Genomic DNA, 72,089 nt, shown 5'->3' with positions numbered 1-72,089 from the left:
GGGTTCCCACCCTCCACCCTGCCCCAGCTTTGAGAGTCTCGCTGCACCTCCCAACCCCCTCCCAACCCCCTCACCCCGCACCCCCTCACCCTCCCCCCCCCGCCCCTGCTCTTACCTTGTTGCCGGCAGACTCCTCTCAGTGTTACCTGGGGTGGTGGGTCCCGCCCCACTAGCCAGATACTGACCGGCAGCGCCGATAATCCGATGGTGATTGCCACCCGGGACTGGCAGCCGCTGAACACAGGCTGTCGGTGGAGCCGACAAAGGTCAAAGGTGGTTGCTATTGGTTCGAAGGGTCAAGTGCCACAAAGAGTTGGGAAACAGAAAAGGCAGAGGGCGGGATAGAATAGGCGGGGGGGGCATGGGTGGGGAATTTACCCACTCCGTTCCCACCGCAATCTGGCCCACCGCTACTTTAAATTACAGGAGGCAAAGATGGCAGGTGGAGGGAGGGGTGGGTCCTTTGTTAAATAAGCAGAGTGGGCTCCACTGACAGCATCAAGGCCTGGCTGCTATTTTTACCTGATGTGGGAGAGGGATCGGGGCTTCCCCCCACTTACCGCCCCCTCCCCCCTCCCCCCCCCGCAGTAGTAATGGGGGTTTACACCCCCCCACCCCTCCCCACATAAATCTATTCCTTGAATCCACAAAAGCAAAAGATTTGTACATCTCCTTTGAGAAAACTCTCGGTGGCCAACTGATTTTTCTTTGGATCTCTTCCATCTCACTGATGTAAACGAGAGGGTTCAGAGCGATTTACAGGCACTGGGTAAAAAGAAAGAAAGACTTGCATTTCTATAGCGCCTTTCACGACCACCGGACATCTCAAAGCACTTTACAGCCAATGAAGTACTTTTGGAGTGTAGTCACTGTTGTAATGTGCTCAGGTTCCCGGAGTGGGACTTGAGCCCACAACCTTCTGACTCAGAGGTGAGAGTGTTACCCACTGAGTCACATCTGACACTCGCCCCTCCCTATCTCTAATCTCCTCAAGCCCCTCTAATTCTGCCCTCTTGGGAATCCCTGAATGTAATCGCTCCACCATCGGTGGCCGTGCCTTCAGCTGCCTGGGCCCCAAGCTCTGGAACTCCCTCCCTAAACCTCTCCGTCTCTCTACCTCTCCTTCCTCCTTCAAGACGCTCCTTAAAACCCACCTCTTTGATCATCTGCCACAATTTTTTTCTTATCTGGCTCAATGTCAAATTAATATTTTTGCCTTCTAACACTCCTGTGAAGCGCATTGGGATGTTTGACTACGTTAAAGGCGCTATATAAATACAAGTTGTTGTTGTTGAGGGGTGGGGGCAGGGGAGGTGCGTTGCTGCCTCTGCCTGGTATGAGGCCTTCCATTTGGGGTCGCCCAATCTGATTGGAGGTATTGCGGGAGGTCTCATCACATGACCTCCAATCATCACGCCCTCGCCATTGATCATCCTCCAACGTACCGCCTTCCCAGACAAAGGACTCTTCCTCACACGATTGTATGGTTCTTGATCGCCAGTCAAACAGCCCTTCTTCCCTGTCCACCCCATCGCCGATATTTTTCTAATGCTGCTATCGTTTTTCTGGCAGGAGATTAACTTCCAATTCCTGGGGACTGCCGGACAACCCCTGGGGTTTGGTAACCCCCCCCCCCTACTCTCCACTAATACCACACCAGTATTGACAGGGCTCTGGGGCGGGGAGAGGTTTTTGCCAACAGCGAGATTGATGACAACTCTCTTCTCTGCTAGTTTGAAGTTCCAAACCAAAAGATAAGAGAAAATGTGCAAGTCCTAGGCAACCGTTTCCTTGGAAACAATGCAACTGGCCTCATTGATGGCTCCATGCAAATCCAGCGATCACAGAGAGCTTGACTCACAAAGCAGCAGGAGGAGAGGATGGGGGGGGGGAGGGGGATCTTGGGGAAAGGGGAGGGGGTGGGGGAGAGGATGGGGAGTGGGGGAGAGGGTGGGGAGTGAGGGAGAGGGTGGGGAGAGAGGGTGGGGAGTGAGGGAGAGGGTGGGGAGTGAGGGAGAGGGTGGGGAGAGAGGGTGGGGAGTGAGGGAGAGGGTGGGGAGTGAGGGAGAGGGTGGGGAGAGAGGGTGGGGAGTGAGGGAGAGGGTGGGGAGTGAGGGAGAGGGTGGGGAGAGAGGGTGGGGAGTGAGGGAGAGGGTGGGGAGTGGGGGAGAGGGTGGGGAATGGGGGAGAGGGTGGGGAGTGGGGAAGAGGGTGGGGAGTGAGGGAGAGGGTGGGGAGAGAGGGTGGGGAGTAAGGGAGAGGGTGGGGAGAGAGGGTGGGGAGTAAGGGAGAGGGTGGGGAGTGAGGGAGAGGGTGGGGAGAGAGGGTGGGGAATAAGGGAGAGGGTGGGGAGTGAGGGAGAGGGTGGGGAGTGGGGTAGAGGGTGGGGAGTGTGGGAGAGGGTGGGGAGAGAGGGTGGGGAGTAAGGGAGAGGGTGGGGAGTGGGGGAGAGGGTGGGGAGAGAGGGTGGGGAGTAAGGGAGAGGGTGGGGAGTGAGGGAGAGGGTGGGGAGAGAGGGTGGGGAGTAAGGGAGAGGGTGGGGAGTGAGGGAGAGGGTGGGGAGTAAGGGAGAGGGTGGGGAGTGAGAGAGAGGGTGGGGAGAGAGGGTGGGGAGTAAGGGAGAGGGTGGGGAGTGAGGGAGAGGGTGGGGAGAGAGGGTGGGGAGTGAGGGAGAGGGTGGGGAGTGAGGGAGAGGGTGGGGAGAGAGGGAGAGGGTGGGGAGTGAGGGAGAGGGTGGGGAGAGAGGGAGAGGGTGGGGAGAGAGGGTGGGGAGTAAGGGAGAGGGTGGGGAGTGAGGGAGAGGGTGGGGAGAGAGGGTGGGGAGTAAGGGAGAGGGTGGGGAGAGAGGGTGGGGAGTAAGGGAGAGAGTGGGGAGTGAGGGAGAGGGTGGGGAGAGAGGGTGGGGAGTAAGGGAGAGGGTGGGGAGTGAAGGGTTCCCAAAAATTCCCATGAGTCCCTCTCCTTGAAAATTAAAGAAAAGCTCCTCTTAGACTGTTAAAAATGAGCTTTGGATCTTTCAAGTGGAGATCTAAGTTTTAAAAGGAAAAGGGCAAAAGGGGGCCAACGTCATGAAAATCCCCCGCCCCCCCGCCCCAGTGTTTGGACTTTTTGAAAAGAGAATTCAAAATGGACCTAAGTTATAGAAGCCTGAGATCCCCTAAACATCTATGGGAAGGAGCATATCAATTTTAAGATTCTACAACATTTTGGCTGCGAAAAAGAGTTACCGAATACAGGAGGTGGGGCTAACCTCTGTGAAGCAAATTCGTGTATTAAGGATCCCAGACTGTCTGGGGGAACTATGCAGCACCAATTCACCCCCTAAGAGATAATCGAATTACCAGCCATTATCTAAACTACAGAACTCATCCAAAATATGCAAGAAGCCAATTACCCAATCAACCACCATGGAAATTATGGGCCCGACTAGATGGCCCGGAAATTGGACAATCCTAAAACAATGCAAAACCAGTGATAGCACATTATCACACCCTAATCGAGTTACTGCTGACTAGCCCACCAAAAACACTGACAAAGGCAACAATTGAAAATCAATGGACAGAACAGTTTAAACAAAGCCCAAGAACTTATTTGGGGTGAAGATAAGGAAGCCTGTTTTAGTATAATTGAAGGCCTGTTCTGGCAGTTAGGGGTGCTTCTAGAGACACTATTAAGTTAGCAGTCTCGTTGCATAAGGTTAACACCAGCCTCGAAAAGTGGGACCCCGAAACATCGGCGAAAGGAATCTCTAAAACCCAGAAGGACAGCACCACGACAGCAAACAGGCTTTCAAACAACTATCGGAATGTTTCGGACCATCGCGACCAATCAAAAAGTCAACCGGAACCAACCCGACAAAACCGAAGAAAAACCGAAGATTGTTCCACTCTACAAGCTGGTCCTACGCTACCAAGGGGTACAAACTACTGAACCTGGACAACTAAGGCGGACCCCAGGGACAACTAAGGTGAACCCCGGAGTTGAAACTGTCAAAAGGGAATTGGTGAGCATGGTCCCTGAAACCCCAGAGTTGTAACCTAGCTAGATAGTGGGTCTGGGAGGTTGGGTTTTTCTTACTGTTCCTACTGTTGATGTTCTGGTGTGCTTTCCCCTCCCAGGTTTAGTGCATAAGTATTTTGGGAGGTGGGAGGACTGTGTTCTTTTAATCTGTTATATGTGTTATGTGTTCTTCCTAAATATAGAGCATTTGAGTTGCCATTTCTCCCTATTTGTACCTAATTACTATGATTATTAAAAACGTGCCTTTTTACTCTGTTTGAACACAATAAAACCAGTTTTGCATCCTACCCAACTGACTCTGTCTCAGTTTCTCACAACCCGCAAATCAGTCCACAGTCTAGAATCCAGGGTGTGGGGCACCTCAAAAATGCCAAGGAGTCAGAGAAACCTGACCAAAACACCACCCCCTACAGGAGTGGGCAGGGGGTGGGGGAGAGGGTGGGGTTAGGGATTGGGGGAGAGTGTGGGGAGTGGAGGCGAGGGTGGGGAGTGGGAGAGAGGATGGGAAGTTGGGGAGAGGGAGAGGAGAAGGTAGCGAGTGGGGGAGAGGATGGGGAGAGATTGGGGATGGTAGTGTGGGAAAGGATAGACAATATGGGGAATGGAGGGGAGATGGAGACAGTGCGAGCAGTGGGGACAAGGGCGAGAGGGGAGAGAAAGGGGGGAGTGGCAGTGAGGGGGTACAGCGGGAGAGGGTGAGGAGTGGGGCAGAGGGGGAGACATAAGGGGGAGTGGGGGAGATTGTGGGGAGTGGAGATAGGGTGGGCGTGGAGAGAGGGTGGGGCGTGGGTGAGGATGGAAGAGGGTGAGCAGAGGGGGAGAGGTTGGGGTTTGGGGATGGGGTAGGGGAAGAAGGTGATGAGAGGGGGGAAGAAGGTGAGGAGAGGGGGAAAGGGTGAGGAGAGGGGGTGAGAGTGAGGTAGGCGAGAGGGGGAGAAGTTGAGGAGAGGGGGAGTGAGTGGGGTTAGGGAGAGGGGGAGAGGGTGGGGTTAGGGAGTGGGAGAGAGGGGGTTAGGGAGTGGGGGAGAATGGGGGGGAGTGGGGAGAGGGTGGGGTTAGGGATTGGGGGAGAGGGTGGGGTTAGGGATTGGGGGAGAGGGTGGGGTTAGGGAGTGGGTGAGAGGGTGGAGTTAGGGAGTGGGTGAGAGGGTGGGGTTAGGGAGTGGGTGAGAGGGTGGGGTTAGGGATTGGGGGAGAGTGTGGGGAGTGGAGGCGAGGGTGGGGAGTGGGAGAGAGGATGGGAAGTTGGGGAGAGGGAGAGGAGAAGGTAGCGAGTGGGGGAGAGGGTGGGGAGAGATTGGGGATGGTAGTGTGGGAAAGGAGAGACAATATGGGGAATGGAGGGGAGATGGAGACAGTGCGAGCAGTGGGGACAAGGGCGAGAGGGGAGAGAAAGTGGGGAGTGGCAGTGAGGGGGTACAGCGGGAGAGGGTGAGGAGTGGGGCAGAGGGGGAGACATAAGGGGGAGTGGGGGAGATTGTGGGGAGTGGAGATAGGGTGGGCGTGGAGAGAGGATGGGGCGTGGGTGAGGATGGAAGAGGGTGAGCAGAGGGGGAGAGGTTGGGGTTCGGGAATGGGGTAGGGGAAGAAGGTGATGAGAGGGGGGAAGAAGGTGAGGAGAGGGGGAAAGGGTGAGGAGAGGGGGTGAGAGTGAGGTAGGCAAGAGGGGGAGAAGTTGAGGAGAGGGGGAGTGAGTGGGGTTAGGGAGAGGGGGAGAGGGTGGGGTTAGGGAGTGGGAGAGAGGGGGTTAGGGAGTGGGGGAGAATGGGGGGGAGTGGGGAGAGGGTGGGGTTAGGGATTTGGGGAGAGGGTGGGGTTAGGGATTGGGGGAGAGGGTGGGGTTAGGGAGTGGGAGAGAGGGGGTTAGGGAGTGGGAGAGAGTGGGGGGGAGTGGGGAGAGGGTGGGGTTAGGGATTTGGGGAGAGGGTGAGGTTAGGGATTGGGGGAGAGGGTGGGGTTAGGGAGTGGGGGAGAGGGTGGGGTTAGGGATTGGGTGAGAGGGTGGGGTTAGGGAGTGGGTGAGAGGGTGGGGTTAGGGAGTGGGTGAGAGGGTGGGGTTAGGGAGTGGGTGAGAGGGTGGGGTTAGGGAGTGGGTGAGAGGGTGGGGTTAGGGAGTGGGTGAGAGGGTGGGGTTAGGGAGTGGGTGAGAGGGTGGGGTTAGGGAGTGGGTGAGAGGGTGGGGTTAGGGAGTGGGTGAGAGGGTGGGGTTAGGGATTGGGGGAGAGTGTGGGGAGTGGAGGCGAGGGTGGGGAGTGGGAGAGAGGATGGGAAGTTGGGGAGATGGAGAGGAGAAGGTAGCGAGTGGGGGAGAGGGTGGGGAGAGATTGGGGATGGTAGTGGGGGAAAGGGGAGACAATATGGGGAATGGAGGGGAGATGGAGACAGTGCGAGAGGTGGGGGCAAGGGCGAGAGGGGAGAGAAAGGGGGGAGTGGCAGTGAGGGGGTACAGCGGGAGAGGGTGAGGAGTGGGGCAGAGGGGAAGACATAAGGGGGAGTGGGGGAGATTGCGGGAAGTGGAGATAGGGTGGGCGTGATGAGAGGGTGGGGCGTGGGTGAGGGTGGAAGAGGGTGAGCAGAGGGGGAGAAGTTGGGGTTCAGGAATGGGGGTAGGGGAAGAAGGTGATGAGAGGGGGAAAGGATGAGGAGAGGGGGTGAGAGTGGGGTTGGTGAGAGGGGGAGAGGGTGAGTAGAGGGAGAGTGAGTGGGGTTAGGGAGAGGGGGAGAGGGTGGGGTTAGGAAGTGGGGGTAGGGGAAGAAGGTGATGAGAGGGGGAAAGGGTGAGGAGAGGGAGTGAGAGTGGGGTTTGGGAGAGGAGGAGAGGGTGGGGTTAGGGATTGGTGGAGAGGGTGGGATTTGGGAGAGTGGGAGAGGGTGAGGTTAGGGAGAGTGGGAGAGGGTGGGGTTGGGGAGTGGGGGAGAGGGTGGGGTTGAGGAGTGGGGAGAGGGTGGGGTGAGGAGTGGGGAGAGGGTGGTGTTGAGGAGTGGGGAGAGGGTGGGGTTGAGGAGTGGGGAGAAGGTGGGGTTGAGGAGTGGGGAGAGGGTGGGGTGAGGAGTGGGGAGAGGGTGGGGTTGGGGAGTGGGGAGAGGGTGGGGTTGGGGAGTGGGGGAGAGGGTGGGGTTGGTGAGTGGGGGAGAGGGTGGGGTTGGGGAGCGGGGAGAGGGTGGGGTTGGGGAGTGGGGAGAGGGTGGGGTTGAGGAGTGGGGAGAGGGTGGGGTGAGGAGTGGGGAGAGGGTGGGGTTGAGGAGTGGGGAGAGGGTGGGGTGAGGAGTGGGGAGAGGGTGGGGTTGAGGAGTGGGGAGAGGGTGGGGTTGGGGAGTGGGGGAGAGAGTGGGGTTGGGGAGTGGGGGAGAGGGTGGGGTTGGGGAATGGGGAGAGGGTGGGGTTGGGGAGTGGGGGAGAGGGTGGGGTTGGGGAGTGGGGGAGGGGGGGGTTAGGGATTGGGCGAGAGGGTGGGGTTAGGGAGCGAGGGAGAGGGTGGAGTTAAGGAGTGAGGAGAGGGTGGAGTTAGGGAGTGGGGTAAAGGTGGAGAGGGTGAGGTTGGGGATTTTTTCATGAATTCGCAGGCTAGTGAGGCCACAATTATTGGCCATCCCTGAGTCATTGGCTTTACAACACAATGGCTTCCTGCAGCACTTCACATGTAGTCCAGACCAGGGAGCCAGGGCAGCTCCCATTCCCTGAAGGACTTTGGTGAGTCAGTTGGGATTTGATGACAATCCAGCAGCTTTGTCAGTAAATCTCCCTCTACACTGCCCGATCAAACATTAGCTTGTGCTGTAGCTGACCTGGGCATATTTGATGGGACAGTATAGAGGAAGCTTTATTACAAAATCATAGAATGATGCAGCACAGAAGGAGGCCATTCAGCCCAACATGCCTGTGCCGGCTTTTTGGTAGAGTTGCCCAATCCTCCCTGAAGTGTGGTGCCCAGAATTGGACACAATCCTCCAGCTGGGGCCTGACCAGTATTTTATAAAGATAACTTCCTTGTGTTTGTACTCTATGCCTCTATTTATAATGCCAATGATCCCATGTGATTTTTTAACAGCCTTCTCAACTTGCTCTGCCACCTTCAAAGATCTGTGTACATACACACCCATGTGGTCTCCCCTCATTCTTGCTACCAAAATGTATCATTTCACACTTCTCTGCGTTACATTTCATCTGCCACGTGCCTGCCCATTCCATCAGTCTGTTGATGTCCCCCTGAAATGTGTACTACATTTTCCAGTTTCGTATCAGCTGCAAACTTTGAAATGACGCCCTGTCCACCCAGGTCCAAATCATTAATATATATCAGACAGAGCAGTGGTCCCAGTACCGAGCCCTGGGGAACACCACTGTAAATATCCCTCCAGTCTGAAAAACAACCCTTCACCACTGCTCTACTCTTCCTGAGCCTTATCCAGTTGTGTATCCTAGCTACTACTGTCCCTTTAATCCCACCTGCTTTAATTTTGCTAACAAGTCGATCATGTGGTACTTTGGCAAACACTTTTTGAAAGTCATGTGCACAACATCAACCTCACTGCCCTCAATAACCCTCTCCGTTACTTCATCGATGAACTCGATCAAGTTAATCAAAGTCGATTTGCCGTTAAAAATTCCGTGCTGACTTCCATTTATTAGCTCATACGTTTCCAAACCACAACTAATTTTTTCCCAGAATATTGTCTCTAATGTTTCCCTACCAGTGTAACATTTGCAATCCTTCAGCACTCTGGCACCACTCCCATATCCAAGGAGGATTGGACCATTTCCACCATTACTGCTCTCATGTATGTAACCTCAATGTAACACCACTGTATTACTGTATACACTCAACTTAGAGGCACACCTTGACCACAGGGGGTGAACTTGTGGGAGACACTCCTTACCTGATCAAACAGGTATAAAAAGGGAGGTCCCACACAGGGTCATCACTTGGAGTCCTGTGAATAAAGAGTTTAGGTTCACAGAGAATGACTTTATTCCCAGAATGTGCCTTGTGTGGTTTCATGCTGTAGTGTAAGGACTTTACATTGGAGACGAGAAACGGGAATTCACGACCCACGAGAATGGCCACCGGTAGCACAGAGGAATGGTACTGTGTTGGGGAAGACTGGGACGATTTTGTCGAGAGGCTTCAGCAAAGCTTCGTTACGAAAGAATGGCTGGGGGATGCAGCGGCTGACAATCGAAGCATGAGTGAAAGTTTCCATTGTTGGGAACAAAAGGACTATGGCCAGGCATTCCGCGCTGACTGTCCCTCGGACTGCTCTTGAGTACCCTATTAGTGGGTGTCAATGGTCCCATCCCGGGCCGCATTGTCCACTGTGATGGCGTGAATGTCCGTTCAGCCTGCCATTGTCTCTGTTGAAGTCCTACTCTGGGGTCTATTGCTGCCTGGGGGGGTGTCGAACTGCCCCTGCCTGCCTGCGGGGCTCTGTGCCGCATTGATGATGTTGACTCCCTGATCCCTCGCCGCATTGGAGGCAGAATTGCACGCGTATATTATTTTCGTCTCTTCCTCCCCCACCATGAAAGTTTGAGCTAGCAATGCCACCGCTTCCAAGGTCAAGTCCTTGGTCTCAATTAACTTGCGGAAAATTCCCGAGTGACCGATGCCCTCGATAAAGAAGTCCATTAGCATCTCCCCGCTGCAGGCGTCTGTGAAGTTACAGAAGCTGGCCAAACGCCGGAGGCCTGCTACAAAGTCCGGTATGCTCTGTCCTTCATGACGTCCGTGGGTGTAGAATCTGTGTCGGGCCATATATATGCTACTCGCCGGTTTGAGGTGCTCCCCGATCAATTTGCTAAGTTCTTCAAAGGTTTAGTCCGCCGGCTTTTCGGGTGCGAATAAGTCCTTCATGAGCGCGTAAGTCTTTGGTCCGCAGCTGGTCAAAAGATGAGCCCTTCGCTTGTCAATAGACCCCAGAGTCGGACTTCAACAGAGACAGTGGCAGGCTGAACGGACATTCACGCCATCACAGCGGACAATGCGGCCCGGGATGGGGCCATTGACACCCACTAATAGGGTACTTAAGAGCAGTCAAAGGGACAGACAGTGCGGAATGCCTGGCCATAGTCCTTTTATTCCCAACAATGGAAACTTTAACTCAGGCTGGAGGTGTGGGGGAAAACATCCAGCCAGATCTTGCAGACTTCAACAGTTTGTCTGCAGGAACTGCAATCTCAGTGGCCATTTAGCTCAAAGGTGCAACCAGACTAATATATGAGACGAATGGATCAGAAGAGGGTCCTCTGAGGCAGGTTGACTTTTGGGGTAAATCGATGGACGCCGAGGTTCAGCGGGTCCATGTGGTGAATATTCACAGTTCATACACCAAAACGCCACCCATAATGATGAGGGTTTTGTTAAATGGTATCCCTGTGCACATGGAGCTGGACACTGGGGCCAGCCAGTCACTCATGGGCGTTCAGCAATTCGAGAAGCTATGGCCACTTAAAGCCAGTAGACCCAAATTACCATGGATTGAGACACAATTACGGACTTACACTAAAGAAATCATTCCGGTGCTAGGCAGTGCAATGTTGGCTGTCACACACAATGGGTTAGTGAATCGGCTGCCGCTCTGGATTGTCCCGGGTAATGGTCCCGCACTGTTGGGAGTAGCTGGTTAGCCGAGATGAACTGGAAATGGGGGAATGTTCACGCAATGTCATCTGTGGAGTGAAGTTTGTGCTCACAAGTTCTGCAACAATTCGATTCACTATTCCAACCTGGCGTCTGGACTTTCAAAGACACTAAAGTAGTGATACACATCACCCCGGATGCCAGGCCAGTGTACCACAAAGCCAGAGCGGTGCCGTATGTGATGCGGGAAAAGATCGAGAGCGAATTAGACTGGCTGTTGAGAGAGGGCATCATCTCGCCTGTTGAATTCAGCAACTGGGCGAGCCCCATCATTCCCATCCTAAAAGCGGATGGCTCTGTCAGGATCTGTGGCGCCATCAATCGGGTGTCCCTACAAGATCAATACCCGCTCCCAAGAGCGGAGGACCTTTTTGCCACGCTGACAGGCAGCAAGCTGTTCACCAGGTTGGACCTCACTTCAGCCTATATGACCCAGGAACAGCCGATGAATCCAAACTACTGACCACCAGTACCACGCACAAGGGACTGTTTGTTTATAACAGGTGCCCATTTGGCATTCGATCAGCGGCCGCGATTTTTCAACGAAACATGGAAAGCCTGCTCAAATCCATTCTGGGACGATCGTATTCCAGGACGACATCCTCATCACGGGTCGAGACACCAAGGAACACCTCCACAACCTGAAGGAGGTGCTACGCTGACTAGGCCTGCAACTCAAGAAGTCTAAATATGTGTTCTTAGCTCCTGAGGTTGAGTTTCTGGGCAGGAGGGTTGCTACAGATGGGATTCAGCCCACCGAATCCAAAACAGAGGTGATTCGCCGAGCACCCAGGCCCTGCAACACATCGGAGTTGCGTTCATTCCCTGGGATTGTTGAACTATTCGCTGAACTTGAGCACGTTGTTGGAGCCGCTACACGTGCTCCTGTGTAAGGGTTGCGATTGGTTTTGGGGGGACTGTCAGGAACGGGCTTTTGATCAGGCACGAAACCTACTTTGTTCAAACAAGTTGTTGACCCTGTACGACCCCTGTAAAAAACTGGTTCTTACATGTGATGAATCGTCCTATGGGGTTGGGTGCGTGTTGCAGCAGGGCAATGCTGAGGGTCAACTACAACCTGTGGCTTATGCCTCCAGGTCGCTCTCTCAAGCAGAACGGGGATATGGGATGGTCGAGAAGGAAGCGCTTGCATGTGTCTATGGTGTGAAAAAAATGCATCAGTACCTCTTCGGTAGGAAGTTTGAGTTAGAGACGGACCACAAGCCATTAACATCCCTGTTATCTGACAACAAGGCTATCAATGCCAATGCATCAGCTCGCATACAGCGATGGGCTCTCACGCTGGCTGCTTATGACGACTCTATCCGGCACCGGCCCGGCACTGAAAATTGCGCTGACGCGCTCAGCAGGCTTCCACTGGCCACCACTGAGGGGTCAGCGGAGCAAAGCGCCGAGATGGTCATGGCTGTCGATGCCTTTGACAGCGCAGGCTCCCCCATCACAGCCCGCCAGATCAAAATCTGGACAAACAGAGATCCCCTCCGATCCCTGATTAAGAAATGTGTCCTGACTGGGGATTGGGCGCCCACACACAGAGCATGCCCTGAGGAGGTCAGACCGTTCCACAGACGGATGGATGAGCTCTCCATCCAAGCTGACTGCCTACTATGGGGCAGCTGGGTAGTCATGCCCCAGAAGGGCAGGGAGGCATTCATCAGGGAACTCCACAGCGAGCACCCAGGCATTGTGCTGATGAAGGCCATTGCCCGGTCACACGTTTGGTGGCCTGGAATTGATTCAGATCTGGAACACTGTGTTCGCAGGTGCACGACGTGTGCCCAGCTGGGTAATGCCCCCAGGGAGGCCCCGCTCAGCCCGTGGCCCTGGCCCACCAAGCCATGGTCACGCTTTCATGTTGACTACGCGGGCCCGTTCATGGGTAAGATGTTCCTTATTGTGGTAGATGCGTACTTGAAATGGATCGAGTGCATCATTCTGAATTCATGCACATCATCCACCACCATGGAAAGCCTCCGTGCGATCTTTGCAACCCATGGCTTGCTGGACATCCTGATTAGTGATAATGGCCCATGTTTCACAAGCTACAAATTCCGAGAGTTTATGTCGGGCAATGGCATCAACCACGTCAGGACTGCGCCGTTCAAGCCGGCCTCCAATGGTCAGGCAGAACGTGTGGTCCAAATCATTAAGCAAGGTATGCTCAGGATTCAAGGACCCTCCCTACAATGCCGCCTATCGCGCCTGCTACTGGCCTATAGGTCCCGACCACATTCGCTCACGAGGGTCCCGCCCGCTGAGCTACTAATGAAACGGACACTCAAAACTCGGTTGTCCCTCATTCACCCAGTCCTGACCAACATAGTTGAAGGCAAACGCAAGTCACAAAACGAATACCATGACCATCATGCGAGGGGGAGGTGGATAGAAATAAATGATCCTGTATTCGTCCTCAATCACGCCATGGGGCCCAAATGGCTTGCGGGCACTGTAATTGACAAAGAGGGGAATAGTGTCATTGTGGTCAAACTCAACAATGGTCAGATATAGAAGGATGAGAGGGGATCTCATAGAAACGTATAAGATCCTGACGGGACGGGACAGGTTAGATGCGGGAAGAATGTTCCCGATGTTGGGGAAATCCAGAACCAGGGGACACAGTCTTAGGATAAGGGGTAGGCCATTTAGGACTGAGATGAGGAGAAACTTCTTCACTCAGAGAGTTGTTAACCTGTGGAATTCCCTGCCGCAGAGAGTCGTTGATGCCAGTTCATTGGATATATTCAAGAGGGAATTAGATGTGGCTCTTACGGCTAAAGGGATCAAGGGTATGGAGAGAAAGCGGGAAAGGGGTACTGAGGTGAATGATCAGCCATGATCATATTGAATGGTGGTGCAGGCTCAAAGGGCCGAATGGCCTACTCCTGCACCTATTTTCTATGTTTCTATGCCATAAGCATCTGGACCAAGTAAAAAAAAAGTTCAGCATCGACACGGAGGAACCTGAAGAAGACCATGAGATGGAACTCACACCACCGCCAGTGAATGAGCAACAAGAGCAATCAGAAGAATGTACAGTCCCTGCGGTCAGCCCGGACAGGCCGGAATCACCACAGGTGACAGACACTCACGTCAGTGTCCAACAGCCAGAGCACCAACTGCGGCGCTCCATGAGGGAGCGTAGACCACCTGAAAGACTAAACCTATGATCCCAATAAGACTTTGGGTGGGAAGGTGATATCATGTATGTAACCTCAATGTAACACCACTGTATTACTGTATACACACAACCTAGATGCACATCTTGACCACAAGGGGTGAACTTGTGGGAGACACTCCTTACCTAATCACACAGGTATAAAAAGGGGTCCCATACAGGGTCATCACTTGGAGTCCAGTGAATAAAGAGTTAAGGTCACACAGAGTGACCTTGTTCCCAGAATGTGCCTCGTGTGGTTTCATGCTGTAGAGTCAGGACTTTACAACTTCCTTCAGTAAGCGAGGCAGCATCCTATCCAGACCGATGACTTTTCTACTTTGTGCGCTATCAACCTTTGAACTACCTCCTCTTTATCTACTTTTAACCTATCCAATATCGCCATTACCCCCTCTGTGACTGCTACATTGGCTGCATCCTCCTCTCTAGTGAAGACAGAGGCAAAGTATTCATTTAGTACCTCAGCCATGCCCTCTGCCTCCACAAAAAGTTCTCCTTTTTGGTCATCAATCATCTCCACTCTTTCTTTGATGATATTTTTACTATTTATCTGTTTATAGAAGACTTTTGGCTTCCCTTTTATGTTAATTGCAAATCTATTCCCAAACTCTCTTTGTACCTTTTCTATTCTCTGTATCAAACCCACGCTTTCGTTGCCCTGGGGGTTTTTGATTGTTTTTCATTAGTTCCTGGGATGTGGGCATCGTTGGCAAGGTCGGCATTTATTGCCCATCCCTAATTGCCCCTTGAGAAGGTGGTGGTGAGCCACCTTCTTGAACCGCTGCAGTCCGTGTGGTGAAGGTGCTCCCACAGTGCTTTTAGAGACGGAGTTCCAGGATTTTGATCCAGCGACGATGAAGGAACGGCGATATATTTCCAAGTCAGGATGGTGTGTGATTTGGAGGGGAACTTGCAGGTGATGGTGTTCCCATACGCCTGCTGCCCTTGTCCTTCTAGGTGGTAGAGGTCGCAGGTTCCCTGGCTTGATGGTAATGGTAGAGTGAGGGATATGCCGGGCCATGAGGTTACAGGTTGTGGTGGAATACAATTCTGCTGCTGCTGATGGCCCACAGTGCCTCATGGATGCCCAGTTTTGAGCTGCTGGATCTATCCCATTTAGCACGGTGGTAGTGCCACACAACACAATGGAGGGTGTCCTCAGTGTGAAGATGGGACTTTGTCTCCACAATGACTGCGGTGGTCACTGCTACCAATGCTGCGATGGACAAACGCACCTGCGACAGGTAGATTGGTGAGGACGAGGTCAAGTAGGTTTTCCCCTCGTGTTGGTTCTCTCACCACCTGCCGTAGGCCCAGTCTGACAGCTATGTCCTTCAGGACTCGGCCAGCTCGGTCAGTAGTGGTCCCTACCGAGCCACTCTTGGTGATGGACATTGAAGTCCCCCACCCAGAGTACATTCTGTGCCCTTGCTACTCTCAGTGCTTCTTCCAAGTGGTGTTCAACATGGAGGAGTACTGATTCATCAGCTGAGGGAGGGCGGGAGGTAATCAGCAGGAGGTTTCCTTGCCCATGCTGGACCTGGAGCCATGAAACTTCTCAGTGTCCAGAGTCAATGTTGAGGACTCCCAGGACCTCTCCTTCCCGACTATATACCATTGTGTCACCACCCCTGTCCTGCCAGTGGGACAGGACATTCTCAGGGATTGTGATGGAGGAGTCTGGGTCATTGGCTGAAAGGTATGATTCTGTGAGCATGATTATGTCAGGCTGTTACTTGACTAGTTTGAACTCATAACCACTACGCTACAGTGTAGAGGCAGCATTACTGTGTATCTATCCCATTCTGTACCTGCCCTGGGAATGTTTGATGGGACAGTGTAGAGGGAGCTTTACTCTGTATCTATCCTATGCTGTACCTGCCCTGGGAATGTTTGATGGGACAGTGTAGAGGGAGCTTTACTCTGTATCGAACCCATGCTGTACCTGCCCTGGGAGTGTTTGATGGGACAGTGTAGAGGGAGCTTTACTCTGTATTGAACCCGTGCTGTACCTGCCCTGGGAGTGTTTGATGGGACAGTGTAGAGGGAGCTTTGTTCTGTATCTAACCCGTGCTTTACCTGCCCTGGGAGTGTTTGATGGGACAGTGTAGAGGGAGCTTTACTCTATATCTAACCCCGTGCTGTACCTGCCCTGGGAGTGTTTGATGGGACAGTGTAGAGGAGCTTTACACTGTATCTAACCCCGTGCTGTACCTGCCCTGGGAGTGTTTGATGGGACAGTGTAGAGGGAGCTTTACGCTGTATCTAACCCGTGCTATCCCTGCCCTGGGAGTGTTTGATGAGACAGTGGAAAGGGAGCTTTACAACAACAACAACAACTTGAATTTATATATGGCCTTTAAAGTAGTAAAACATCACAAGATGCTTCACTGAGTGTTATAAGACAAAAAAATAAATTTGACACCGAGCCAGATAAGAAGAAATTACGGCAAGTGACCAAAAGCTGGGTCAAAGAGGTAGGTTTAAGAAGCGCCTTGAAGGAGGAAAGAGAGGTAGAGAGGCGGAGAGGTTTAGGGAGGGAGTTCCAGAGCTTGGGACCCAGGCAACAGAAGGCATGGCAACCGACGGTTGAGCGATTATAATCAGGGATGCTCAAGAGGGCAGAATTTGGAGGAGCGCAGTTAACTTGGGGGGTTGTGAGACTGACGGAGATTACAGAGATAGGGAGGGGCGAGGTCATGGAAGGATTCGTTAGCAAGGATGAGAATTTCGAAATCGAGGCACTGCTTAACTGGGAGCCAACGTAGGTCAGCGAGCACAGGGCCTCAAATCTGGCACCAAGCTCATGGTCTACAGGGCTGCAGTGATACCCGCCCTTCTATATAGCTCGGAACTCCTTCACAGCAAACGAGCCAAAGGTGGGCAGAGGAAACATTTCAAGGACACCCTCAAAGCTTCTTTGATAAAGTGCAACATCCCCACCGACACCTGGGAGTCCCTGGCCAAAGACCGCCTCAAGTGGAGGAAGTGCATCCGGGAGGCCGCTGAGCACCTCGAGTCTCGTCGCCGAGAGCATGCAGAAACCAAGCACAGGCAACGGAAGGAGCGTGCGGCAAACCAGTCCCGCCCATCCCTTCCCTCAACCACTGTCTGTCCCACCTGTGACATGGACTGTGGTCTTCGTATTGGATTGTTCAGCCACCTAATAATTCATTTTTAGAGTGGAAGCAAGTCTTCCTCGATTCCGAAGGACTGCCTATGATGATGATGATGATGGGTGAGCGGGATTTGGTGCGAAGTACGACACGGGCTACTGAGTTTTGGAAGACCTTAAGTTTATGTAGGGTAGAATGCGGGAGTTCAACCAGGAGTGCTTTGGAGTAGTCAAGTCTAGAGGTAACAAAGGCATGGATCAGGGTTTCCGCAGCAGAATAGCTGAGGCAGGGGCGGAGAGAGGCAATGTTACAGAGGTGGGAATAGGCGATCTTAGTTATGCTGCGGATATGTGGCTGGAAGCTCATTTCAGGGTCAAATGTGACCCCTAGGTTGCGAACAGTCTTGTTCACCCTCAGACAGATGCTAGGGAGAGGGATGGAGTAGGTGGTTAGGGAACGCAGATCGTGGCGGGGACCAAAGACAATGGCTTCCGTCTTCCTAATATTTAATTGGAGAAAATTTCTGCTCATCCAGTGCTGGATGTGGGACACGCAGCCTGACAATTCAGAGACCGTGGAGGGGTCGGGGGAAGTGGGGGTGAGGTAGAGCTGGGTGTCAGCGTACATGTGGAAACTGACGCTGTGTTTCCGAATGATGTCACCGAGGGGTAACATGTAGATGAGAAATAGGAGGGGCCAAGGATAGATCCTTGGGGGACACCAGAGGTAACGATGCGGGGGTGGGAAGAGAAGCTATTGCAGGTGATTCCCTGGCTACGATGAGATGGATAAGAATGGAACCAGGTGAGTGCAGTCCCACCCAGCTGGACGATGATGGAGAGGCGTTGGAGGAGGATGGAGTGGTCACCCGTGTCAAAGGCTGCAGACAGGTCGAGAAGGACGAGGAGGGATAGTTTACCTTTGTCACAGTCACAAAGGATGTCAGCTTGCAAGCACAGTGGAGTCAAGGGTTGGTTTTTTGAGGAGAGGGATGATAATGGCAGATTTGAGAGAGGGGGACAACACCTGAGGACAGAGAACCGTTAACAATGTCGGCTAACATGGGAGTCAAAAAAGGAAGTTGGTAGTCAGTAGTTTAATGGGAATAGGGTCAAGGGAGCAGGAAGTGGGTCTCATTAACAAGATGAGCTTGGAGAGGTCAGAGAGAAACTGGAGAATGATGCGAGTTCAGGGCTTGGGCAGGAGGGAACCTCAGATGAAGTTTGGCCCTGTGGGCTAGGTGAAGGAAGGGAACTGGCAGCGACAGCTGATCGGACCGTCTCAATCTTTGAGACAAAGAAGTCCATGAGCTCCTCACACTTGTTGTTGTAGGTGAGTGTGGTGGACACAGGGAAGAGGGGTTTAAGGAGATGGTTAGCAGCAGAGAATAGCAGCCGGGAGTTATCAGTGCATTCCAGAATGATCCTGGAATAGTGAGTTGTTTTGACAGAAAAGAGTAGGACCCGATAGAACTATATGTGCTCCAGCCACACCTGGCGGTGAATGGCTAAACCATTTGTCCGCCACATCTGTTGAGGTCTGCGCCCTTGGACTTGAGGAAGCAAAGATCAGGGCTGTACCAAGGGGAATGGCCAGGGTGAGATAGTGTTAACAGGGACTAGGACCATCACAGGTGGTGGTGAGGGTGTGGATGAGCAGATCGGTGGCTGGGGAAATGTCGGGGTGAATGGAGGACCACAGACTGGACAATTTGGTGTTGAGAAGTGCAGGTTTAAGGGAGACGGGAGAGAGGTTTTTCCAGGGGCGGACACAGTAGGGTTGGGGTGGGGGACGGGGGATGTGGGTGGAGAGCGATACGAGGAAATGGTCAGAGATGGCCCTATCCGCAATTGACACGGTGGGAATAGCGAGGCCACGAGAGATGGCAAGGTCATCCACGGCTGGCCGTGGATATGGGTTGTGGAGTCACATGGAGGGAGAGATTAAGGGAGGACAGGAGGGTAGTGAACTCAGAGGAGAGAGAGCATGATGAATTGAGATGCAGGTTGAAATCACCGAGGATGAGAAGTCGCTCGGTGCAGAGACTGAGGGAGGAAAGCAGTGAGGATATCTCCTTCATTACATTTTTGTCGTATTTGGGTGGGTGGTAGAGAAGGAGAATTTTAAACGAGAGGTGAGAGGGATGGAATAAGGTGAGATGTTCAAAGGAGGAGAAAGTGCTGGAGGAGTAGGGGGATAGACCAAGGTGTGATTTGGTGATAGAAACAGAGAAACATAGAAAATAGGTGCAGGAGTAGGCCATTCGGCCCTTCAAGCCTGCACCGCCATTCGATGAGTTCATGGCTGAACATGCAACTTCAGTACCCCATTTCTGCTTTCTCGACATACCCCTTGATCCCCCAATTAGTAAGGACTACATCTAACTCCTTTTTGAATATATTTAGTGAATTGGCCTCAACAACTTTCTGTGGTAGAGAATTCCACAGGTTCACCACTCTCTGGGTGAAGAAGTTTCTCCTCATCTCGGTCCTAAATGGCTTACCCCTTATCCTTAGACTGTGACCCCTGGTTCTGGACTTCCCCAACATTGGGAACATTCTTCCTGCATCTAACCTGTCTAAACCCGTCAGAATTTTAAACGTTTCTATGAGATCCCCTCTCATTCTTCTGAACTCCAGTGAATACAAGCCCAGTTGATCAGTCTTTCTTGATATGTCAGTCCCACCATCCCGGGAATCAGTCTGGTGAACCTTCGCTGCACTCCCTCAATAGCAAGAATGTCCTTCCTCAAGTTAGGAGACCAAAACTGTACACAATACTCCAGGTGTGGCCTCACAAATGCCCTGTACAACTATAGCACACCTCCCTGCCCATGTACTCAAATCCCCTCGCTATGAAGGCCAACATGCCATTTGCTTTCTTAACCGCCTGCTGTACCTGCATGCCAACCTTCAATGACTGATGTACCATGACACCCAGTTCTCGTTGCACCTCCCCTTTTCCTAATCTGTCACCATTCAGATAATAGTCTGTCTCTCTGTTTTTACCACCAAAGTGGATAACCTCACATTTATCCACATTATATTTCATCTGCCATGCATTTGCCCACTCACCTAACCTATCCAAGTCACTCTGCAGCCTCATAGCATCCTCCTCGCAGCTCACACTGCCACCCAACTTAGTGTCATCTGCAAATTTGGAGATACTACATTTAATCCCCTCGTCTAAATCATTAATGTACAGTGTAAACAGCTGGGGCCCCAGCACACTAGTACCCCACTAGTCACCGCCTGCCATTCTGAAAAGTACCCATTTACTCCTACTCTTTGCTTCCTGTCTGACAACCAGTTCTCAATCCATGTCAGAACACTACCCCCAATCCCATGTGCTTTAACTTTGCACATTAATCTCTTGTGTGGGACCTTGTCGAAAGCCTTCTGAAAGTCCAAATACACCACATCAACTGGTTCTCCCTTGTCCACTCTACTGGAAACATCCTCAAAAAATTCTGGAAGATTTGTCAAGCATGATTTCCCTTTCACAAATCCATGCTGACTTGGACCTAACTGTAGCACACCTCCCTGCCCCTGTACTCAAATCCCCTCGCTATGAAGGCCAACATGCCATTTGCTTTCTTAACCGCCTGCTGTACCTGCATGCCAACCTTCAATGACTGAGAGCCATACTGCCACCACAACAGTCTGAGGTGGACAGTATAGCCGGGCAGTAAGGCTGCATTTAAGGGTAAGGTGTCATCATCCCTCAGCCAAGTTGTATCTAACCCATGCTGTATTGACATTAATTTGTATAATACAGAGGAGATACAGAGATTGCAGACAGACAGACTTGCATTTATATAGCACCTTTCACGATCACCGGACGACTCAAAGCGCTTTACAGCCAGTGTAATCACTCCAAAACGCGGCAGCCAATTTGCACACAAGCAAACTCCCACAAACAGCAATGTGATAATGACCAGATAATTTGTTTTTGTTATGTTGATTGAGGGATAAATATTGGCCAGCACAGCGGGGATAACTCCCCTGCTTTCCTTCGAAATAGTGCCATGGGATCTTTTACATCCACTTGCGAGAGCAGTCGGGATCTCGGTTTAACGTCTCATCCGAAACAATGCACCTGGAACAGTGCAGCGCTCCCTCCCTTCAGTACTTCAATGCAGTGTCAGCCTAGATTTTTGTGTTCAAGGGCCTGGAGTGGGACTCTGGGCTAGAACCTCCACTTTTTTTGTCTGCTTAACGCCCATTTAACGCTCATTTTCCTGCTGAAATGATGTATAATGCCCAGATATCACCCATTTTGGCACAAAATGGAAACTGACAGGCTTTTTTAGGAAACTTATCACCGAGCGTTACTTTCCCCATGTGCTTAACCCCGGGAAAAAATATTACCGCCTGCCCAGTTTTTGGGGGCGGAATCAGAATGGGCGATTTCAACACCCATAATATCGCCCAGCGTTACTTTCCTCACAGACTTAACAGCGACATTCAATAATAACGCCCGGCGACTGTTTTTTGTCGTAAAGAGCATATTTACCCAAACTAGCGGCCAAGGAGATCGCCCACCGTCAATTTCATCACCTCGCACACATATCGCGCAGAATATCGCTCGCTCAAAGAACCGCCCACAAAAAGAGGAACGAACCGGGATGGACGCCAGCAGTTTGTTAACATAAGAACATAAGAACATAAGAATTAGGAACAGGAGTAGGCCATCTAGCCCCTCGAGCCTGCTCCGCCACTCAACAAGATCATGGCTGATCTGGCCGTGGACTCAGCTCCACTTACCCGCCCGCTCCCCGTAACCATTAATTCCCTTATTGGTTAAAAATCTATCTATCTGTGACTTGAATACATTTAATGAGCTAGCCTCAACTGCTTCCTTGGGCAGAGAATTCCACAGATTCACAACCCTCTGGGAGAAGAAATTCCTTCTCAACTCGGTTTTAAATTGGCTCCCCATATTTTGAGGCTGTGCCCCCTAGTTCTAGTCTCCCCGACCAGTGGAAACAACCTCTCTGCCTCTATCTTGTCTATCCCTTTCATTATTTTAAATGTTTCTATAAGATCACCCCTCATCCTTCTGAACTCCAACGAGTAAAGACCCAGTCTACTCAATCTATTATCATAAGGTAACCCCCTCATCTCCGGAATCAGCCTAGTGAATCATCTCTGTAACCCCTCCAAAGCTAGTATATCCTTCCTTAAGTAAGGTGACCAAAACTGCACGCAGTACTCCAGGTGCGACCTCACCAATACCCTGTACAGTTGCAGCAGGACCTCCCTGCTTTTGTACTCCATCCCTCTCGCAATGAAGGCCAACATTCCATTTGCCTTCCTGATTACATGCTGCACCTTCAAACTAACTTTTTGGGATTCATGCACAAGGACCCCCAGGTCCCTCTGCACCACAGCATGTTGTAATTTCTCCCCATTCAAATAATATTCCTTTTTAATGTTTTTTTTTCCAAGGTGGATGACCTCACATTTTCCGACATTGTATTCCATCTGCCAAACCTTAGCCCATTCACTTAACCTATCTAAATCTCTTTGCAGCCTCTCCGTGTCCTCTACACAACCCGCTTTCCCACTAATCTTTGTATCATCTGCAAATTTTGTTACACTACACTCTGTCCCCTCTTCCAGGTCATCTATGTATATTGTAAACAGTTGTGGTCCCAGCACCGATCCTTGTGGCACACCACTAACCACCGAAAAGGACCCATTTATCCCGACTCTCTGCTTTCTGTTCGCCAGCCAATTCTCTATCCATGCTAATACATTTCCTCTGACTCCGCGTACCTTTATCTTCTGCAGTAACCTTTTGTGTGGCACCTTATCGAATGCCTTTTGGAAATCTAAATACACCACATCCATCGGTACACCTCTATCCACCATGCTCGTTATATCCTCAAAGAATTCCAGTAAATTAGTTAAATATGATTTCCCCTTCATGAATCCATGTTGCATCTGCTTGATTGCACTATTCCTATCTAGATGTCCCGCTATTTCTTACTTAATGATAGCTTCAAGCATTTTCCCCACTACAGATGTTAAACTAACCGGCCTATTGTTACCTGCCTTTTGTCTGCCCTCTTTTTTAAACAGAGGCGTTACATTCGCTGCTTTCCAATCCGCTGGTACCTCCCCAGAGTCCAGAGAATTTTGGTAGATTATAACGAATGCATCTGCTATAACTTCCGCTATCTCTTTTAATACCCTGGGATGCATTTCATCAGGACCAGGGGACTTGTCTACCTTGAGTCCCATTAGCCTGTCCAGCACTACCCCCTAGTGATAGTGATTATCTTAAGGTCCTCCTTTCCCACATTCCCGTGACCAGCAACTTTTGGCATGGTTTTTGTGTCTTCCACTGTGAAGGCCGAAGCAAAATAATTGTTTCAGGTCACAGCCATTTCCATATTTCCCATTATTAAATCCCCCTTCTCATCTTCTAATGGACCAACATTTACTTTAGTCACTCTTTTCCGTTTTATATATCTGTAAAAGCTTTTACTATCTGTTTTTATGTTTTGCGCAAGTTTACTTTCGTAATCTATCTTTCCTTTCTTTATTGCTTTCTTAGTCATTCTTTGCTGTCGTTTAAAATTTTCCCAATCTTCTAGTTTCCCACTAACTTTGACCACCTTATACACATTGGTTTTTAATTTGATACTCTCCTTTATTTCCTTGGTTATCCACGTCTGGTTATCCCTTCTCTTACCGCCCTTCTTTTTCATTGGAATATATTTTTATTGCGCACGATGAAAGAGCTCCTTAAAAGTCCTCCACTGTTCCTCAATTGTGCCACCGTTTAGTCTGTGGTTCCAGTCTACTTTGGCTAACTCTACCCTCATCCCACTGTAGTTCCCTTTGTTTAAGCATAGTTCGCTCGTTTGAGACACTACTTCCTCACCCTCAATCTGTATTACAAATTCAACCATACTGTGATCACTCATTCCGAGAGCCTAGGAGATCGCCTATTATTCCTGTCTCATTACACAGGACCAGATCTAAGATAGCTAGTTCCCTTGTAGGTTCTGTAACATACTGTTCTAAGAAACAATCCCGTATGTATTCTATGAATTCCTCCTCCAGGCTACCCCGTGCGATTTGATTTGACCAATCGATATGTAGGTTAAAATCCCCCATGATTACTGCCGTTCCTTTTTCACATGCCTCCATTATTCCCTTGATTATTGCCCGCCCCACCATGAAGTTATTATTTGGGGGCCTATAAACTATGCCCACCAGTGACTTTTTCCCCTTACTATCTCTAATCTCCACCCACAATGATTCAACATTTTGTTCATTCGAGCCAATATCGTCTCTCACAACTGCCCTGATATCATCCTTTATTAACAGAGCTACCCCACCTCCTTTCCCTTCTTGTCTATCTTTCCGAATTGTCAGATACCCCTGTATGTTTAATTCCCAGTCTTGGCCACCCTGCAACCACGTTTCTGTAATGGCCACCAAATCATACCCATTTGTAATGATTTGTGCCGTCAACTCATTTACTTTATTTCGAATGCTGCGTGCGTTTAGGTACAGTGTTTTAATACTAGTTTTTAAACCATGATTTTTAGTTTTGACCCTTCCTGCAGCCCCTTTATATTCATACATATTGTCCCTTCCTATCACCTTGTGGTTTACACTAACCCTAGTGCTACTCTGCTCTGTTGCCTTTTGCATTCTTTCTTGGGGTCCTGTTTATCTGAGCTCTCACCCACTCTAACTAGCTCAGAGCCCTCTCCTGGGTTCCGAATACACCTCGCATTGAGGCACCGAGCTTTCAGGCTTGCCATTTTATTACACTTTGACCCTTTAGAATTTTGCTGTACAGTGGCCCTTTTTGTTTTTTGCCTTAGGTTTCTCTGCCCTCCACTTTTACTCATCTCCTTTCTGTCTTTTGCTTCTGTCTCCATTTTGTTTCCCTCTGTCTCCCTGCATTGGTTCCCATCCCCCTGCCATATTAGTTTAACTCCTCCCCAACAGCACTAGCAAACACTCCCCCTAGGACATTGGTTCCGGACCTGCCCAGGTGCAGACCGTCCGGTTTGTACTGGTCCCACCTCCCCCAGAACCGGTTCCAATGCCCCAGGAATTTGAATCCCTCCCTGCTGCACCACTGCTCAAGCCACGTATTCATCTGTGCTATCCTGCGACGCCTACTCTGACTTGCACGTGACACTGGTAGCAATCCCGAGATTACTACTTTTGAGGTCCTGCGTTTTAATTTAGCTCCTAGCTCCTTAAATTCGTCTCGTAGGACCTCATCCCTTTTTTTACCTATATCGTTGGTACCAATGTGCACCACGACAACTGGCTATTCACCCTCCCTTTTCAGAATGTCCTGCACCCGCTCCGAGACATCCTTGACCCTTGCACCAGGGAGGCAACATACCATCCTGGAGTTTTGGTTGCGGCCGCAGCATGCCTATCTAATCCCCTTACAATTGAATCCCCTATCACTATCGCTCTCCCACTCTTTTCCCTGCCCTCCTGTGCAGCAGGGCCAGCCACGGTGCCATGAACTTGGCTGCTGCTGCCCTCCCCTGATGAGTCATCCCCCTCAACAGCACTCAAAGCGGTGTATCTGTTTTGCAGGGGGATGACCGCAGGGGACCCCTGCAGTACCTTGCTTGCACTGCTCTTCCTACTGGTCTTCCATTCCCTATCTGGCTATGGACCCTTCACCTGCGGTAAGACCAATTCACTACATGTGCTACTCACGTCATCCTGAGCATCATGGATGCTCCAGAGTAAATCCACCCTCAGCTCCAATTCTGCAACGCGGACCGTCAGGAGCTGGAGGCGGATACACTTCCCGCACACGTAGTCGTCAGGGAGACCGGAGGTGTACAGGAGGAGCATATCATGTGACCGAGCTCTCCTGCCATGAATTAACCCTTAGATACACTTAAATTGGCAACAACAATGCTCAAGTTTACTCGCTGTTAAACCCCACTCTTACGTGAGGAGCTGATATTGGAAAGATTTTCCTGAAAGAGTGTTGATGTGAGTGACAACGCTGGCACACTGTTGTGTGTGTACAGCTCAGACATCAATGGGTCCCATCACCTTGGTGCCAGTTAAAGTTTACATTGATTGATGTTAAGTTTTATTTAACCCTTTCACGGTAAGGAATCACCAGTGTGTAACGGTCCAGCTATCTGAGACAATGCGCAACAAGGTTATGTTCAATAACAAAAGTTTAATACCAACATTGGTCTGAAATCATAAGTATCACAGCCAATAACACCCAACCCCCACCTACATCCCACTTTTTCCCCATTGACATAAATCACATGTTCAACATGTCCAGCAGTACATAATACACAGGCAAAGCGGGAACGTGGTCCCCAGCCCCCATACATTGCAACAAATTGCATACACACAGATGGAGATATAACACAACCATCACCTGCGCACATGCACCTCACTTTCCTTCCCCCCTCTCCTTCTTCTCCACACCTCCACCCCTTCCCCTCCTTGCTCCCCAAAGCCTGGCCGAGGAGCTCCTCAGGCGGTGCCTCATTTGGGGGGAATGAAGGCAGATGCGTTGGTTGAACGGGTACGGGAGCGGGGTGTGCCGAGGGGGAAACATTCTCCAATGCAGAAGCAGGATCTTGGTCCTTGCTTGCATCTGTCGTTCGCAGTGGTGGTGCTGAACCTAGGGGTGGAGTGCCGCGCTCTGGGATCACTGGGCAGCAGTGTTCCTGGCTATTGCATCCAGGGACTCCGCCATGGGCGGAATATACTTGGACATGGTGGCCAGCTGTCGGGATATGCCCCCCAAAGCTTCGATGAGCTGGTCACCAATGTCTACAGTCCTCCTGGACAACTGAACCATTTCTCCGCTGTCATGTTGCGCTCGTCGAACAGACCTGCTGTGTTCACGAGGCCTCCGCGGGGTCGGCGCCGTCTTGGGGACAAATGGGGTGCCCTGTGGCGAGGTGCTTAGGGCCGGTACCTCCAGAGTGGAGACAGGAATGACCGGAGGACAATAGATGGCCTTGGGGTGGAATGGGTTCTGGAGTGCGGCGATGCAGGTCCTTCGAAGTCCGTGCTCTCATCCGTGGAGAACAGGCCCAGCAGATTGACGGGCGACAATCGGAGCTCCTCAGCACCAGGTGAAATAGGATCATCCACCGACTCCTGCCCCGTGCCCCCACCTTCTGGCCTCTGTGGCCTTGCCTGGGGCCGCGCTGCTGGCTGAGCTGCTAAACATAAATGAGGTTATCAGAGGAGAAGGGGGTGCTAGGGTGACAAGGTGAGTCCAGCGCTACACACAGCATAAGCACAACCAAAGCACCACCGCTCTCAAAATCATCGCCGCCATCACATTTCATGACCATCAACACATTGTGCATTGCAATGATTTTCATTTGGCCAGCATTATTTCTATGACACTTTTAGAAATCATCTATTATATATGATTGTTCGGATATGAGTTGCTGTGGCATCTATTGACTTTACATCACGCAATGGTGTGGCATCACTTCATCATCTGCAGATGCGTCCGTGGCTGTCCGGGGAGTGCTTCCCCACGAGTGCTCGCACTCGCTCCTCCACGTCAGTGATGTCGCTGGGGACTGGCGGCCCCCCACCTGTTCGCCTTTGCATGGACCTCATCATCGATAGCTTCTTCTGTAAAAGGTGACAGGACGACATGGCATGAGATCATTGCTTGATATCATTGCTAGGTACTGTCACAGAGACTGATACAACACATAACCGACAGAGGTAATCATGATTATGATGATTATTATCATTCTTTACCTAAAGACGTACCCCGTGACCGCAGGCTTTGAGTAAAATATTCCCGATAAAAATGCAAAACCTCACATCTGCTGATAGTCACTCATGACTGTAAAGTCCTTACTCGACAGTATGAAACCACACGAGGCACATTCTGGGGACAAGGTCACTCTGTGACCTGCTCTCTTTATTTACAGGACTCCAAAGACAATGACCCTGCGAGGAACCTCCCTTTTTATAAGTGTGTGACCAGGTAAGGAGTGTCTCCCACAAGTTCACCCCTTGTGGTCAAGGTGTGCATCAAGGTTGCGTGTATACAGTAATACAGTGGTGTTACATACATGACAATGACTGTTACAAATCAAATTATATAAATACATACGTACATGTAAATCTCAATGTAATACTTACTCTTGCGGATCCCACAAGGTCATTCCATCGTTTGCGGCATTGGTTGCCCTCATGCACCTCGTTGGTTGCTGATGAGACCACCTCTGCTATCTCGGTCCATATCCTCTGGTAGGCCTTTGGGGTGGGCTTCCCACGCCCTCCCTGTGTCAAATCACCCCAACATGACTCAACCTCCTGCAGGAGGGAGGCATTTTCCTTGTTCGAGGACCTCCTGGCTCTTTTGCGCCCTCCAATGTGCTCCTCTCCCACCTCACTGCTTTCTCCAGCATCAGTCCCCACAGCGTGTTGTGATGCCTCCTCCTCTCCCTCCATTATAGGCCAAATTTGGTCAAATATGTGGCTGTTAACAGCTACTTTTTGTTTGCCTACTTGCTGTGAAGCTCTAAAGTCTCTCTCCTGCCTCCAAAAGCAGCCACACCACACCCAGACATGCCTTCAGGCCCTCTGAGCTCCCTCTCTCTCTGTCTCCTCTTCTGCGCATGTCATGGTGACCCTTGACCTCCTGAATCGTGGGAATCGAGCGTTGCCATGCCGTTGCTAAGGACGGACACACTTTAAGGCAGAAGGTCAGAAAAATTTAACGCTACCGTCCATTTTCAAAAATGTAAACTAGGTGTTTTGAGAATGGGCGAGAAGCCGGCGATCTGAAAACCCTTTTTTATCGCCCACGCTGGAAATAATGGCCATTTTTGGGTGATAAGCTCAAAAGTGGAGGTTCTAGCCCTATGAACCCACAATCTCTGACTCAGTGGCAAGAGTTCGACCCACTGAGCCACAGTGAATTACATCACGGATAAACAAATCATGATGGAAATAACAAACTCTTTGGGTCGGGGATTGGAACACCAAGCATCAATATTGACATAATGAAATGTTTAAAAGGTAACACTGTTTACTGTAATGGAGTAAAAACACCACGCAGGGTTCCAACAAATATTTTGGTTTGTTAATGTTGATGTAATGATTTTAATAAAACTGCAAAGGCCTTAAAGCAGACAACATGATGTGATTCTAAGTCTGTAACCATGGGAAGTTGGGAATGCGGGCATGGAGCAGATTTTATATTCAACATCAAAATAATATACCACAGCCTGAGGAAACAATATCAAGAACAGATTTATTTTTATTCATTCATGTGGGTCCACATGAATGAATAAAAATACATTTTGGTAAAAAAGAGTTTTCAGATCGCCGGCTACTCACCCATTCTCAAAACACCTAGATTACATTTTTGAAAATGGGCGTTACCGTGAGCGTTATCAAATCGGCGGTAGCGTAAAATTTTTCTGACCTTCTGCCGTAAAGTGTGGCTTCCCTTAGCAACAGCATGGCAACGCTCGATTTTCGCGATTCAGAAAGTCAAGGGTCACCATGGGATGTGGGCGTCGCTGGCAAGGCCGGCATTTATTGCCCATCCCTAATTGCCCCTTGAGCAGGTGGTGGTGAGCCGCCTTCTTGAACCGCTGCAGTCCGTGTGGTGAAGGCGCTCCCACAGTGCTGTTAGGGAGGGAGTTCCAGGATTGTGACCCAGCGACGATGAAGGAACGGACGATATATTTCCAAGTCAGGATGGTGCGAGACTTGGAGGGGAACGTGGAGGTGATGGTGTTCCCATCCGCCTGCTGCCCTTGTCCTTCTAGGTGGTAAATGTTGCGGGTTTGGGAGGTGCTGCCGAAGAAGCCTTGGCAAATTCCTACAGTGCATCTTTTGATTGTAGGTTAGTCATGGGAGTTTCTTAGTGCATACTAAAGCAAATCTATATCATATTAAATAGCTCACATCTGCAGAACTTCCAGTCAACTTTTGCCATGATAAATCTCTATGTTAACATCTCTATTGGGAACTGCCCATATAAACTTGTCATGCCCATTGGAGGGACAGTGATCACAGCGTGACACATTTATCTGGGCATTGCCCATTATAAATGTTGACATAGGAAGTCCCTCTAAGCCAGAATGACTTGCTTCCACGCCAAAAAAGGATGAGTTGACAGGTGTTTCAATGAAGGACCGAATATTCCAGGTCCTGAACTACATCGTGAAGGGTGGAAGATGCCTGTGCGTGGATTTTTTTAACGTGGGGTGACCGTTGCACACCAGCCACCACACGGGCTTGACAGAGCTAGGTCTTGGTCCAGTGGCAAGGGTTACCCAGGACGACGGGAGACCAGCTCTGCTGCACGGGCCTAGTGCGCACACATATCGCACAGTGTGGGCTGGGCCCGTGCTGCCCCCTGGGCCCTCGCCTCTACTGGACCCCGAACTCACGCCTCTCCTGGACCCCGATCTCGTCCCTCTACACTCTCTCGCCGCTCCTGCGCCCCGACCTCGCCGCTCCTGCTGTACCTGCCCACGCTCCAATCAGCGACCTGGACCTTGATAACATCCCTCTTCGCTGCTGCTGCCGCCGCCCTCCTGCAGCAGTTTGCGCTGCACCTTGCAGTGGTACACCACCGCGCTGCAAATATAGCACATGTCAGGCCCCAGTTGGAGTATTGTGGCCAATTCTGGGCACCACACTTTAGGAAGGAGATCAAGACCTTGGAGAGGGTGCAGAGGAGATTTACGAGATTGGTACCAGGGATGAGGGACTTCAGTTACGTGGGGAGACTGGAGAAGCTGCAGTTTTTCACCTTAGAGCAGAGAAGATTTAAGGAAGATTTAATAGAGGTGTTCAAAATCAAGAAAGTTTTGATAGAGTAAATAAGGAGAAACTGTTTCCGACGGCAGAAGGGTCAGACACAGATTTAAGTTGATTCGCAAAAAAACCAGAGGCAACATGAAGAAATAGAGATTGACGCAGCGAGTTTTTATGACCTGGAATGTGCTGCCTGGAAGGATGACAGAAGCAGATTCAATAACAATGTTCCAAAGGGATAAATATTTGAAGGGAAAAATTTGCAGGACTATGGGGAGAGAGCAGGACAGAGTGGGACTAGTTTCTATGTTAACCTGTGGAATTCCCTGCCGCAGAGAGTTGTTGATGCCAGTTCACTGGATATATTCAAGAGGGAGTTAGATATGTCTCTTACGGTTAAGGGGATCAAGGGGCATGGAGAGAAAGCAGGAAAGGGGTACTGAGGAAAAAGACCAGCCAAGATCTTATTGAATGACGGTGCAGGCTCGAAGGGCCGAATGGCCTACTCCTGCACCTATTTTTCTATGTTTCGATGTTTTGTTTCTGATTGGATAGCTCTGTCGAAGGGCTGGGATAGGTATGGGCTGGGCCGAATGATCTTTCTGTGCTGTATCATTCTAGGATTTTCACAACAATGACAGAATGTCTGACAGCTCCTGGTGTGGACACAACCAAATCTGACTCCCTTAATACCGTCAGCAGATAGGAGTTGATGCCAGAACAAGGGAGCTGTGTTTGGCCATGAAAACACCGAGGGCTGGATTTTACGGTCCTTTGCACTTTGGGTTTCGCCCCAGAGCGGGGCGAAAGGCGGCGGTGAGATCTCCAACGCCCTGCCGCGATCCTCTGGTCCGGTTTTGCCGCGGTGCGGAGCAGCAGCGCCGGGGAGAGCTGCGCCAATGTGCAACGCCTCTGGTTGCGACACCGACAGTACTTTTGACTTTTGCCGGATCCGTCTGCCCGGAAGTGCGCCCGCAATGGTTGCCTGGGAAATCAGAGTGGACCAGCATAGCCGGCACACAGAGGACGGTAAAGTGCTCCAGCGGCACGAGCGAGTGTTTGCTCTTTTAATTTTTTTAGTGATTTGTGTTGTGGTGGCGTGGGCAATGTTTTGGGAATGTTTTTGTGTGCGGGTTTCCCATCCTTGTGCCACGAGAGGTGTACAATGCCTCCCTTAGCACTGCGCCCCCTGACACAGGACCCAGGTACCAAAACTTCCATCCTAAAGCGCAAACTATTCCCGGCCGGTAACGTTCCCGCCCCACTTCCGTTTTCGCTCCGAATACCGAAAAGCCTAAAATCCAGCCTCAAGAGCTGGCTCATGGACATTGGTCCCCCACAGTCCGATCGACCTTGTGTGTCATCATCTGATTCTTTTATATAGCAGGATGATTAGCTGCCGGTATGTCCGCCACCAGCCAATGAGGGCCCAGATCCCAGAGGAAGGGGGTGGTCCCTTTAAGAACCTCCCCTTTAAGATAATTGCACCTGCAGAGGGAGGAGCGTTTCCCCAGCCGGGTGAGCATATCACGGCGGTAGGTTTGGGCACAGTGAGGCCTGAATGGGGCTGGGAGTTGGAGAGCTGAATGATGTGTTGTGTGGGCGTGCTGTGGGTTCTGGAATTACATGGAGTGACAGAGAATTTACAGCACAGATTCCGCCCAACCAGTCCCTGCCGGCGTTTATGCTCCACTCGAGCCTCCTCCCGTCTTTCCTCATCTAAATCTATCAGCATAACCCTCTATTCCCTTCACCCTCATATCTAACCGCCCATTAAATGCATCGATACTGTTCACTTCAACCCCTCCCTGTGGCAGCGAGCTCCACATTCTCACCACTCTCTGGATAAAGAAGTTTTTTCTGAATTCCCTATCGGATTTTTGGTGACTATTTTATATTGATAGCCTCTAGTTATGCTCTTCCCCACAAGTGGAAACACTCTCTCTGTATCCTCTCTAAAACCTTTCATCATTTTAAAAGGCTCTATTAGGTCACCCCTCAGCCGTCTCTTTTCAAGAGAAAAGTGACCCTTCCCTGATCGGTATAACTGTATGGACATTAAAAGGTGTTTGGAACTTGGTTTGTTCGAGGACTGGGAGGGAGGCTCTGGAATGGTTGGTGTTATATATGTAAACTCATCCCCTGGAGTCCCAAGGGATCCTGTTGTAGGCATTAGGCACCTGCTGAATATATCTAAACTCATCTAAGTTTAAAACGGCCACATATAAAATGGCTGCCCAAGCATGATGGGAACCCCGTTAGTCAAGTAATGAACTGGGACTGACCGAGCAATGACCCTGTGAGGCCTACTACCAGGAATGCCTTGGATACAATGAACCAGTGATTTCACACAGCCGAAGTCCAAGGAAGAGAGATAAGGGGAGAATCTGCCTCACATAACGAGGTCATTAATCAGCCCGAGCTGACAAAACTCAAACATGCAGTTCCTGAGGTATCAGGGAAATTCTATTGGGTTAAAGAAACCTATATGTAATCTATAATCGTTATGATTGGATTGTGTCCAGCCGAAGTGGGCTGAGTAACTGTAAAGAACTATTGTAAAACATATAAATATCGATGAGTTTCTTTGTTCAGCGGAGAGAAGCCTGGATCCAGTCCTGAGGCTTCCTCCCCGCTGGCGTTAATAAAGGCCACATTGGCGTTGGAACCGGCTCTGAGTGTTGAGTGATTCTTCTGATAAACACTAACACTAACAGTGGCGTCACGAACAGGATTTCGGGGTCGCTGGGCGCCCTTGGAAAAACCCGGGTGAGTATACAAAACCATTTTTAATTATAAAGGGTGCGGAAGGTGGATGCTGGTTGATTGACACGAGGGGACGGTCCAATATCTCAAACACCTAGCCTGAGCCTGAATTAAGAGGACTTTAGTCCCTCGTGACGGCCAGGAATTAAGTAGGTGCCGGGAACACACTTGGACCGTGGGATCGTGATACCGAGAGACATCTTCCGGACCCAGTAGTGTGATTTGAAATATACCCCGGGGGAGAACCAAGCGGTGTACAGCGGCTAACGGAATCCAAACCTGTGAACCAACGGGCCGAGCGGTGGTAGGTAGTCGTTAAGGATATGCAGACACTGCGGGAATTGCTTAAACGCGTTTTAAAGAATTGTATAAGTTTGTGTAACAGCAGTTGTGTGACCTGACAGCAGCCCAGAGACGGTCTACTACAAGTTGTGCGAGGTATTAGGCAAACCTCTGAGAGCAGATTCCTAATGGTTCTAGTCCTACCCAGGAATGGCCAGATAAAGCAGATAAACTCGAGTGGGGATCAGAAGGGTCCCTTACCCGCCATCTGGCGGAAAAGCAAAATAAACTAATCGAGAAAATGATTAGAGCAGGGTGGGATACACAGGACCTGCCAGCAGCCCAACGGGAATGGTGGGTGAAGGAACGGAAAGTCAAAAAGAAAAAAAAGGCTGTGGTCTTGACACTGCGAGCCCATGTAAATTAACATAGGAAGTTAAGATTTCTTTAAAAACTGATGGTGATTGTCTTAAGTGAAGAATGGAAGAGGAATAGAGCCAGCCAAAACAATTAATAGGAAAGAAGAGAGACTTTTGTGAACGTCTGTTTTAAATGAGAAGAGCCTGTGTGACTGCGGAATGAATATTTATGTTTTCATGTTCCGAAAGCCTGGTTGGAAGAGGAATGCAAGTGTCTGTTTATTTTAGAAACAGAGTGAAAGTTTTTTTTAACCCTTTGTAGTGTTGTCCTGTATGTGGGAAGTTTTAAGACATTTAAGTTAGAAACGCAGGTGTGGATTTATTCGGATGATAAGTTACGGAGCTAGGAAATGTACAAAGGATAGGTTTGTTGAGCAAAAGATTTATTTGACACGCTCACTTACTTGCCGAAAGAAAACATGCAATGATTGATTGGGTTGAAAGACATAAATTTAGTCTCGGAATGAGATAAAGAATGCTTTTAAAAATAAAGAGCTTCTAGCAAAAAAAAAAGTTTTAAATAAACATTGAAATTACAAAGTTTGAATTGGGATTTTGAGATATTCAGAGAAGGCACAGAAAATACTGAAGTGGATTCAAAAAGAAATTATTAAATTAAATCTGATCAGGTCAAAGTCCTGGGCGAGTGGCGAGCTATCTGCGAAGGTGTAAAAGGGACTTTTGGAAAATGTTAAAAACAGCAAGCTTTAGTAACGACTTTAGTAATGGTAGTGGGTAAAATGATGGAATCAATTATTAAGGATTTCATAGCAGTGCATTTGGAAAGAGGTGATATGATAGGTCCAAGTCAGCATGGATTTGTGAAAGGGAAATCATGCTTGACAAATCTTCTGGAATTTTTTGAGGATGTTTCCAGTAGAGTGGACAAGGGAGAACCAGTTGATGTGGTATATTTGGACTTTCAGAAGGCTTTCGACAAGGTCCCACACAAGAGATTAATGTGCAAAGTTAAAGCACATGGGATTGGGGGTAGTGTGCTGACATGGATTGAGAACTGGTTGTCAGACAGGAAGCAAAGAGTAGGAGTAAATGGGGACTTTTCAGAATGGCAGGCAGTGACTAGTGGGGTACCGCAAGGTTCTGTGCTGGGGCCCCAGCTGTTTACACTGTACATTAATGATTTAGACGAGGGGATTAAATGTAGTATCTCCAAATCTGACACTAAGTTGGGTGGCAGTGTGAGCTGCGAGGAGGATGCTATGAGGCTGCAGAACGACTTGGATAGGTTAGGTGAGTGGGCAAATGCATGGCAGATGAAGTATAATGTGGATAAATGTGAGGTTATCCACTTTGGTGATAAAAACAGAGAGACAGACTATTATCTGAATGGTGACAGATTAGGAAAAGGGGAGGTGCAAAGAGACTTGGGTGTCATGGTACATCAGTCATTGAAGGTTGGCATGCAGGTACAGCAGGCGGTTAAGAAAGCAAATGGCATGTTGGCCTTCATAGCGAGGGGATTTGAGTACAGGGGCAGGGAGGTGTTGCTACAGTTGTACAGGGCCTTGGTGAGGCCACACCTGGAGTATTATGTACAGTTTTGGTCTCCTAACCTGAGGAAGGACATTCTTGCTATTGAGGGCGTGCAGCGAAGGTTCACCAGACTGATTCCCGGGATGGCGGGACTGACCTATCAAGAAAGACTGGATCAACTGGGCTTGTATTCACTGGAGTTCAGAAGAATGAGAGGGGACCTCATAGAAACGTTTAAAATTCTGACGGGGTTAGACAGGTTAGATGCAGGAAGAATGTTCCCAATGTTGGGGAAGTCCAGAACCAGGGGACACAGTCTAAGGATAAGGGGGAAGCCATTTAGGACCGAGATGAGGAGGAATTATTTCACCCAGAGAGTGGTGAACCTGTGGAATTCTCTACCACAGAAAGTTGTTGAGGCCAATTCACTAAATATATTCAAAAAGGAGTTAGATGAAGTCCTTACTACTAGGGGAATCAAGGGGTGTGGTGAGAAAGCAGGAATGGGGTACTGAAGTTGCATGTTCAGCCATGTACTCATTGAATGGCGGTGCAGGCTAGAAGGGCCGAATGGCCTACTCCTGCACCTATTTTCTATGTTTCTATGTTTCTATGAAACTGGAGCATTTTGAGATAACGAAAAGCAGCCCTCAAACCCTCAAAGCTGGACTCCATTCCAGTTATGGAGAAAAAAAGAAAAAGATAAATACGCCACTTTGAAAGTAAACAAATGATTTTAAATTAACAACTTTATGGAGTTACGAACCCTCCGTGTAAAATACAAAACCTAATTTGAAGAAAGAAAAAAAAGATGTAACGGACTAAATAAGTGCTGAAAAAAAAAATGTGTTTGTGATGGAAAAAGACATAACTTACTAAATACTAGTTGATGTTTGCTGTGAAAAAGATATTGGTTTAATTAGAAAAAGAAAAAAAATTGGAAGAGGTAAAAAACACTCTACATTGATAATGATTTTAAATTATGAGAAAGTTTCAATGCAGTTTGGAAAGATTTCCAAAATGGACAGTGTTTATCAAGAAAAGTCCCGAACAGTCTAAACAAGCAGGAGGGTTTTGAAGATAACGAGGAGAAAGCGAATTTTTTTTTTTTTTAATTTAATTTCAGTAAACAATATTGCTATTAAAAATGTGTGGTCTCGTTTTATATCAATTAAAAAAAAAGATTTCTTTGGCAAGTACTTGAATTAGAAGTTAAGAAAACATTGGAGTTTACTCTAAAATGCCGTCTTCCCTGATGAGAAGATTTTTATTATTTATGCTGTTTAACGGATTCCTAATTTCTAAGTAAGTTTTGAAGGTACAAAGACTTTTTTTTTCAGATGATTACGTGAAGTCACGTAATGACATCAGGTCTTCTTACAAACCTGGAAAGGAGTTAACCCTTTCCATTGACAGCCGTTTAAGATACTGAACATTATTAGTTTGGATTTCTTAATAGAGAAAAAAAAGACGCACCTAACAGAGGAAACAAAAATAAAAATAGAACTAGCTTATGTAATAATACTTGCCTGATACAATAAAGAAATAGATACTCAATAAAACAAATTGAAGAGTTAAAAGCTAAGATAAACAGGCTGGAAGAGATAACGGGACTAGGCAGATAGTGCAGTGCGCAGCCATAGCATCATCACCTATGGCAATAGAGCCAATGTACTCCACGGTGGGTAGGTGTAGTCCACAAACCCAACCTAACAGTAAAGCAGACAACGATGTTTGGAGGAATAGCTTTGGCCTTGGTCATAATAGGAGTTTGGGTAATATTTAAGTGGGTAAAGACACGGGCGCACGCCCCACAGATTCAACTCGAAATGGTTCGATTATAACCTTGTGCTTCTGATTTCGCAGGGTGACAGGGATACTCGTAGAGCAAAACCTAACCCCTGGTGATGACCAGGCCGTCTGTTTAAAATTACAGATAATACCTACCAGAATGGGAATACGAACGGCACTCCTCGTAATATGGATAGCCCTGCGACAGGCACGTACCCTAGACGACACCGACGGATTGCAGCGCACTCAGGAAATAAACAACTACATGAACTATGGAGTCTTGTTTAATTTAACGGATGGAATGTGCATCCCAGCAGCCAAGGACTGGAGCAAGGACAGGACTTATTTTAATGCATGGTTACAAGTGAATCCTAATAAGAATAAGAGTATGTGTACAGTGTTCCACGGGTATAAGGAGCAGCTGTATTAAACGGAGGGATGTCAAAGGGCCCGATGAATGTATTTTCGGCATAATTTGCGCGCCTCCGGGACAATCCCAGCAATCAGTCATCCGCAAGAAGGGAATGGGGCTGTGTGGGTACTACGAGGAGGTGGGGGCGGCTACAATATCACTGTATGTATGTTTCTCACCCCCTCCGACACCGCGCCCCATAAGAACCATTACATTGCCCGAGGAACTGCCTTGTCCCATAACTACTAAGGGACCAGAGAATGGGATTGTAATGTACAACGAAGGGGAATTATTGTATGATAATGTTAAACATGAAATTGTGCCTGTCCTGATCAATATTTCAGGCATCCAGATGCCGGAATACTGCACAGAACAGTCAAGGAAGATGTACAATGTATTAAGTAAAGTTGTAATGCAGCAGGCTGCCGATGCAATGGGTGCCAGTAGATTCCGAGGACAGGGGTCAGCCACCAGGATAAAGAGGGGAATAGTTAATGACATTGCTACCGGCTTCAATACAGGGACCGCCGTAGTAAACTCAATAGATATACAAGGGTTAAATGAGAGGGTGGAACAGCTTAGAGGGGTGATGAAGGGGTTATTAGAAAGGGTGGAGCAAAACTAGGAAGACCAAGCCAACCTAGGAAAGGAGGGTGCCGAGATCCAGTTGGATGGCATCTCAGTCCTGGAAGCTCACGCCAAAACCATCAATCACCTCACTGATAGAGAAAAAGAAGATACAGGAAAGCAAAGACAGGGGCAACTCTGTCACGCTTATGGTCTGTGGATGGTGGGACAGATCCGCCACAATCTCGACCAGATCCAACGCGGGGAAGTACCCGATTGGATAGACAATTCACATTTGGCTCAGTTGGCTAACCAGAGGGGGACACTGGATAATTGTACTCTGAAGGGACTGACCCGAGTATACCCAGCAATTCCAGATTGCCAGATGGGTAGGAATACTGGGATAGGAATAGTCCTGATGATCCCTATAGCCACGCCGGACTCAGGGCCGTTCCCCCTGTACCAGCTAGAGAATATCGGAGTAATACGGGAAAATGTCTCCATGCGTTAGTATCTGACCACCACCTCCGCCGTTCGTCGAAACAACATACTTACCGGGATTTCCCTAACAGATTGCAAGCAAAGGGGGGAGATCAAAGTATGCCCTCACCCGGTAGGCCGAGGTGAGCTAGACGAGTGCGGGTTCAACCGAACCGACAGGTGTGTACTAGAAATAGTGCCCGCACACAGGCACTTCGCGAGGGCAGGCTATGGAGGGAAGGGGAGATACTGCGTCTCTACCACAGAGCGTTCATACCAGTATAATGACCTGCAGTGCCCTATACCACAGCCAAACTTTTGCTTTACGCCGCTACGACCTGTCGCGATCGGGCAAGCGCATATCACCCAGGTTAGGCGCCGGAAGCCCGAAGTTATTGATGTAACCGATCAGCTCCATGATCATTTACAGGTTTATGACGAGCCAGATCAGGTCCCTATCCCACATCTAACCGAAGTATTACGAGAGTTGAGGCTCAGGGTGGGTCAATTCATAAAGCTCTATCACCAACTGCAAACTAAAATCAAAGTACTGGAAGAAGATATCGATGTAGACTTACAAAGTCAGAGTTGGTGGAGAAAGGTCTGGGACTGGGGAATAAATGTGAACATCCATCCTTGGATTTGAATAATTTCACACATACTGGTCGGGATACAATTGATCTTAGCGATAACATGGGGCATAATAGTCTGCCAGGCATGCAGGCACCAAGCACAATGAAGAGGGACCCATGACCGGTCCCCAAATACTAAACAAGCCTATCTTGTAAAGGGGAAGGAGGATTTGGCCTTTGTCAATTTGATTTAAGCAACCGGGACTCCTGAAACCACGTGACTGGCCAGCACGTTGAGGCAGGGAGTACCGGGCCGTGCACAAAATCTAATAAAAGTAGGGCGGTCAGTTAAAGGGGGTCGAGGACTAGTCCCTTTACCGAAAGGAGGGAATTGTTGTAGGCATTAGGCACCTGCTGAATATATCAAAACACTAGGCATTAGGCACCTGCTGAATATATCTAAACTCATATAAGTTTAATGCGGCCACATATAAAATGGCTGCCCAAGCATGATGGGAACCCCGTTAGTCAAGTAATGAACTGGGACTGAGCGAGCAATAACCGAGCAATGACCCTGTGAGGCCCACTACCAGGAATGCCTTGGATACAATGAACCAGTGATTTCACACAGCCGAAGTCCAAGGAAGAGAGATAAGGGGATAACCTGCCTCACATAACGAGGTCATTAATCAGCCCGAGCTGACAAAAACAGAACATGCAGTTCCTGAGGTATCAGGGAAATTCTATTGGGTTAAAGAAACCTATATGTGATCTATAATCGTTATGATTGGATTGTGTCCAGCCGAAGTGGGCTGAGTAACTGTAAAGAACTATTGTAAAACATATAAATATCGATGAGTTTCTTTGTTCGGCGGAGAGAAGCCTGGATCCAGTCCTGTGACTTCCTCTCCGCTGGCGTTAATAAAGGCCGCATTGGCGTTGGAACCGATTCTGAGTGTTGAGTGATTCTTCTGATAAACACTAACACTAACAGATCCCATAATCCCTTGGAAGCACAGGTATTTAAGGAGGCCTCACAGTTGGAAAGGCACTCTGGAGACCTGCAATAAAAGACTGAGGTAAACTTTACTTTGAGCTCACAGACTGACTCTTTCTCCATACATAACAACTGGCGATGAGATACAGATAGCGAACCCAACGATGCAGAGAACAATGGGCATCCTGGAGAAATTCCCCGAGGGAGATGATTAGGAAACCTTTGTGGAGCGACTCGACCAATACTTCATGGGCAACGAGCTAGATGGGGAAGAGAACGCAGCCAAACGAAGGGTGATTCTCCTCACCGTCTGTGGGACACCAACATATGGCTTCATGAAGAATCTGCTCACTCCAGCGAAACCCATGGAGAAATCGCATGCCGATTTGTGCACACTGGTCCGAGAGCATTTGAACCTGAAGGAAAGCGTTCTGATGGCGAGGTACCGGTTCTACACCTACAAAAGGTCTGAAGGCCAGGAAGTGGTGAGTTATGTCGCCGAGCTAAGACGCTTTGCAGGACATTGCGAATTTGAAGGACATTTGGAGCACATGCTCAGAGACATTTTCGTACTTGGCATTGGCCACGAAACCATACTTCGCAAACTTTCGACTGTAGAGACCCCAACTTTGAGTAAGGCCATAGCATTCATTGCCACCAGTGACAAGACTAAACAAATCTCTCAGCACACAAGTGCTGCTACAAGTACTGTGAACAAAATGATGTTGTTTTCAAATCGCAACGTACAGGGCAGGTCACACATGCCTGCAGCTGCACATCCGCAGACGTGTCAGAGTCCACCATCAAGGGTGATGAATGCAAGGCCATTAATACCTTGTTGGCGCTGCGGGGGTGATCATCGTTTCCATTCATGCCGATTCAAAGGGTACGTTTGCAAGGGCTATGGGACAATGGGACACTTCCAACATGTGTGCAGGCAAGCTGCAAATCCTGTTAATCCTGCAAACCACCATATTGCAGAGGAGGACAGATCCACAGAGGATCACGACGAATGAGAGCCGCAGACCAAGGAGGCAGAGGTACATGGGGTGCACACATTCACCACGAATTGTCCCCCGATAATGCTGAATGTTAAACTAAATTAACTCCCATTGTCAAATAAGCTGAACACGGGCGCGAGCCAGTCCATTATGGGCAAAAAGACTTTTGAAATAATGTGGTGCAACAAGGCCTCAAGGCCAGTCTTAACTCCAGTTCGCACGAAACTAAGAACTTACACAAAAGAACTGATTCCCGTAATCGGCAGTGCTACCGTAAAGGTCCCCTACGATGGAGCGGTGCACAAGCTACCACTCTGGGTGGTACCGGGCGATGGTCCCACGCTGCTCGGCAGGAGCTGGCTGAGAAAAATACGCTGGAACTGGGACGACGTTCGAGCGCTATCGCCCACTGACGACACTTCGTGTGCCCAGGTCTTAAACAAATTTCCCTTGCTGTTCGAACCAGGCGTTGGAGCCAAGGAGCCAAAGTGCAGATCCACCCAATTCCGGGTCGTGGCCCATTTATCACAAGGCAAGAGCAGTACCGTGCATGATGAGAGAAAGGGTAGAGATCGAGCTAGACCGGCTGCAAAGAGAGGGCATCATTTCACCAATCGAGTTCAGTGAGTGGGCCAGTCCTATTGCCCCAGTCCTCAAGGGAAACGGCACCGTCAGAATCTGTGGTGATTACAAGGTAACTATCAATCGTTTCTCCCTGCAGGATCAATACCCACTACCAAAGGCCGATGACCTATTTGCAATACTGGCGGGAGGAAAGACATTCACGAAGCTAGATCTGACTTCAGCCTACATGACGCAGGAACTGGAGGAATCATCGAAGGGCCTCACCTGCATCAACACGCACAAAGGCCTCAGCTGCATCAATGCTGCAACCCAGCAAGTGATTCAACAACATCAGCTTTCACACCGAGACGGTCAACCAGGGCAAGAAGGGCACCAGATCGACTCACATTGTACTACACTATTGAGTTTGGGGGGGGGAGTGTTGTTATGTATGTAAGCTTGTATTTACTCCATACAGCCACCAGAGGGCTCATCCATTGGAGTCCCAACAGATCCCATAATCCCTTGGGAGCACATGTATTTAAGGAGGCCTCACAGATTGGAGAGGCACTCTGGAGACCTGCAATAAAAGACAAAGGTCACACTTTACTTTGAGCTCACAGTGTTCAGTCTGACTCTTTCTCCATACGTAACAGTAGGAGCCTGTAATAACATTCAATAAATGGAGCGAAGGGACACATACATTGTCATGGCAAACACTCAGAGGTCACGCAGCATCTGTGGGGAGAGAGGCAGAGTTAAAGTTTCAGGTGGATGAACTTTTGTCAGAACTGGATGATCTCAGAGATTTAACGGTTGAAACCATGTCCGTAGGCCGGGGAAAGAGCGAAAGGGAATGTCTGTGATAGGGTGGAAGGCAGGAGAGATTAAATGACAAAAGGGACGATGGTGCAAGACAAACGGTGGGTGGTAATGGGGCAGGTACAGGAACTAAAGCTGGTTCCCGTTCTGACAAAAGGTCACCCACCTGAGACAGTAACTTTCCCTCTCTCTCCACAGACGCTGCCCGACTTGGTTTGTGTTTTCCAGCACTTTCTGTTTGTATTTCAGATTTCCAGCATCCGGAGTATTTCGCTGTTGTTACACATTGTCGCGTGTTCGTCACTCAATGCTGCTCGGAGCTGGGAGCAGTTGCAGAAAATTAATCGCCTGACTGGCTGAAGGACTGGCTCCAGAGGCCAAACATTTTCAGACAAGCCAAGGCTGGCTTTCAGCCACGAGACCCTGCTCCTGTCGGAGAGCATCTTTGGCACTTTGCCTAATCGAGCAGAGACAGGTGCTGCCTGGACTGTCCGCCTGATGGTGGCTGGGTGCACCAACACATCTGTATCGCACCAGCTGCTGTGTGACCATGGGAGGCGACATGTTGCTCACATCTGTCCCTGTACATCACCCGGGGCTGGGAGGCCTCGAGTCGACAGAGTCAAAGTTTCCAGCATCAAAGAAGGAGCTGATGCAGAACGGGCTGGGGGCTACTGGAAAGAGCAGGCTGAGGGGGTGGGTGACCTGACAGAGGGATCTGTGTCATGTGTTTGCTTCATGGGTCCTTTGCTGAAGAATTCATAGCAACACATTGGTTTATTAACAAATGTTTAACAATCACACGACACATTAGCAGTTCCTCCACCAGGCTCACAACGACATACCTCATGATGGCCCAGACCCAACTGGCTGGGGTTTTATTGAATCTTGTGAACATCACATGACTGGCTAAGCCACTCACAACTCAACAGCTCTACAAACTTGTGAGCATGCTCACAGCTACATACATTACAATAGGGTAGACAGAGAGAAGATGTTTCCATTTGTGGGGGAATTGAAAACGTGGGGTCATCAACAATGTTCCCTGTAATTTGCGGGGGGTGGGGGAGGGGCTTTTACGGGCTGCACGACTCATTCAAAAATCTGCGCTGGCCGTTTTTTTTCAATTTGAAGCCGCTCGTTGGCTGTGCGGGACCCCCAGAGCGCTGTGTGACAGCATAGCCGTGCAGCTTAAAGGGAACATTGGTCATCGATATAAGATAGTCACCAATAAATACAACAGGAGAAACTTCTTCACCCAGAGAGTGGTGGGAATGTGCAACTCGCTACCACAGAGAGTGGTTTGAGGCAAATAACTTGGACGCATTGAAGGGGAAGCTGGATAAACACATGGGGGAGAAAGGAACAGAAGGATGTCCTGATGGGGTTGGATGGAAAGGGGTGGTAGGCGGCTCGTGTGGAGCAGAAACACGGGTGTGGACCAGTTGTGCCGAATGGACAGTTTCTGAGCTGCATGTTCTGTGTGATTCTGCAAGATGCCCAGTTCTGGAAGTGAAGTGAACGGCATATTATTTTATTCGTTCACGAGATGTGGGCGTCGCTGGCAAGGCCGGCATTTATTGCCCATCCCTAATTGATCCTTGAGAAGGTGGTGGTGAGCCGCCTTCTTGAACCGCTGCAGTCCGTGTGGTGAAGGTGCTCCCACAGTGCTGTTAGGGAAGGAGTTCCAGGATTGTGACCCAGCGACGATGAAGGAACAATGATATATTTCCAAGTCAGGATGGTGTGTGACTTGGAGGGAAACTTGGAGGTGGTAGTGTTCCCTTGTACCTGCTGCCCTTGTCCCTCTAGGTGGTAGAGGTCGCGGGTTTGGGAGGTGCTGCCGAAGAAGCCTTGGCGAGTTGCTGCAGAGCATCTTGTAGATGGTACACACTGCAGCCACGGTGCGCTGGTGGTGGAGGGAGTGAATGTTGAAGGTGATGGATGGGGTGTTAATCAAATGGGCTGCTTTGTCCTGGATGGTGTCGAGCTTCTTGAGTGTTGTTGGAGCTGCACTCATCCAGGCAAGTGGAGAGTATTCCATCACACTCCTGACTTGTGCCTTGTAGATGGTGGAAAGGCCTTGGGGAGTCAGGGGGTGAAACACTTGTTGAAGGATACTAGCCTCTGACCAACACTTGTTGCCACAGTATTTATGTGACAGGTTCAGCTCGCCTTCTGGTCAATGATACGCCCAGTAAGTTGATGTGAGGGGATTTAGCGATGGTAATGCCATTGAATGTCAAGAGGAGGTGGTTAGACTCTCGCTTATTGGAGATGGTCATTGCCTGGCACTTGTGTGGTGCGAATGTTACTTGCCACTTAATCAGCCCAAGCCTGAATGTTGTCCAGGTCTTGCTGCATGCGGGCATGGACTGCTCCATTATCTGAGGAGTTGCGAATGGAACTGAACAGTGTGCAGACATCAGCGAACATCCCCACTTCTGACCTTATGATGGAGGGAAGGTCATTGATGAAGCAGCTGAAGATGATTGGGCCTAGGACACTGCCCTGAGGAACTCCTGCAGCGATGTCCTGGGGCTGAGATGATTGACCTCCAACCACCACAACCATCTTCCTTTGTGCTAGGTATGACTCCAGCTAATGGAGAGTTTCCCCCCTGATTCCCATTGACTTCAGTTTTACTCGGGCTCCTCGATGCCATACTCAGTCAAATGTTGCCTTGATGTCGAGGGCAGTCACTCTCACCTCACCTGGAATTCAGCTCTTTTGTCCATGTTTGGACCAAGGCTGTAATGGGGTCTGGAGCCGAGTGATCCTGGCGGGACCCAAACTGAGCATCGGTGAGCGGGTTATTGGTGAGTAAGTGTCGATAGCACTGTCGATGAGTAGATTGGTGCGGCGGTAATTGGTCAGATTGGATTTGTCCTGCTTTTTGTGAACAGGACATACCTGGGCAGTTTTCCACACTGTCGAGTAGATGCCAGTGTTGTAGCTGTACTGGAACAGCTTGGCTAGAGGCGCGGCTAGTTCTGGAGCACAAGTCTTCAGCACGAAAGTGGGGATCTTTTCGGGGCCCATAGCCTTTGCTGTGTCCAGTGCGCTCAGCCGTTTCTTGATATCACGTGGAGCGAATTGAATTGGCTGAATAATGGCTTCTGTGACCATAATGTGACCATAACACAAAACAGTGCCGACACTGAAAACCTGAAGCCTAATCAGAAACTCTCGGCACCTCAGTAGGACCTGTGGAAGGAGCAGAGGAGGTAATATTTCAGGAGTGAGCCCATCGTGACAAGGCAATTAGACGCGTTTCTGGAGGGTCTTGGGATTGAGGGATGGGTAGGACTGGCGTAGGTAGGGAGGAGATCAGCCAAACAAGGGGATGAAAGTATTCGGGGTCGAAATCTGGTTGCTACCGCCGGCTGATACCGCCTGGGTGATGCGGCAACGGGGCGTAACAGCTGTGCGGTGGCGTTAGAAGGGAGTGCTGCCTGATGGGAAATTCGCTTGTGCTTTTTCGAGGGCGTAAGGATTTGCCGCCTCGACGACTACTGCCATCGAAATCCTGACCTCAGTTACACGGATCACGCCTCCTTGGCGCTGGTCTCGCCAAATTCACTTTTCCGCCTCGCTTACCGGCTGGCGGGGAACATGCCATAAAAAGTTGCCATTCACAAGTCGCGGTCAAGATTGTGGGGCGGTATTTAAAGGGAGTTGCAGCCGGGCCACAGAGGTCACGGTCAGTGCTGTGTTCTCTCCTCGCGGAGTGCGGAGGTGTTGGCGTGCTGCCACCACTCAGCTTCACAACTAGCATCTCGCAAACATTGCTGGCTTTCAGGTCGCTTCCATTAGCGACTAGCACATCATGGCTACCTTCTGCAACTTAACCGGGGCAGTGATGGCACACCACGTCATCCTGTGGCCAAGACTTGAAAGGCGCCGGCAACAGAGATGACCGATGGCCAATGTGGGTCCATGCCAGAGGTGAGGCCCCAGACCCCGGGGCAGGAGGCCATACAGACGCAGGGTTTGCCATGCACATTACTCTTGCCTTGATATATCCGAGGAGCAGTGCATAAGAAGGCTGCGGTTCCGTAAGGAGTTGGTCACCGAGCTCTGCCACCTCCTGCAGACATACCTGGCAGCTAACATCGGCACCAGGACCTCGCTAGCAGTGGCAGTGAAAGTGACAGCAGCCCTCAACTTCTCTGCTACCAGCTCCTTCCAGTCTCCTGTAGGCAGCATATGCAACATCCCGCAGTTTGCAGTACATTGCTGCATTCGCCAGGTGACCGACGTTCTCTACAGCCAACGAATGGACTACATCAAGTTCAGCATGTCCAGGGAAGACCTGGATGAGCGCTCTCGTGGCTTCATCAGGATAGTGGGCTTCCCCAGGGTTCAGAGGACCATTGATTGTACCCATCCGGCATTGATGGCCCCGCCCCAAGATGGAGAGGTATTTCGCAATCACAAGGGATACCACTCCCTCAATGTTCAGCTGCTCTGCGATCACAGGCAGATAATCCTGGCTGTCAATGCCCGCTCTCCTGGCAACTGCCATGATGCCTTCGTACTGCGGGAGAGCAGTGTGTCACGATTGTTCCAGTCACTGCATGAAGACCATGCCTGGCTCATCAGCGACAAAGAATATGGTGTGGCCCCTTGGATCATGACATCCCTCAACAATCCCACCTCCCCTGCCAAGCAGCACTATAACGGCAGCCATAACGCAAGGTTGGCATGCAGGTACAGCAGGCAGTTAAGAAAGCAAATGGCATGATAGTCTTCATAGCGAGGGAATTTGAGTACAAGGGCAGGGAGGTGTTACTACAGTTGTACAGGGCCTTGGTGAGGCCACACCTGGAGTATTGTGCATAGTTTTGGTCTCCTAACTTGAGGAAGGACATTCTTGCTATTGAGGGAGTGCAGCGAAGGTTCACCAGGCTGATTCCCGGGATGGCAGGACTGACATATCAAGAAAGACTGGATCAACTGGGATTGTATTCACTGGAGTTCAAAAGAATGAGAGGGGATCTCATAGCAACGTTTACAATTCTGACAGGTTTAGACAGGTTAGATGCAGGAAGAATGTTCCCAATGTTGGGGAAGTCCAGAACCAGGGGTCACAGTCTAAGGATAAGGGGTAAGCCATTTAGGACCGAGATGAGGAGAAACTTCTTCACCCAGAGAGTGGTGAACCTGTGGAATGCAGAAAGTTGTTGAGGCCAATTCACAAATATATTCAAGAAGGAGTTAGATGTAGTCCTTACTACTAGGGGGATCAAGGTGTAAGGCGAGAAAGCAGGAATGGGGTACTGAAGTTGCATGTTCAGCCATGAACTCATTGAATGGTGGTGCAGGCTCGAGGGGCCGAATGGCCTACTCCTGCACCTATTTTCTATGTTTCTATGTTTCTATGTTTCTATGCAACTAGTACCATTATCGAGCAAACTATCGGGGTCCTGAAGTAGCATTTCCGCTGCCTTGACCACTCTGGGGGTGGGGGGGTGGGGGCGGGGGGCATTGCAGTACTCACCTGATAGAGTCTCCATCTTCACCATTGTGCGCTGCACGCCGCACAACCCGGCCCTCATGACGGGCCAGCCATTACCACCAGGGATGGATCTTCCACCTCAAGAGGGCGACAATGATGAGGAGGAAGATGCTTCAACCAAGGAAAAGGCAGCCTGACAACGTTACGGCTGCAAGGGCTGCCCGTCAGAGACTCATCGCGCATCGATTCCAGTGAATGATACAATATGTGCAGAATGGTCAGCCTATTCACCTGGCGATCTGCTGAAGATATCGCGCCCTGCCCTCCAAGTCGCTGAGTAGCAAGTGGCAAGACAAGATTGTAACAAATTTTAATAATTTTTATTTACAACCAAAACCATAGTGTGTTATAAAGAAGTGCTAAAGGACGTTATCATCCACAGCAAACAATAATTGATACCAGACCCCGTGAAACATTGTCACCCTCATCCACGTGCAACGATTCACACTAGTTCATATTCGAACAAGGACCCCATCTCTGGCCACTATCATACAATTCTTTATTGGCTCATGCAAGTGCAACTATTGACATGAGTTCATATTCGAGCAAGGTCATCTCTGGCCACTAGCGCACATATACTTAGTGAATCTTTCTCAGTGCTTTCCCACCCCTTTCCTTCTCACCCATCTATGGCTCCTCCTCAATGGGGTCTCAGTGCCTGCAGCAAAGCTGGTAGAAGATCACACTGTTGGCGCCGCTGCCACAGCTGATGGCCAAGCAGGATGTTCCCCAGCAGATTGTGCCCTAGAAGGCCCGGCTGCGGTGCCACCCAGCATGGGTGGCAGCACTCTGGTGGATGGGTTGCAGAGAGCGGCAGGGGCAAGGACGGAGTGATGTCATCCTGACAGAGGACATCACGTTCCAACAGGCCCAACATTCTGCTATTCCCCTGGGGCAGAGACTCAGCATCTGGAGCTATCTGGCTGAGCACAGGTTGCTGCCGTGCTTTGCCAATGTTAGTTCCCCGTGGGGTCCCAGACACGATGGCAGCGGTCAGTGCCCGCGTGGGTTCAAGTTGGCTCTGCATCAGGGCAGACTGGGACTGCAGCACACCACAGAGTTGATTGATGCCACCACGCACTGACGACATGAAAGTCTGCGGGCCTACCATAGCGCCGGCCTGGTGTTCAATGGCTACTGCCACATCAGCCGCATCCGTGCCACCATGTCTGGGACCCCATGGTCACTCGACGCATCCAACATCTGTTGGTATCTACTAAGGATCGGCTCGACGGGCTGCTGAGACCCATGTGCACCAGTTGAGGCGGACTTTTCCATCCTCGCAGCCAGTGCATCAATATTCTCGGGCACCCTTGACAATACACCCAGCAGATCGCTGTGCCATATTCTCTAATTCGGGCAGCGTGCTGCTGAGCATCGCTCAGATGCACACTCACCCTCCGGGGAACTGGCCCCCTGCTTTCCCCTTCCCCATGGCGTTGCTGCAGGCCACTGGGTCCTGGAGCATCACCCACCTCCATCTCCCCGACCACACCTTCCTCCCAAAAGCTGTTGGCCCACTCTCTGAGGCCGCTGGCTCCTCCGTGATCTCCAGAGAGGTGTCCTCTGTTCTCCTCCTCCTCTCCACCATCATCCGCAGTGGAAGGCTGATGTGCAGACCCCTGGCCGTCCAAGTCATCATCTGAAAGCTCAAAGCCAGAGAAGGGTGGTTACCTGCAGGGGAGGGGGACCAGGACTGGGAACGGTGCAGAAATGCCAGTCTGGTGGATAATGATGAAGAATTATGGTGTCCAGGGCTAAGTGGCCTGCTGGAGGCTGCAAAGGAACTGAACAAACGGTCGCTGTCCCGAGGGGCTCGGCCTGACCCACCGCCACCACACCCACTTGTGCTCTCATCAGGGCCGAGACACGTTCCTCCGAAGGAGTCAGGGGTTGGACCGCAAAGTGTGCTCCGCTCTGAACCTGGTCTCGTCTGATCTGTGCGAGCTTGGCCTGCAAGATGAAAGAGAACGTCAGAGTTAGCAGCCTTCTCTCCGTCTGTCCGAAGTGCCTCACATAGTTCAGAACATGTTAGTGTATGAGAGTGTTTAAAGGTCGATGGAACTTCCATTAGCTGCGAGTACTTGTGGCAATGCTTGAATGAGGGCGGGTTGGGGGGGGGGGGGGGGCGAGGTCCTCACAGTTACTGTGAGGATCGCGCCTTCCAGACGCAGATGAAGACTGAGGAGGTAACGAGATGAGGGATGGGTCTTCACAACGGAGCAGGAAGGTTAACAGCGCACGTAGGCCCTTGGAGTGGGTGAGGCTGCAAATGCGAACCTTGCATTCGGCCTCACCCACGTAGAGCATGGGGTCCGACACATTCACATTGCGGAGAGACTGCACATTGAGCTCAGAGCGTGGCATGCTCAGGTTAATGTCAACTATATTCGCCCTCAGCGACCGAGTCACGGCGATCCACTTCTGGCGACATTGGGTCGCTGTCCTGGGCACTGTGTCACTCGCTGACATGTCCGGGGCTGTGGCCTCTGCCCTCAGTAGTTCCCGACGCCTCTCCAGGGCATCCAGCAGGGCACCTACGGCGGCGGTGGATGAACACGCAGGTGAGCTGCTGCTCCATCGGCCATCTTCACCCAGAGCGAGTACGTAGGAAGGGAAGGTACCCACGAGGCGGTGTCGCGCCCAATCGCCGCCTCCATTGAATCCCGGTGGCGGCAGTGTGTCTGTGGCGCAGTTACAAATGATGATTGCCGCCTGGATGTTGCCGCCTCACTTACCGCCTCCAGAGCAGCGCGCAACGCCCGATTTCAAGCTGCAAGCCCCTTTGCAGGCGGAAGGAAGGAAAGGTACGCACGAATTTCGTGGTTGGAGGCGGCAACTGGCCCCCGACAGTAGAATTTCCATTCAGACGGTGACACTGCCTTAGAAACGACCGCACCGAATTTCCACTCCTTCGGCTTTTCCCGTTGGTGAAAGTTCTTGTGTTCTGAATCGTGCCATTAAGTGACATGTGCTGTGTCCTGTGAAGATTGATTGAGCATACTCGGTCGATATTCTCTCGAGTTTAGAGGAATGAGAGCTGACCTCATTGAAACATTAAAAAAATCTTAAAGTTCAGAGATAGTTTTCCCAGCTGGGGAATCTAGAACTCGGGGTCAGGATAAGGGGTCGGCCATTGAGGACTGAGGTGAGGAGGAATTTCTTCACTCAGAGGGTGGTGAATCTTTGGAATTCTCTGCCCCAGAGGGCTGTGGAGACTCAGTCGTTCAGCAGGTTCAAGACAGCGGTCGATAGATTTTTGGGAACGAAGGGAATCAAGGGATTATGGGGATAGTGCAGGATGTGGAGTTGAGGTCGATGATCAGCCATGATCTTATTGAAGGCTCGAGGGGCTGCATAGCCAACTCCTCCTCTTTCTTATACTCCTGTGTAAAAACATGGATGTGTTTAATCGCAACACGAAAAGCTCTGATTGGTTCCCTTGGATGAGAAGCCCTGATTGCTGATTGGTCCCCTTGAAGTACAAGACACACCCAGCAGTTTCACTGAAATGTGTAATTAACTCCTCCCTATCGACGTAACCTGTGACTTTGCAAAGTGTCATTCGAACCATTCTGACTGCCAACTCCAGACAGAACAGAGCTCACTTGGAATAGCCTCGCGGCTTAAGACCTTCTCCACCCACCCCTTCCAAACATGTTCCAGGCCACACCACCAAGATCCTGACCTATACCCCCAAGATTTTGACATTCTCCCACCCCCCCGCCCCAGAAAAATACCTGACCTTCCACACGTCACCCAGCACAACTTCCTGACCTTCTCTCCCCCCGCCCCCAAGTTCCTTACTACCTTCCCCTGCCCAAGTTCCTGATCTCCTCTCTCTCCCCCCGCCCCCCGAGTTCCTGATCTCCTCTCTCCCCCCCACCCTGAGTTCCTGATCTCCTCTCTCCCCCCCCCGAGTTCCTGATCTCCTCTCTCCCCCCCACCCCGAGTTCCTGACCTCCTCTCTCCCCCCCACCCCGAGTTCCTGATCTCTTCTCTCCCCCCCCCGAGTTCCTGATCTCCTCTCTCCCCCCCCCCGAGTTCCTGATCTCTTCTCTCCCCACCCCCCCCGAGTTCCTGATCTTCTCTCCCCCCGCCCCCAAGTTCCTTACTACCTTCCCCTGCCCAAGTTCCTGATCTCCTCTCTCTCCCCCCGCCCCCCGAGTTCCTGATCTCCTCTCTCCCGCCCCAAGTTCCTGATCTCCTCTCTCTCCCCCCGCCCCCCCGAGTTCCTGATCTCCTCTCTCCCCCCCCAAGTTCCTGATCTCCTCTCTCCCCCCCACCCCGAGTTCCTGATCTCCTCTCTCCCCCCCAAGTTCCTGACCTCCTCTCTCCCCCCCACCCCGAGTTCCTGATCTCCTCTCTCCCCCCCCAAGTTCCTGACCTCCTCTCTCCCCACCACCCCGAGTTCATGACCTCTCTCCCCCCCCCCAAGTTCCTGACCTTCTCTTACCCCCACCCCTGAGTTCCTGACCTCCTCTCTCCCCCTCATCCCAATTTCCTGATATCTTCTTTTCCACCACGACCCCGAGTTCGTGACATCCTCTCTCTCCCATCCAGCTCTCTCTGTCTCTCTCTCTCTCTCTCTCTGTTCCTCTCTCTGTCTCTCACTCTCACTCTCTCTCTCTCTCTCTGTCCCTCTCTCTCTGTCTCTCTATTCCTTTCTCTTTTTGTCTCTCTCCCACTCTCTCACCTTCTGTCCTTCTCTCTCTCTCTCTCTCTGTCCCTCGCTCTCTCACTCTCTCTCTCCCCCCTCTCTCTCTCGTTGTCTCTCTCTCTCTCTGTCCCTCTCTCTCTGTCTCTCTCTCTCACCCTCTCTCCCTCTCTCTCGCTTTCTGTTCCCCTCTCTCTCTCACACACAAACACTCCTGTTCCTCGCTCTCTCTGTCCCTCTCTCTCTCTCTCTCTCCCTTGGTCTCTCTCTCAATCTCTGTCTCTCTCTCTCTCTGTCCCTCTCTCTCACCATGTGACCGTCGCTCTCTTTGACTCTCTCTTTCACTCTCTGTTGTCCTCGCTCTCTCCCTCTCTCTGAATGCCTCTCTCTGAATGTCTCTCTCTATCACCCTCTGTCCGTCTCTGCCTTTCTGCATCCTTCTCTCTGTGTCTTTCTCTCTCTCTCTGTCATTCTCTCTCTCTCTCTCTCTCCCTGTCCCTTTCTCACTCTCACCCTCTGTCTCTGTCACTCTCATTCTCTCTCTCTTTCTCTCTCTCTCTGTGTCTCACTCTGTCCACCTCTCTCTCTCTGTCTCTCTCCACCACATTCTGTCCCACCCACTCTCTGTGTCCCTCTATCTCACCCTCTGTCACTCTCTCTCAGACACTTTCATAATAACATAAGAAATAGGAGCAGTAGGCATTTGGCCCCTCGAACATGCTCCGCCATTTAATAAGATCATGGCTGATCTGATCTTGGCCTCAACTCCAGTTCCCTGCCCCTCTCCCCATAACCCTTGACTCCCTTATTCTTCAGAAATCTGTCTATCTCCACCTTAAATATATTCAATGACCCAGCCTCCACAGCTCTCTGAAGTAGAGAATTTTAAAGATTCACGACCCTCTGAGAAAATAAATTCCTCCTCATCTCAGTTTTAAATGGGCGACCCCTTATTCTGAAACTATGCCCCCTAGTTCTAGATTCCCCCACGAGGGGAAACATCATCTCTGCATCTACCCTGTCAAGCTCACTCAGAATCTTGTACGTTTCAATAAGATCACCTCTCATTCTTCTAAACTCCAATGAATATAGGCCCATCCTGCTCAACCTTTTTTCATAAGACAACCCCCTCATCTCAGGAATCAACCTCGTGAATCTTCACAGAACAGCCTCCAATGCAAGTATATCCTTCCTGAAATACAGAGACCAAAACTATACGCAGTACTCCAGGTGTGGCCTCACCAATACCCTGTACAGTTGTAGCAGGACTTCTCTGCTTTTATACTCTATCCCCCTTGCAATAAAGGCCAACATTCCATTTGCCTTCCTGATCACTTGCTGTACCTGCATACTAACTTTTTATGTTTCATGTACAAGGACCCCCAGGTCCCTCTGTACCACAGAATTTTGTAATCTCTCCCTAATAATTAGCTTTTTTATTTTTCCTACAAAAGTAGAGAACCTCGCATTTTCCCACATTATACACCATCTGCCAAATTTTTGCCCACTCACTTAGCCTGTCTATATCCCTTTGCAGATTCTTTGCGTCCTCCTCACAACTTGCTTTCCCGCCCATCTTTGTATCATCAGCAAACTTGGCTACATTACACTCGGTCCCTTCATCCAAGTCATTAATATAGATTGTAAATAGTTAAGGCCTCAGCACCGATCCCTGCGGCACTCCACTAGTCACTGTTTGCCAATGGAAAATGACCTATTTATCCCGATTCTCTGTTTTCTGTTAGTTAGCCAATCCTCTATCCATGGTAATATATTACCCCTAATCCTGTGATCTCTTATCTTGTGCAGTAACCTTTTATGTGGCACTTTATCGAATGACTGCTGGAAATCCAAATACACCACATCCACTGGTTCCCCCTTATTCACCCTGCTCGTTACATCCTCAAAGAACTCCAGCAAATTTATCAGACACGATTTCCCTTTCATAAAACCATGCTGACTCTGTTTGACTGCATTATGATTTTCTAAATGTCCTACTTCCTTAATAATGGACTCTAGCATTTTCCCAACCACAGATGTTAGGCTAACTGGTCTATAGTTTCCTGCTTTCTGTCTCCCTCCTTTTTTAAATGGGGGGGTTACATTTGCCCTTTTCCAATCCACTGGGACCTCTCTAGAATTCAGGGAATTTTGGTAGATTACAAACAATGCATCCACTATCTCTGCAGCCACCTCTTTTAAGATGCTAGGATGCAGGCCATCAGGTCCAGGGGACTTGTCCACCACTGGTCCCATTAATTTGCCGAGCAGTTTTCTCTAGTGATAGTGATTGTTTTAAGTTCCCCACTCCCAATAGCCCCTTGATTATCCATTATTGGGATGTTTTTAGTGTCTTCTACCGTGAAGAACGATACAAATTATTTGTTCAAAGTCTCTGCCATTTCCCTGTTCCCCATTATTAATTCCCCAGTCTCACCCTCTAAGGGACCAATGTTTACTTTATCTGCTTGTTTCCTTTTTATATTCCTGTAGAAACGCTTACTGTCTGCTTTTATATTTCTTGCCTGTTTACTCTCATAATCTATCTTCTCTCTCTTTATTATTTTTTTAGTTGTCCTTTGCTAGTTTCTAAAAATGTCCCAATCCTCTGGACTTCCACTAATCTTCACAACTTTGTATGCCTTTGTTTTCAATTTGATTCCATCCTTTACTTCCTTAGTTAGCCACAGATGGTTCATCCTTCTCTGAGAGTCTTTCTTTCTCACTGGAATATATCTTTGCTGGGAGTTATGAAGTATCTCCTTAAATGTCTGCCACTGCTGTTTTCCCAGTCCACTTTAGCCAACTCTGTTTTCCTATTTTGTAATGGCCTTTATTTAAGTTTAAGACACTAGTTTCAGACCTAAGTTTCTCACCTTCAAACTGAATGTGAAATTCTACCATGCTATGATCACTCTTCCCAAGAGGATCTTTTACTATGAGATGATTAACTAATCCTGTCTCATTACACATTATCAGATCGAAAAGAGTCGGCTCCCTGGTTGGTTCCACAAACGTATTGTTCTAAGAAACCATCCCAAATACACTCTATCAACTCTTCCTCCTTTGCCAATTTGATTTGTCCAATCTATATGAAGATTAAAATCACCCATGATTATTGCTGTACCTTTCTTACAGGGATGAGGGACTTCAGTTACTTGGATAAACTGGAGAAGCTAGGGTTGTTCTCCTTGGAGCAGAGAGGAGATTTGATCGAGGTGTTCAAAATCATGAGGGGTCTGGACAGAGTAGAGAGAGAGAAACTGTTCCCATTGGTGGAAGCGTCGAGAACCAGAGGACACAGATTTAAGGGGATTGGCAGAAGAACCAAAGGCGACATGAGGAAAAACTTTTTTACGCAGCGAGTGGTTAGGATCTGGAATGCACGGCCTGAGAGGGTGGTGGAGGCAGATTCAAACGCGGCTTTTAAAAGGAATTGGATAAGTACCTGAAGGAAAATAAATTGCAGGGCTACGGGGAAAGGGCGGGGGAGTGGGACTGGCTGAGGTGCTCTTGCAGAGAGCCGGCACAAGCTCGACGGGCCGAATGGCCTCCTTCTGTGCTGTAACCATTCTATGATTCTAACTGATGCCTTTACAAGCACCCAACTTTCCCCCACTTGGCCTCGGAGCTCTAAGTGCTCGGAGATTTAAGTGCTCGGCCCTCAGGGGGCCCAAAGGTTGAAAAATGAGACAGAGCAGCGAGTGTTAGCAGCACAGACGCAGAACTCTTTCTCTGCTGAGGTTAGTTTAAATGTGACCTCCTGGCACTGTCGCACCCAGGCTTCACACCACGCCGGCGAGAGGGGGGGAAGACCTCCATCGCACTGGGTCCAGGGAAAGAAGCTCCGGCAAAGTCTCACTGTGAAGCTCTGCACACGGTAAGAGTCTGGTGCTCTAGTTTGTGACCTGTGTGTTGCACGTTGCCTTGTGGTTGGTCTTATTGAAACGTATAAGATTCTAAGGCTGCTTGACAGGGTAGAGAATGTTTCCCCTCATTGGGGAATCTAGAACTAGGGGGGATAGTTTCAGAATAAGGGGTCGCCCATTTAAAACGGAGATGAGGAGGAATTTCTTCTCTCAGAGGGTTGTGAATCTTTGGAATTCTCTACCCCAGAGGCTGGTCCATTGAACATATTTAAGGTGGAGATAGACAGATTTTTGAATGATAAGGGAGTCAAGGGTTATTGGGAGCGGGCAGGGAAGTGGAGTTGAGGCCAAGATGAGATCAGCCATGATCTTATTAAATGGTGGAGCAGGCTCGAGGAGCCAAATGACCTACTCCTGCTCCTATTTCTGATCTTCTTCTGTGGCAGAGTTTGGGGCGATCGATAACCGTGATTGGCACCGCAGGGTAACCCTTGCCAAGCGGCAGAGCGATGCTCCGGGAGATCACGGGTCTGTGTGACCCGATGGATGAGCCCGTCTCCGCCAGTGCCTCTCGCAACACCTGCCCTTCCCGGCACAGTGCGCAGGAAGATATCCAGCAGGTCCGTACAAGAAAGGTCAAGTGGCTGTCGCAATATCCCAGCAAGGCTCGGGCGACGGCAGTAAAGAGAGACAGATGTGGAAACTTGCTGGGAGTGCAAAGTGTCAGCCTCTGAGAGAGAAGTCACGGCAGGTTAACAACTTGGGTTGTGACAGTGGATTTTGAGCCCAAACGTTAAGCTGTCGGTGTGCAATGTAGACATTGTGCGATAGTGTCAAAGTGTCGGCTGTGGCTAACTAAGTGGGTAACACTCTCGCCTCGGAGTCAGAAGGTTGTGGGTTCGAGTCTCACTCCAGGGACTTAAACATAAAAATCTAGGCTGACACTCCAGTGCAGTACTGAGGGAGTGCCATCTTTCGCATGAGACGTTAAGCTGCTGTGTGTGGGAGCTTGCTGTGCGCAAATTGGCTGTCGTGTTTCCCACATTACAACAGTGGCAACACTCCAAAAGTACTTCATTGGCTGTAAAGCGCTCTGAGACATACTGAGATCAGGAAAGACGCTGTATAAATGCAAGTCTTTCTTTCTATCTCCTGTCTTTAATGTACAGAAGGATCAATTATCGATACAGTTTAACTTTCTATCAGATCTTCCATTCTCAACTCTTGCCGTTTTTATTTTAAAATCTTCATTAAGCCTGAAGTTAACCTTTTTTTGGGTGGTATTTTTAACGACTTTTGGATGCTTGACATAAGGTGACTCTAAAATATCCAATACAGCGGCAGGATTTACTCAGGAGCAGTTGAAAGAAAGACATAGGGCTAGATATTCGGCACATCATCGCCCATTTATCGCCTATTTTGTACCCATATAAGCGCCGAGATACAGGCTATCGTCCATATTTGCTGAAAAGTGGAAACTAGCGCCCGATTATCGCCCATTTACTGCCGGCCCAACTTTCGGCACACAGGAATGAGCTGCATTGCCCGACCTACTTTAAAAAAAAATGAAGTCATCCTCATGCAAGCCTGAGAATAGTGCTTATAATGGAAACTTGTGTCCAATTATGGCCCAGGTTATCGCCGAGTTTTACTTTCGGCATTTCGCCGACAATTCGCCCAAACGATCGTCGGCCCAAGGATACGCTGAAGAAAAGCTGCAATAACTCGGCACTACGGGGAGGATCTGTAGTAAAAGGCTGGCAGGAGAATCAATTTGTGAGTGATTTTAAGGCAGCGGGTGGGGTGCAAGGAGAGGGCGGGGAGCGAGGGACAGGTGGGGAACGAGGGGCAGGGAGTGAGGGGCGGGCGGGGTGCGAGGGGCGGGGAGCGAGGGGCGGGCGGGGAATGAGCGGCAAAGGGGGGAATGAGGGGCAGGGAGTGAGGGACGGACGGGGAACGAGGGGCGGGGAGCGAGGGGCGGGGAGTGAGGGGCGGGTGGGGAACGAGGGGCGGGGAGCGAGGGGCGGGGAGTGAGGGGCGGGTGGGGAACGAGGGGCGGGGAGCGAGGGGCAGGCGGGGAGCAAGGGGCAGGCGGGGATCGAGGAGCGGCCAGGGAGCGAGGGGCAGGCGGGGAGCGAGGGGTGGGCGGGGAGTGAGGGGCAGGGGGGAAGCGAGGGGCGGGGAGCGAGGGGCAGGCAGGGAACGAGGGGCGGGGAGCGAGGGGTGGGCGGGGAGCGAGAGGCAGGCGGGGAGCGAGGGGCAGGCGGGGAGCGAGGGGCGGGGAGCGAGGGGCGGGGAGCGAGGGGTGGGCGGGGAGCGAGGGGTGGGGAGCGAGGGGCGGGGAGTGAGGGGCAGGTGGGGAGCGAGGGGCGGGGAGCGAGGGGTGGGCGGGGAGCGAGGGGCGGGGAGCGAGGGGTGGGGAGCGAAGGGTGGGCGGGGAGCGAGGGGTGGGGAGCGAGGGGCGGGGAGCGAGGGGCGGGTGGGGAGCGAGGGGCGGGGAGCGAGGGGCAGGTGGGGAGCGAGGGGTGGGGAGCGAGGGGTGGGCGGGGAGCGAGGGGTGGGGAGCGAGGGGCGGGCGGGGAGCAAGGGGCGGGGAGCGAGGGGCAGGTGGGGAGCGAGGGGCGGGGATCGAGGGGTGGGCGGGGAGCGAGGGGTGGGGAGCGAGGGGTGGGCGGGGAGCGAGGGGTGGGGAGCGAGGGGCGGGCGGGGAGCGAGGGGCGGGGAGCGAGGGGCAGGTGGGGAGCGAGGGGCGGGGAGCGAGGGGTGGGCGGGGAGCGAGGGGTGGGGAGCGAGGGGTGGGCGGGGAGCGAGGGGTGGGGAGCGAGGGGTGGGGAGCGAGGGGTGGGCGGGGAGCGAGGGGTGGGGAGCGAGGGGTGGGCGGGGAGCGAGGGGCAGGTGGGGAGCGAGGGGCTGGCGGGTGGGGTTCGAGGGGTGGGCGAGCGGGGGGAGGAAGAGAGATGGGGAGGGAGGGGGGATAGAGAGAAACATGGGGGGGAAGAGAGAGACATGAGGGGGAGAGAGATAGGGAAGTTGGCCAGGGGGGGATCGGAGGGGAGAGAGCGAACTCAGGGATGACATCTCATGTTCTTCCAACCCCCTTTACACCCACAGTGGATGAAGTCACAAAACTGTCACTATTCACTACATACCCAATAAACCTGTTAACAATCCATGACCCACACACAATGCTCCATCTATGACCGGGTAGAGCGGGGGCGGGGAGGTTATGGGACTTTAGCTGGAGGAGGAGAGACATACACTTGAGCTGGGGGGGGGTTGGGGTGGGGGCGAGACAACTTGAGATCGGGGGAGCGGAGGGTTGAACTTGGGCTGGGGGTGTCAGGGACTTCGGACCGTTGGAGGGGGTTTGCTGGGATCTCTATGCTCTCTGTGACTGCAGTGGAGTTCTGAAGTCAGAATGGCTCGAATTGCCCTTTGTAAAGTCACTCAGAACTTAGCCTGGGCGGTTCCAATTACACAGCCCAGAGAAACTTCTGCGTGCAGCTTATCCCCCAAGGGGACCAATCAGCAATCAGATCATGTGATCATGGAGAGCCAATCAGCCAGAACCACAGTGCAAATAATCACTTCCTTTTCTCTTTCTCTGACCTTGTGTGTTCTTTGACATCCAGGGGGCTCTAGATTTGTTAGTCCCACCCTTTTTCTTTAAGGGAACATACTTGCTCTGTACCCTCAGGATCTCCGCCTTGAATGCCTCCCACTGCTCTGACACTGATTTACCGTTTCCAGTCCACTTTGGCCAAATCCCATCTCAGCTCAGCAAAATTGGCTTTACCTCAATTGAGAACTTTTATTCCTGGTCCCCCTTTGTCCTTTTCCATAACTACCCTAAATCTTACTGAATTATGATCACTAGCACCAAAATGCTCTCCCAATAATATCCCTGATGGGGTGGCACTGTTTGTTGTGATATTTATTCTTCCTGTGGATGACAGGAAGTTCTGTCGGACAATGCATGTACATTTTGTAAATCAAAATAAAAGTAATAAAATGTAGCAGACACATCAGTTCCCAGGGTCTGTCCCCCAACTGCGCCGAGTTAACTGGTCTCAGCAAGGCCATCAGGAGGGGCGCTAGCATATCCCTCAGTGCCCTTGGGCTAGCAAGGAAACTGTTAGCAAAGGAGCTGCCTATCGCCATCCCACGATTCCTGGTGCAAGGTGCCCGTGCTGGGCATCAAGCAAGGACACGATTGAGCTCGGCCGTCACGATGCCCCCCATGGTTGATTGGCCTGTTGATGATTGTTCTCTTGGCTCACAACAGATTGCCAAGGTACTGGTGGGTCACTGATGCTAATGGAACTATGCACCAGCTCTGGGAGAGAGGGAAAGAGAAACATGGGAGGGGAATGTGGGAGGGGAAGATTTTCGATTAATAATGTGTAATGGAAAAAGATGTCAGCTGTGGCTCAGTGGGTAGCACTCTCTTCTCTGAGTCAGAAGAATAAGAACATAAGAAATAGGAGCAGGAGTAGGCCATACGGCCCCGCGAGCCTGCTCCACCATTTAATACGATCATGGCTGATCCGATCATGGACTCAGCTCCACTTCCCTGCCCGCTCCCCATAAACCCCTTAATCCCTTATCGTTTAAGAAGCTGTCAATTTCTGTCTTAAATTTATTCAATGTCCCAGCTTCCACAGCTCTCTGAGGCAGCGAATTCCACAGATTTACAACCAAGCTTGTGGGTTCAAGTCCCACTCCAGAGACTTGAGCACAAAAATCCAAGCTGATCTAAGCTGATGCTCCAGTGCAGTGCTGAGGGAGCGCTGCACTGTCGGAGGTGCAGTCTTTCGGATGAGACGCTAAACTGAGGCCCCGTCTGCTCTCTCAGGTGGATGTAAAAGATCCCACGGCCATCATTTCGAAAAGGAGCAGGGGAGTTATCCCCGGTGTCCTGGGCCAATATTTATCCCTCAATCAACATAACAAAAACAAATTTTCTGGTCATTAACACACCGCTGTTCTGTGGGAGCTTGCAGTATGCAAATTGGCTGCTGTGTTTCCTACATGGTAACAGTGACTACACTTTGAAAAATACTTCATTAGCTGTAAAGTTTTCGAGGGGTCCAGTGGTCAGGAAAGGCACTATTAACATGCAAGTCATTCTTTACTATATGGTGTAAATGTATTACTCAATCCAGACAACTTGAAATGAAATGTAAAGTCTTTAAACACAACCTAATCATTGTATATGAGAGAGAGAGAGAGAGAGAGGGAGGAAGAGGAAAAGATCTTGGTGAAAAAGTATTCATTGGGTCATAAAATCAGATAGCGCAGGAGGAGGCCATTGGGCCCATTGTGCCTGTGTCAGTTGTTTGACAGAACGATACAATTAGTCCCCCTCCTCCGCACTTTCCCCATAATACGGCAAAATACATCCATTTTCTGTACAATCTGGTGGCAAAATCGAAGACTGTGATCCCAGGAAAATGTGGGAAATTCTTCCAGAAGATGTAATTTATACAGTGCCTTTCGGCGAGTAAAACCTTCCACAGCACTTCACAGGATCGTTAACGGAAAACATTTTTTGACACCGAACCAGATAAGGAGATATTAGGGACAGATGATAGGTCACAGCAGTTGGCTTTTAAGGAGTATCTTAAAGGAGGAGAGAGAGATGGAGAGGTTTCGGGAGGTGTAATGGAGCTCCATCTAGTGGACTACTGCGGTAATGCACGTATTGATATTTGTAATAACGGGATCATGTGCTGCACAGAGAGGTCTTAAGCGGAGTGGAGTTAAACAGAGTGGTTTATTCGGGAATTTGGAAAGAGTGGGAATTTGGAGAAGAGGGGTAAGATTAAAGTCAATTGAAAAAGTAAAAATAGGCAAGTGATATTTCACTAGATGCTGGGTTGGTCAGTTTTTTCTCTCTTGGACATTGGTTTAAATTAAGAGCTGGGATTATAAACTAAAAGTTCAAAATTTAAAATCTTAAGTAATTGAATACATTAGAGATGGCAGGGCAGGTGGTGATTTCTGCTGTCTGCAGCTCGACAAACTTTGGCTCCGTGTTGATGAGTTGGAATCCGAGCCGCAGACACTACGATACATCAGGGAGGGGGAGAGTTACCTGAACGCCTCGATCCAGCAGCAATTAGATGAATCAATTCAAATTCGATCCGTGGTCAGGGACAGGAGGGTGTGACTACGAGTCAGGAAGGTATGGGGACCCAGGAGGTAGTGATGGAGGAGCCTCAGCCCTTGCTCTTGTCCAACAGGGTCCGAGGCTGTTACTCCCCGTGTGGACGAGAACAGGGGCTGTAGGGAGGATGAGCAAACTGACCACAGCACCGTGGTACAGGGGGCCATTCAAGTGGGAGGAGTAAAAAGAAACTTTGTAGTGGTAGGAGACAGTATATTCGGCAGATAGATACTGTTCCCTGCAGCCGAGAGCGTGAGTCCCGAAGGCAGTGTTGGCTACCTGGTGCCAGGGTTAAGGACATCTCCTCTGGGCTGGAGAGGAACTTGGAGTGGGAGGGGGAAGATCCAGTTGCCACGTGGCTACGAATGACATAGATAGGACAAACAAAGAGGTTCTGCTGAGGGATTATGAGCAGCTCGGGGCCAAATTAAAAAGCAGAACCACAAAATTAATAATCCCTTTATTGCAAGGGGGATGGGGTATAAAAGCAGAGAAGTCCTGCTACAACTGTACAGGGTATTGATGAGGCCACACCTGGAGTACTGCGTGCAGTTTTGGTCTCCGTATTTAAGGAAGGATATACTTGCATTGGAGGCTGTTCAGAGAAGGTTCACTAGATTGATTCCGGAGATGAGGGGGTTGACTTTTAGGTTGAGTACGTTGGGCCTATACTCATTGGAGTTCAGAAGATGAAACTTATAACATAATGAGGTGGCTCGACAAGGTGGATTCAGAGAGGATATTTCCACTCAGGGGAAACTAAAACTAGGGGAGATAGAATAAGGGGTCGCCCATTTAAATCTGAGATGAGGAGGAATTTCTTCTCTCGGAGGGTTGTAAATCTATGGAATTCTATGCCCCAGAGAGCTGTGGAGGCTGGGTTATTGAATATAGTTAAGGCGGGAGATCGACAGATTTTTGAGTGATAAGGAAGTAAAGGAGTATGTGGAGCGGGCGGGGAAGTGGAGCTGAGTCCATGATCAGATTAGCCATGATCTTATTAAATGGCGGAGCAGGCTCGAGGGGCCAAATGGCCTATTCCTGCTCCTATTTCTTAAGTTCTCATGTTCAATCCCAATGAACAATCTACATGTAACCTTTGCTTCACCCTGGGAGGCCATGTCCACGGTTGTAATGGTATGATGGTAGTTTCTTGCTTACCGATTGACATGTTGTGTCGTCACTAATGATGTACTCTATGGGGCCGAAATACAGGCCCGGTTCATACTTGGCGCACTTACCGTTTTTTAAGTGTTTTCGCCGTCGGGTAGGATGAGGTTGACTCTTTATCGATATTCAGCTCTTTGTCTTTTTTTAAGCGGCCAGGAAGTCGGTCATAATGGGGGCGGAATTGCGGCGGTAAGTGCTGGTGAGGGGCGGAAATGGAGGTGGGACGGATTCTCCGCTTCTGTTACTCCGCAGCGCAGCGGTGGTGATGTCATTTCGCGCCTGCATCACCACGTAGCTCCGCTCCTTTAAAGGAGAGAGAATCGGCAATTATTGAGGTTCGGCCACTGGGCCAGCAGGGAGGGTTTCAGCCGGGCCAAAGGCCTGGGACCCAAGAGCTTTGGCAAAATAAGTCCATATCTTTTGTTGTGTATAACCATGCAAGTTATGTATGATGATTATTTTGTTACGATTACTTCTTCATTAAGGAGGGAGTAGTGTAATAGAGCTCCAGAGAGCGGACTACTGCTCCACCTAGTGGACTACTATGGTAATGCAACTATTGATGTATATAATACAAGGATCATGTTACAAGGTCACATGACAGGATCCTGTAGAGCCATCTTGTGTGTTTGTGATGTTGTAAACAATATATCACAGGAGGGAATTCCAGAACTTAGGGCCTTGGCAGCTGAAGGGCCAGCCGCCAATGGTGGGGCAAAGGAAACTGGAGATGCGCAAGAGGCCAGAATTAGAGGGGCACAGAGATAACAGTAAAATAGCCCTGCTTATGTAGTTATCTCTGCAGTTTAGAAGATGAGAGGTGATCTCATTGAAATATAAAAGATTCTAAGGGGGATTGACAGTGTAGATGTTGAAAGGTTCATTCCCCGGGCTGGAAAGTCTAGAACAAAGGGGCATAGTCTCAGGATGAGGGGTCGGCCATTTAAGACAGAGATGAGGAGGAATTTCTTCACTCAGAAGGTTGTGAATCTGTCGAATTCTCTACCCCAAAGGGCTGTGGATGCTGAATCATTGAATAAATTCAAGGCTGCTAGGTAGATTTTTGAAGTCTAGGGGAATCAAAGGATATGGGGATCGGGCAGGAAAGTGGAGTTGAGGTCGAAGATCAGCCATGATCTTATTTAATGGTGGAGCAGGCTCGAGGGGCCATGTGGCCTACTCCTGCTCCTATTTCTTATGTTCTTATGTATTCTAATGTTCTTAATACTTAATGTTGGACAGTGAGAGTAATTCTGTTGATGTTGAGTTGATGTGATACTGTGTTTGATCTTGTAACTAAGCCAATTAATAATATATACCCAAGTGTTTTGGGTAATCTTTGCACTTAATCTTATGATGATATTAATTGTGTTATTGATGTGATAATAAATTAATGGTAGTTCATGTACATCTGTTTACTGACTGCGTCTTTGAAGACTCTGGAAAGACGTATTCAGGTGTGTGTAGTGTTCCCACAAAGATGAGGTGCTGTTCCTCGAGCTTACGTTGGGCTTCATTGGAACAGTGAAGGAGGCCGAGGACAGAGGGGTCAGAATGGCAGTGGGGCGGTGAATTAAAGTGACAGGCGACTGGAAGCTTGGGGTCGCGCTTGCGGACTGAACGGAGGTGTTCCATAAAGCGGTCACCCAATCTGCCTTTGGTCTCCCCACTGTAGAGTAGACCACAGTGTGAGCAGCGAATACAGTAGACTAAATTGAAAGAAGTACAGGTGCAAGTAAATCGCTGTTTCACCTGGAAGCAGTGTGTGGAGCCCTGGACAGTGGAAAGCGAGAAAGTAAAAGGACAGTGTTACATCCCCTGCGCTTGCACGGGAAGGTGCCGTGGGAAGGGGAGGGGTTGCTGGCGGTGATTGCGGAGCGGACCAGGGAGTGGTGGAGGGAGCAGTTCCTTCGGAATGCTGAGAGGGGAGGGGAAGATGTGTTTTGTGGTGGCATCACGCTGGAGGTGGCGAACAGTGCGGTGGATGATGGGTTGAACGTGGAGGCTGGTGGGGTGGAAGGTGAGGACAAAGGGGAACCCTATCCTGGTTCTGGGTAGGGAGGGTAAGGGGTGAGGGCAGAAGTGTTGGATATGGGACTGACACAGTTGAGGATCCTGTCATTCGCGGTGGACAGGAAAAAGGAGGATATATCGGGAGTGTTGGTATAGAAGGTGGCATTGTCACAACAGAGGCAACGGAGGCAGAGAATCTGGGATCATTGTGTAGAGTCTTTAATGGGTGCAGGGTGGGAGGAAATGCAGTCAAGGTAGCTGTGGGAGTCAGTGGGCTTATAATGGACACTGGTCGATAGCCTATCTTTCGATTAGGCCTTCCGATTCAACATCGAGTTCAACAATTTCTGATTATAACCACTCCTCCTAGTTTTTCAGACAGCAGCTATTGGCACTGATTCTGCTGTTGCCATTGGACCCTCTTTACTGGTCCCATGACCAACCCCTTTTGTCTTCCAACATTATCCCTTTGGTCATTTAATCGAGAGCAGCGGCGAGCGTGGACCTGGTCGGAGATGGAGCGGAGACCGGGGGAATAAAGACTGGAGGAGAGAGCGACCCAAATTCACCAAGAGGACCCAGGAGTGACATCACAGGATAGCTGGTAACTGATTGGTTGGTAAAGGTCACACTGGTTTTTTTTTTGCTCTTCAAGTTAGGGGCCGGGTTTAAATAGATGGTTAGGGATTAAGGTGAAGCTTGGAGATTAGTAACTGTTAATACTATATTAAATTAATAACTGTAATACTATATTGTATTAATAACTTGAAATAGATGCATCTTCGTCTTAAGTTTCTGTAAAGTTAGTTAATAGTCGAATAAATGAAGGCAGCTTGGTCCAGCAGAATGCACTTCCTGTGCCCTGTGGGAACTCTAGGATGCTTGACATGTCCTGGACAACACGTGTGCAGGAGGTGTCGTCAGTTGGAGGGGCTCAAGCTCCGGGTTTTGGATCTTGAGCAGCAGCTGACGTCACTGCGGTGAACCCACGAGGCTGAGAGATACGTGGACTAACATGATTCAGGAGTTGGTCACCCAGCAGCTAAGGAGTGCGCAGACAGAGAGGGAATGGATGACTGCCAGACAGAAGAGGAGGACCAGGCAGGTAGTGCAGGGGTACCCCGAGTGCATCTCGCTCTCCCACCAGTACTCTGCTCCGAGTAATGGTGAGAGCAGTGGTCCCTCTGAGGGGTGCAGCCAGAGCCAAGTCCATGCCACCACAGGTGGCTCAGCTGTACAGGGGGGAGGGGGAGGAGGAACATAGGGAAAGCAATAGTGAAAGGGGATTCGATATTTAGGGGAGCAGACAGGCATTTCTACGGCCACAGATGTGACTCCAGGATGGTACGTTGCCTCCCTGGTGCCAGGGTCAAGGATGTCACTGAGCGGCTGCAGGGCATTCTAAGGGGGGGGGGAGGGTGAACTGCCAGAGGTGTGGTCCATATTGGTACCAACGTCATGGGTTAAAAAAAGGGATGAGGTCCTGCAGGCAGACTTTTTGGATACTTGGAAAGAGATTAAAAAGCAGGAGCTCAAAAGTTGTAATCTCTGGATTACTCTTAAAACCGACCTCTTTGACCAAGCTGTTGGTCAGCTGCCGTAATTGCTTCTTATCCGGCTCGGTGTCAAATTTATTTTTTCATCTTATAACACTCCTGTGAAGTGTCTTGGGATGTTCCACTATGTTAAAGGCGCTATATGAATACAAGTTCTTGTTATTGTTAATGAGACATTAAAGGATATGGGCCAAAGGCGGGTATATGGAGTTAGGCCGCAGATCAGCCACGATCTCATTAAATGGCGGAACAGGCTCGAGGGGCTGAATGACCCCCTCCTGTTCCTATGTTCCTACCATTGCCCTGGAGTCGGCAGGGATTGAAGATTAAATCTCCTGGACACTGCCGCGAGCAACTCCCGGGAGAAAAATCATAGGGCGCATTAATGGTATGTTTTTTTAAAGCAATTTCTTTGAAGACTTTTGTTATAAAGATATAGGAGTTGGGGGAAAGAAAGCCGTTTGACCGAGTATCAAGATTCATCCAATCAGGGTGAGGAAGAGTCAGTTTATTTCCTGATTGGCTGTGGGAAGGCGGGGCGCTGTGAGGATGGAGGTGTCGGCTGACCAATGGCGGGAGAGCAGGGGCCGGGCGGTCACCTGATGAAACCTCCAGGAATATGGCCATCCAGAGTGGGCAACCCCTCAGCTAGCGGGTGCAGCAAATATAAGCAAACATACGTGGATGGAATTGGCCGTGGCCCCTTCGCGCGTATTCCTGCAGCGGGGATATTGTTGAGCGATTCAACAGGCCCAAGCTCAGGAACAGGATTGGATTGTGATATGAAACCAATGCTCTGGTTTTCTCTCCGCGGGAAACTGAGGATCCCAGAAAGACAAGGAGTTCTCTCATTGTTTCTCATTCTACGTTACTCCTTGTTCTCCCTTAATCTATCACCCCAAGTGAATTAACTGGAGAGTCATCCTGTTTTTGTTGGCATAAACTGCCAGCGGTAGGTTAGAAATAAAGAAAGATGTGGATTTGTATAGCGCCTTTCATGACCACCAGCCATCTCAAAGTGCTTTACAGCCAATGAAATATGTTTGAAGTGTAGTTACTGTTGTAATGCAGGAAACGCGGCAGCCAACTTGCGCACAGCAAACTCCCACAAACATCTTTCATCCAAAAGACGGCACCTCCGGCAGTGCAGCACTCACTCAGTACTGCACTGCTGTGTCAGCCTCGATTTTTCACGTCTCTGGAGTGGGACTTGAACCCACAATCTTCTGACTCAGAGGCGAGTGTGCTATCCACTGAGCCACGGCTGACACTGTGAGTTGGGTTATCCTCCCTTTCCTTCGCAACATGGCTACATTTCAATAAAGGATCTGTGCCAGTTTCTGTGGATCGGAAGTGTTATGTGTTAAGTCTTGAATAAAGAGTCAGACAAGATACTGTAAGCTCAAAGTAAGTGTGACCATAGTCCTTTATTACAGATCTCAGAGTGCCTCTCCAGCCTGTGAAGCCGCCTTACATACAGGTGCTCCCAAGGGATTGTGGGATTCCTTGAGACTCCAGGGGATAAACCCTCTGGTGGTTAGACATGGTAATTACAGGTTTACATACATAACAACACTCCCCCCTCCCCGCAATATCAATAGTGTAACTATTTACAATGTGAGTCGATCTGGGGCCTTCCTTTCCCTGGCTGATCTTCTCGGTGCAAATGCTGGTGTTGGTGAGTTGTTTGTTGGGCCTTCGCTGGGCTGCTGCACAGCTGGCCTTGCTGGATTGCTGTGGGTGGTGAGTCTTGCTGGGCTGCTGCAGGTGATGGGTTCTGCTTCGTGGTCAACCGCTGGGTTGGTTGCCACATGTGTGTGTGTTGGATGGTCGAAAAAGATAGAGTCTATTGTGGGTTGTCCGTAAATCTGAGTTTGGTTTGGTCCAAGTGTATTCTGCAGGTGAGTCCATTTGAGAGTTTGACGACAAACACCCTACTCCCCTCTTTGGCCAAAACAGTGCCAGCAATCCACTTGGGACCTTGTCCTTAGTTCAAACAAATACAGGATCATTTACTTCAATTTCGCATGACACATTTGCGTGATCATGATATGTATTCTGTTGAAGCCGCCTGCTCTCTATCTGTTCGTGTAGATCAGGACTAACGAGAGCTTTGTCTTAAGTGCCCTTTTCATGAGCAGTTCAGCGGAGGGACCCCGGTGAATGAGTGGGGTCTTGTGCGGTAACTAAGCAGGACTCGGGATAAGCGAGTCTGCAGTGAGCCTTCAGTTACCCTTTTCAAGCTCTGCTTGATTGTTTGAACTGCCCGTTCTGCCTGACCCTTAGACGCTGGCTTAAACGGGGCAGATGTGACATGTTTGACCCCATTGCGGGTCATGAATTCCTTGAATTCGGCACTGGTAAAGCACGGCCCATTGTCATTTACAAGGACATCAGGCAGGCCGTGTGTGGCAAACATGGCCCGTAGGCTTTCAATTTGGGCAGCGGACATGCTTGCCCACATTATCACACATTCAATCCATTTGGAGTATGCATCTACAACCACTAAAAAACATTTTCCCCAAGAATGGGCCTGCATAGTCGACATGAACCCTAGACCACGGTTTGGAGGGCCAGGACCATAAACTTAGTGGTGCCTCCCTGGGTGCATTGCTTAACTGGGAGCATGTATTACATTTGTGCACACAGGACTAAGTCTGCATCGATACCAGGCCACCACACGAGGGATCTGGCTATCGCTTTCATCATTATAATGCCTGGGTGGGTACTGTGGAGATCAATAATGAAAGTGTCCCTGCCTTTTTTGGCACAACTACTCGATTGCCCCATAGGAGGCAGTCTGCCTGTATAGACATTTCATCTTTGCGCCGCTGGTACAGCTTTATTTCTTCCTGCATCTCTAACAGGATATTAGACCAACTCCCGTGGAGCACACAGCTTTTTTTACTAAGGACAGTAAGGGGTCCTGGCTCATCCAGGTTCTAATCTGTCGGGCAGTAACAGGTAATTGCTCACTCTCGAATGCTTCCATTACCATAACTAAATCTGCCGGTTGTGTCATCTCCACCCCGGTGATGGGCAATGGTAGCCTACTGAGAGCATCGGCACAGTTTTCTGTGCCTGGCCTGTGGCAGCTGGCATAGTTGTAATAGGAGGTGTGTGTGGGGTATACATCCACCTACATGACACGAACCTGGTATCGCTTCTCGGCCTTTTGGCTAAGATCATGCGTAACTGACCTGACAGGGGAGTAACCACCATAACCCCAAGGTGGTTCTCCCTGGATCAGGAAGGTATATGCTTGCTTTTTTGGAAATAGGAGGTGGGTGGGGGGCCTGACCCATTCACCTCCATGGCACGAACCTGGTATTACAGTACTTCCAGGAACGGTGCAGTGGCTCTAGGCCTTTTGGCTAAGAGCATTGGCGCAGAGTGATCCTTGGCGTGTGCAAGGTGACCTCTGGCGTTTGTGATTTGACAAAGAATTGGAACGATTGGCTACGAATTTCAAAAAAAAAAAAAACCGTGAGCGCCCTTCTCTGGATGTAGGCCGATGCATTCGTATTTATCCCCTTATTTTCAGAAAAGAGTGATATAAGCGGCTTATGGCCGGTTTCCAATTCAAATTTGAGCCTGAACAGATGTTGATGCATTTTCTTTACCCCGTAAACACACGCTAAACATAGAAACATAGAAACATAGAAAATAGGTGCAGGAGTAGGCCATTCGGCCCTTCGAGCCTGCACCGTCATTCAATGAGTTCATGGCTGAACATGCAACTTCAGTACCCCATTCCTGCTTTCTCACCATACCCCTTGATCCCTCTAGTAGTAAGGACTATATCTAACTCCTTTTTGAATATATTTAGTGAATTGGCCTCAACAACTTTCTGTGGTAGAGAATTCCACAGGTTCACCACTCTCTGGGTGAAGAAGTTTCTCCTCATCTCGGTCCTAAATGGCTTACCCCTTATCCTCAGACTGTGACCCCTGGTTCTGGACTTCCCCAACATTGGGAACATTCTTCCTGCATCTAACCTGTCTAAACCCGTCAGAATTTTAAACGTTTCTATGAGATCCCCTCTCATTCTTCTGAACTCCAGTGAATACAAGCCCAGTTGATCCAGTCTTTCTTGATATGTTAGTCCCGCCATCCCGGGAATCAGTCTGGTGAACCTTCGCTGCACTCCCTCAATAGCAAGGATGTCCTTCCTCAAGTTAGGAGACCAAAACTGGACACATTACTC

General features: G+C 50.0%; 1 pseudogene; it reads left to right on the top strand.

Annotated features, from left to right (window-relative positions):
• The first annotated feature begins 71,041 nt into the window (after window positions 1-71,041).
• Window positions 71,042-71,243, top strand: LOC139263548 (U2 spliceosomal RNA; annotated as a pseudogene).
• The last annotated feature ends 846 nt before the right edge of the window (window positions 71,244-72,089 follow it).

Source organism: Pristiophorus japonicus, chromosome 4, assembly GCF_044704955.1.
Source record: "Pristiophorus japonicus isolate sPriJap1 chromosome 4, sPriJap1.hap1, whole genome shotgun sequence".
NCBI classification, from domain to species: Eukaryota; Metazoa; Chordata; class Chondrichthyes; family Pristiophoridae; genus Pristiophorus; species Pristiophorus japonicus.
This window is presented reverse-complemented; position numbering and strand designations above follow the sequence as displayed.